Here is a 72,089-nt window from a genome sequence, read left to right as displayed (position 1 = left end):
AATCCCCCCCCCCAGAATTGGCTGTAACTAAAGTTGTAACATATAATCATTACCTTTAAAACGGCAAGTAATTAGAGAGAAATGAGAAACGAATGGTTTTTTTTTTGCTTTCTTTTAAAGTTGCTACATGATCAAAATGGAGTTTTAAATGGAAAACTAAGACGGCAAAACTTTGCTGATTATAAAAATATGAAATTAGTATTTATTGAGAGAAACTGATGGAAGATAAGGTGAAGCTGCTTGTCACTTTTCCTTTTCCTTATATTTATAAACAACTTTAAGGTTTGTGAAATCCCTAAACAGGTTGTAACTAAAGTTGAAACATGTAATCATTGGATTTAAAACGGAGAAATGAGGGGTTTTGATGTCCTTCTGGTTTTTTTTGTCCCCCTTATTTTATTTAATGATCAAATACTATGAAAAATATTTAACATCGTTTGACTTGTGTATGTATAATGAGAACAAATGCTAATAAGCATCTAACAACAAGCCATTAAATAGGAATGTTGAACAACGATGAAATTATAGAATACAATGTAACAGAATGATGAATATTTTTTTATTCAATTTGAAAATGCCTTTCACTTTTTTTCTCTATTTTTTACGGAAGTAGGGTGAACAAAAAATAATTATAAAGTGAAAAATTGGCATCAAAATTAGTTTTGAATCAAATAATTGAATTTGGCAGCATGTCCTTAAAAAAAAGAAGCAATAGACAGGTTACGAAGGATTGAATAAGTTGAAATAGAATTAAAAAAAACACATTTTTTTTAAACTGAATGTCCTTTACCTTATGTCACGAACATTTTAATGAATATTATAGAATGTGGTTCCAGTGTACATATATCGTTGCTGCAAATCACCGTTGGATAGGAAATGTTTAACAGGAAGTGATTGAAAGATTTAAATGAAGAAAGGGCAGAATGAAATGAAACAGAATGAGAATACTTTTAGATTCTCCAAATGGAAAGTCCTTCACGTTTCTTCTTTTCTTTAAAAATATCATCATTAAATCATTACCTGTATGTGTAGTAAAATGGTTGCATTGGTATAGTTATTTTTCTTTCTTTTTTTGAGCAAATAATAGTATTCAACCGAAAGATCATGTTATAAAGAAATGATAGAAAGATGACGGAGTGAGAAGAAGGTCTTTTATTTGTTTGTTGTCCTTGTTTTTGTTTTTTCGATTTAAAGACCTTCAATTTCTTGTAGGTTTTCTTTCCTCTTTTTCTTTTGTAAAAGAGGGAAAGAAAATGTTAAAAGACGTTTACAATGACTGATTAGAATACTCAAAGCTGAACCAAAGTATTATAAAAGTATGACAGCAAGTCTTGGATGGAATGAAATAAAAAAAAATTATGACAAAAAAATGCTTAATTACAGCTGTTTTGATATTAAGTCATCTTTAGAAAGAAGTGTTGAAAAGATAAAGAAAGGATTTTATTGACTGAAGAAAAAAAATCACTTCACATAATCTCCTTGCATATAAATATAAAATTACAAAAGAATTATTTAGGTCTTAATTCCTATACTTGTATTTGTATAGATAATGTGGTATGATTTCGTCTAACAGCTTCAAACGCATGCATAAATAATCTCTTTTCTTCTCTTAATGCAACTAATAATTTCAAATAAGGAATACTCCCTTGTTAAATGTATCTGATAAATGTACATGCATAACATCTTGCGTGTCAATTTTTTGGTCTTCTATTTCCATGAAAGGTTGTTGAGGTCAACTGTAAATAAATTATATTTTATATTGGAGTGCCTTTCCTCAAATGGAAAAAAATTGAAAAAGCTGGAGCTGTTATTTGTGTATTGCGTTCCTCTTGCATTTGTAACAAAAAATATAGACATTTTAAACGATTCTACAAAATCTGATGTAGAAGTTTAAGGTCTCGGACACGAGTCCATTATTTTTTGTTATTCCATCAACAAGGATATGCTTGACGTATATAGAAAATGCATTTAAAAAAATGTTATATGACGGTATCGAGAGAGTTGAGATACATAGATTTCATTCAATTCTTTTTTTTCATATTATATAATTTTGTTTACATCAGATATAAAATTATTCAAAAAAAATATATATATAAGGCACACTCATTTGTATATATGTGTATATATACAGGTTTATAATGTATTCGCATGACACTTGCATGTCTATTTTTCAAGTCCTTGAAAGGTTTGCGAGGCCAAGTGTAAAGGATTTTTTTTTTCGTTTACCTATGTTTCAGTGTCTTTCCTCTGATTAAAAACAAGGTCTAGTGGCATGAATAACGGTTTTCAATGGCTTTCAATAACTTGGAGTAGCTTGACCTTTATTTAAACTGCTCAGTTCATCATTGACCTGCTCTAATATGCAATGTTCTTTGTCACAAATATCTATGAATAATTATGATAATGATAATGACAAATTGCAGTTTAGAGGATAATGGAAAATAAAACCATAAATTCTTAGATGTTTTATTATCAAGGCTTGTTTAAATAATTTTATCAATCAATGAAAAAAGGTTAATCAGCAGGAGTTTTTGTAAATCACATCCTTAGACATGTTAGAGGGGGAAAAAGAAGCTAATTCAATGTTAAATTGAGTTTGAATAAATTATTTTTTATATAAGTTTGCATATGTCATAAACCTGTAAAGCATTTTTATTCATAGTGTTCCTAATTTAAGCAAGATGAATAATTTGTACATACACGTACAAATGCAAAATTACGTAGACCATGTACCAGTTTGATTTTAGATTAAGAATATTGTTGCAAAATTCGAACATTGACTCTTTTCACCTCCATTCACTTTACTGGAAAGTCTGCCCTGAATTGTTTGTATCAATGACTATGCCACTTTAAGTATTGTTATAGGGAGGCTTCCCATCTTCGTTATTATCTATGGGAGCTCACCCATGTTCGTTATGCATCTGTTCAGAACGCAAAGGTTAACATTTAGTAGACATTGTATATATGTAAATGTTAACCTGTTGAATCTTTGTTTGTCTGTAGATTTTTTCGTGTTCTCTATGTGCGTAACCAGTTTTTCTTCATCGAATTCTTCTCTCCAGGTCTTTGCCTCGTCCACACTCACGTGCAAGCGGTATCCATGGTCTCCACAGGAAGCGCTGTTTTTCATTTCGTGTTATTCTCACAAAATTCCCGGTCATTGAAAATCAACCTTTTGCAATGTTGAATGATGATGAGTTATACCATTTGTTTAGGCCGAATACTGAAACCCAACAGAAAAATTGCAACCTGCCGTATTTTGAAAACCTTGTATCCAAGGAAATGAATTTAGCTGTAGACTTAAACGATAATAATGACAATAATTATCACAGTTCAAATTACTTTACCATAAATCAATTTAAATCTCCGGAAAAGTCAGCGAATACATTTTCAATCATGCACATGAACATAAGGAGCCTGAGCTGCAACTTCGATAATTTACGTCTTTTAACGGATACATCTCCACAAACGAATTTGTCTGTAATCGCGTTAACCGAGACATGGTTATCTCAGGAATCTAATACTTTATACTCACTTCCTGGTTATACCTTTGTAGAAAATAATAGAGCTAATAGGAGAGGAGGAGGGGTGGGTCTCTATATTAATGAAAAAATAGAATATTTCATACATACAGATCTTAATTGTATGAATGAATTTGCTGAATCTATCGTTATTGAAATTCAAATCCAAAAATCTAAAAACATTATTATAGCGGTATTTTATAGACCTCCCAACTCCAACTCACATATTTTTTTAGAATACTTACAAGATTTTCTACGAAATCCAGTTTTTATAAATAAAGATTGTTATATAGCAGGAGATTTCAACATAGACATATCTAATACTAACCATAATGCCTCACAAGAATTTTTGGACATAATGATATCCTCATCTTTTTTACCATTAATTACAAAACCAACCCGGGTTACTAACCAATCTGCAACCCTTATTGATAATATTTTTTGTAATGTTACTCCTTTACCCGAGTCGGGAATTATTTTATCTGATATCTCAGACCATTTTCCGATATTTTCAAGAGTCCCGTTTAGGTTAACAAAAAATCATTCCCTGCAGCATAAGTTCCGAAAAGTAACGCCAAATAATATAGCGAGGTTGAAAGAAGGTCTAGAAGACACCGACTGGTCTGAGGTGTTCGGTTCGCAAGATACCAATACTGCATATAATATATTCATTAAAAATTTAACCACACACTTAGATAGACACGTACCACTAGTCAATAAATGCTACAATTATAAAAAGAGTCCAAGACTTCCTTGGATATCGAAATCAATATTACGGTCAATAAATCGTAAAAACAACTTATACTATGCCGACAAAATAAATCGTTCAGAGAAGTCGCATCGCAAATACACCATGTATAAAAATACCCTTACAAAAATTTTGCGCAGCGAAAAACGAAAATACTTCACAAACCAATTAATTCATTTCAAGCATGATATAAGAAAAACATGGCAAACTATAAACAATGCCTTGAATAAGTATAGCGTAAAATCGAACATAAAAACAATAAAACACAATGATATCGAAATTCATGATTCTGCCCGGATAGCTGACATATTCAATCAATATTTTTCACAGATTGGAAAAAATCTAGCCGACAATATACCATTAACACAAAAGAAATTTACTGATTTCACTCACCGACCAAATCATAATTCTCTTTTTCTAATACCAGTACATAGGAATGAAATAATAGATACAGTGAATAACTTAAAAAACAAAAAGAGTTGTGGTCATGATGGTATTGATAATATTTTATTAAAAAATGTCATTGAATATATTGTTGATCCTTTAGTACACATATTTAATCTATCCTTAATTAATGGCGTCGTGCCCGACAATATGAAAATATCTAAGGTAATACCAGTGTACAAAAAAGGAGATAAGAATAATGTATGTAACTATAGACCGATATCTTTATTGCCTACTCTATCAAAGATTCTAGAAAGAGTGATATATACAAGACTATTAGAATTTTTGAATAAATATAACATAATTTCTGATTTTCAATTTGGATTCCGCCAAAAGCATAGTACTTCTCATGCCACTCTTTCATTTGTTGAAAAAATCACAAAAGCTATTGATAACTTTGAACATACAGTAGGTGTTTTTCTGGACCTCTCCAAGGCCTTTGACACTATAAATCATGAAATACTACTATACAAACTTGAAAATTACGGAATCAGAGGAAAGGCCTTGGAGTGGTTCAGGAATTACCTAATAAACCGTAAACAGTTTGTTAACATAAACGAACAAAATTCTTCTCCACTAAAGGTTAATTGGGGTGTTCCTCAAGGCAGCATACTGGGCCCACTTTTATTTTCGATCTATATAAATGACATTCACAATTCTTCGACAATGTTATCTTATATTCTTTTTGCAGATGATTCAAATGTACTTTATTCTCATCCTAATCCCGATATTTTAGTCAATATATTGAACATTGAACTGGAGAAGCTAGTACAATGGATAAGATCTAATAAATTGTCAATCAATGTAAAAAAAACGAAATGTATGCTTTTCAGCAATTCTTTAGATAAATTACCATACGATATTAAATTGGACAACGCTGACATTGAAGTGGTCACTACAACAAAATTTTTAGGTCTGATAGTAGACAACAATTTATCTTGGAAAACACACATTGATTTTATATGCCGTACAATATCACGCAATATTGGTGTTATAAATAAGGTCAAGTTTTTTCTTCCAACTTCCTCCCTAAAAATGCTTTATTCAACATTAATTTTACCCTATCTAAACTACGGGATAATTGTCTGGGGAAATACACATACATCATATCTAGAACGAATATTACTTTTACAGAAAAAGGCATTGCGCGTTATTTTTAATATGTCCTGGAGATCCCACACAGACCAATTGTTTATTGACAATAAAATCTTAAAAGTAAAAACATTATATCAATATAACTTGGGTCAATTTATGTATCAATTAAATAATAATATGCTACCATCAATCTTTGATTCTTCATTTAATAAAAACAAAACTATTCATAAATATCCTACACGTCAATCCGAGGAATTTCATTTTCCTCTACCCCGGACAATTCTTGCCAAATCCATCTTCACTTTCGAAGGCCCTCGACTTTGGGGCACTCTTGATAATACTATCAAAGATTCCCCAAGCCTAAATTCTTTTAAATTTAAGTTGAAAAAGTTTCTCCAAGATACTCGTTAGTTTTTTTAACTCTTCATCACTCATACATTATACTTTTCATATATATACTCAGCACTACGAGCTGTGAAATATGATATTTTTCGTTTTCCTGTTGATCCGTAAATTCGCTGTGAGTGTTGGGGCAAGAATCTGGAGACCACTGATCTTGCTATTTTCTCTCATTTCTATTTCTTTCTTTTTATTCTTTTAAACTATTCATTCAGATAGTTTTACGTTCAAATTTCTACCATGTTGTGTTTGTGTTTTGTTTATATTCTTCATACGTATGTTATAGGAGGCTGCATCCTACAAGCTTCGCTTTTTAGCAGCCTCCTCCGTTTCCGACCTGTTATCTTGAGTATTATACATAATAAGTTTCTTTGTTTTATTGATTATAATTATATCAAGATGTATGTAACAAAACTATTGTAAATGTAAATGATTGTTGGAAATGGAAAAAATAAATGAAATGAAATGAAATTATAGTATGTTATTATTTGATCCGCACATTAATGACCCCCAAGAACATTAAGAGATAAACACTCTCTATGCACGATATGAGCCATGTATCTCGAGATTATTAGGAGGAAAATTTGAAAAATGGGATTACAAATAATAGACAACCTATCACAATACTCCCTCCATCTTAAAATATGCATAAATTTTCCCAAACAAAACACATGGAACTAAGATTGCCAAAGGCTGTTGTACAAAGAGTTACGATTGATCCTATCAATCCGTAACTCTATGGAAATCCATTAGTGTCATATTTTTTTCTACGAAAATTTTGCACAATGTCCTTTTTGTGCAAAGAGAAGCGCAGTGAATTTTCGAGAAAACAGTGAATGCATGAATATACATCACAGCTAGAAAATATTTTGAACATGCATAATAGATGTTGACGTTGCTGGCCGTCCATAGTTGCGATTGATCGGATCAATCGTAACTCTTTGTACAACAGGGCCCAGAACTGCACATCGATTTTCCAGGATTTAAGTGATTTATCATCTTCTGCGCATATTTCTTTCAATTCATGGCCGAATTGACGGCGGAACACGGTAGGATGAATGTAGAAAAATATGAAGAGAATGTTATTCAGAGTACGATGACGGTCACATGTTAGTGAATATGTTTGACACTAAAAAGACTGGGGTTGAATCAGCCCCCCCCCCCCTCTACATTTTTCGCGATAGATCTGCCATACATTTCTTTTTTTAGCGCGTTGCTCGCTGACTTTTTTACTATCAAGTCTCGCGCAACTTTTGAGACCAAACTTGCGACCCCCGGGTACACGGTTCCCAAAATTGCTCAAAAGCGTGAATTCGTGTACGAATCCAATGTAAATAGGGTTTTTAGTCAAAATTCGTAATTGTATAATAATTTTTCATTTTACTGATTAAAATCAAAATCAAAATAAAGTCTTCTACAATTTCCACTGAAAAAAAAACATTAAAAAAGTCGAAAAAACAAGGAAATACGTAGAAAAATAAATGTGATGTTGAAAACATATTTGATCATATAGAGTCTGTGAACCAAAAATTAGCATTTTAGGGGCATTATTGAATTACTTAGAGCAAAGTTCCGAATTTACGCATAAATTAGCATTATATTAATTAGCAATAGTTTTTTTTTCTTCAGAATTTAATGGTAAAGTTTTGTAGATTATGCCATGGGTAACGCGTTTATCAAATTTTCGTCGCGATCGCACGACCGACGGCCGAGATTTTGAGGGAGGATGAATCAGCCCCCTTCCCCAGTCTTTTTAGGCGTCGAAACGGCCCAGTCTATTTTGGATTAAAAGTTATTCAAATGAACATAATGTTCTTTTGAAAGACAGAAATGCTCTTTTATCCTACATTTAAAGGAAATATTATAGGCATTCTTGGTAACTATGTGTTCATAAATAGAGTACGTTATCAGATAATTTTCTCACTTGATAAGAAGTTGCAGCGGCACTCGAAAGCTCGTGAACTTGTGAGCTAGTGAACACTTTTTGCGAGAGTGATCACGAATTTCCTAGAAAGCCAGTGAACACTTTTTGCGAGAGTGATCACGAATTTCCTTGTTGACAATAGTAGATTGCGAGACAAATGAATACCCTCTAGTGATTATTTCAATCCGCAATAATGAACCTATTTAGTATGTGTTCATTTGTTAACAAAAAAAGTTAACAAGTTTATTTCGCGTGCATCCCGGGGCCCACTTTTTGGAGAGGGGGATGGCACGTACAATCACACCCCCCCCACACACACACACTCACACTTTACAAGACAGAAAGGACTTTTTTCAATTTGACTATTACTACAGTGTTATAATGCGGCGATTCATCTTTAAATGCAGTCCACCCCAACAAAAAGCTGATTTGAATAGAAAGAGAAAATTAAAACAAGCATAACACTGAAAATTTCATCAAAATCGGACGTAAAACAGGGGCGGATCCAGCTTTCGCCAATAGGGGGGCCGAAAATATTTTCATAATTTTTCTGGATTGGCCGCTACAATCTGATTTTTTTTGGGGGGGGGTTCAGGGGGTAGTCCTAACTAAAGACTGAAGTTTTAAGTATATGTTAGTTTTTGTTGTTATAAACAAGATAAGGTATCTCATGTGGTCTTAATATATAATGCGAGCGCTTTGTATGAGCTAAAATTCTTTGATATCATATTTTATGTCCTTAGAACTGAAGATTCTGAGCAGTTTTTATAATCATGAACAAAGATAAGTATCCAACTAAACAATGCGAGCGCGAAGCGCGAGCCGAAAATTTATTATAGTAACGTAAAAAGAGACTCAATTAGGGCTGTTTTTATTGATTAATGGAGAGGATACAAGTATCACTAATTAAATAAAGAGAGTGCGAAGCGCAAGCTCAATTTTTTTTTATATTCCGACCTGACTGAAAACTGCAGTCTAAGCGCGTTTTTATGTGTCTCAAACAATTAACTGCGAGCGCGAAGCACGAGCTTAATCTTTTGATATACTGACATGATAAAGGAGCATTTTGACAAATTTTGGAAAGAATTTCCAAAGAGGATAGGTATCTCACAAATCAAACAATATGAGCGCAGCGCGAGCTAAATATTTTGATACAACAATTTGTGTAAATCAATCATGATGAAAGTTTGATGTGCGAGCTAAAATATTGTGTGCTAATTGATTTCAGAACTGGATATATTAAGTGTCATTTAATCCTCTTGAATGGGATTCATTACACAGGCAATGCGAGCGCGAAGCGCGATCGAATTTTTTTTATATAAAGTCTATTTTCCAATTCTTCCACTCACCTTCTTCTTGTTTCCTTTCGGGGTCGGGCCGGCCGTTATGAGGTTGTAGATTACACATCATGAGTATAATACCTCTTTCTTACTTTTCTTCATGTTTTTCATAGTTTCTATCAAGTCAAAGAATACACTTTTTTCTGCAGGTTGTCAAAAAATAGGGGGGCGGGGCCGGCTCGGCCCCCTCCTGGATCCGCGCCTGTAAAATAAAGTTATAATATTTTCTAAGTTTCACTTAATTTCATCAAAACAGTTATATGCATATCCTGTTCGGTATGCAAATGAGGGACGAAAGACGTTACTCACTCGCTATTTCTCTTGTATTTTATTAAATGAAATATGAAATATTTTTATTTTCTCATCATTGTCATGTAAACGAAGTTTCATTCCTCCCTGAACACGTGGAATTCCATTATTTTTGTGGTTCAGGCAAGGAAGTCCTAATCGTCAAATTCGTAAAAATTGAAATAATGAATAATTAAAACAATAATAACAGAAATAGTGAGTGAGTAGCACCATCAACTCTTTATTTTACATATCACTGAGTTGAGCATAGAACTGTTTCGTGAAAAATAAGCGAAACTTTAAAATGTCATAATATTCTTATCTTACATGCAATTTTGATGAAGTTTTCAGCGTTATTCATGTTTGATTTTTTTTCTATCTATTTAAATCAACTGTTTTCTGGGGTGGACTTGACCTTTAAAGGGGTGGTCCAGGCTGAAAATATTTATATCTTAATACACAGAGTAGAATTCACTGAGCAAAACGCCGAAAATTTCATCAAACTCGGATAACAAATAATAAAGTTATTGAAGTTTAAAGTTTAGCAATATTTTGTGAAAACAGTCGTCATGAATATTCATTAGGCGAACTGATGATGTCACATCTCCACTTTCCGTTTTCTTATGGTATTACATAAAATCATACTTTTTTCATTATTTCATACTTATGTGAATAATATGTCTCCCTTGTAATGAAATAAGTTGCAGCAATAATTATCTAATGCAAGAAATTAGTTGTCAATCAATTTTTTCTAGTTCTTGGAGGAAAATAATTGAATAAACCTAATTTCATATAACAAAATACAAAAGAACAAGTGGAGATGTGACATTATCAGTCCACCTAATGAATATTCATGACGACTGTTTTTACAAAATACTACTAAACTTTAAAATTCAATAACTTTGCTATTTGTTGTCCGATTTTGACGAAATTTTCTGCATTTTGCTCAGTGAATTCTACTCTATTTATTAAGCTATAAATACTTTCAGCCTAGATCACCCCTTTATATTGACCTCATTTTGCATCCTAATAACGCAAATCCATTGTATCCGCTGCATCATGACAGTATAATAACGCCATTCATGAATTCTATGTTTCCCATTACTTTTAAATATGGCTATAACATACAAAATAACATGAACAAATCAAAACGTCATTCAAATACACTGTTGTGAATGGAGGGGGTTATCCTCGTATGGAAGCGGGGGATAAAAACATTGGTATAATTCAAGTGTATGATGAGTTACTGATGACATTGATAATGTCGTTAATGAATTGCTTAGGCATATTAGGACAACAATATTTACCACCACATGTCTTTACAATATAAAGGAGACTTTAAATCACATTAAATGCACAACAATCTAATGAACATTTCAAATATGAATTTGTTCAAAATTTCAAATGTTACATCATCTCCAAATATAATCTTAAAGATGGTTAAAAACCTTTCCCTTTTGTGATCCTTTTCATTATTTTGCATCATTGTGCTATTTCCATGTTTTCGGGAGTTTATAGTGTGGCATGTGATGATCTATAATCGTTTCATAAGGCACTCGTATTCCCGATAATTGTGGTTCTATTTTTCCATTCTAATCTCACCTATAACCAGTGGGCTAATGAGTTTTCATTGAACAATCCTCGACTACTTATTTGCTATTTTTACTATAATAACTTCATATTTCTTTTTTTTCTTTTCTTCTAGAGTTTAGTATTTGATAATGCTCTGATGCTGTATTGAGCGCTATATAAATGCGGAATATCATGATCATTATTATGATTACACACCACTTGAAGGACGTTTTTGGACATCATTCTGTCTACCAAATACTGACAATTTACTCGTTCGCATATTGATATTAACTGTAATTCAGTAAATTTACACAACAAACCATACAATGTAGTCATTGGAATTAAATCGTTATCATGGTTATAGGCTTATAATAAAAGATGGTATTATTACGTATGATAAACCTCGTGTTTTGGATGTCCTACATTTTTTTTACTTGTATTGCTATCATCCCCCCACCACACACACCCTTACACACACACACACACACTGCTCGTAACGGACTTACGCCACTGGTATAACTAATACGTTGAAATCGAGGGAAAATCTGTAACTAAGGAATCAAAAGAAAAGTGTGCGTTTAAGTAAATATGCATAATTCTTAGAATACTATATTTTCTCTGATTTTGAAAAAGAGTTTGTTCTGTAAAAATATATATATTTATATAGTGCGTCCCGCAAAAAACGAAACCGAGACTCAGCGATTATTTATCATAACTTAATCATAAATGTAATAGACAAATGACCGACCATTGTAAAGCTTAGAATCTCCTCTTTTATCTGAAATTACTTAGATTATTCCTCATTTACGCATGAGCGAGCAAAAATAATTTGAAGAAAGGATACCCAAAACTCATTTGGCGGTGGGTATCTGAATTTCAAAAAGAAAATTACATACCTAAAAAGTTCAATATCTGCTCTTTTATTCGGTATCTTAATCACAGAAAATGGTCGAAAATTTAAAAAGTTCTGTTCCCTTGAAACAATGCTTGTATTTCCATGATTTCATTAAATAAACGTTTTTTCACCGGTTTCCCACAGAAGCTATCGCGTGGTTAACAAAATGGCTGATCGTCAAGAAAACGGAGTATCGAGTGAGCCTGAACGCAAGCCTGTAAAACTTCATCGTTTTATGAAAATTATTGAAATTCAAGCCTTATTTCAAATAACCAGAACTTTGTTATTTCTTGACTATTTTCTGTAATTGAGGTATCAAACTAAAGAGCAGAAATTGAACATTTTAAGAATATGGTTTTCGTTTTGAAACCCAGATACAGCCCGCCAAGTACTTTTTGGTATCCCCTCTCAATTTTTTTTTGCTCACTCATGCGTGAATATCAAAATTTTTCAGCTCGCGCTTCGCACTCGCATCATTTGGTTAATGAAATACATATGGTCTTAGTGAATTCCTACAAACAAGCGTTAGAATGCCCCTTTTGAGGTCTGAATCTCCTAAATTTTCAGCTCGTGCTTCGCGCTCGCAATAGATGATTACTGAAATGCGTATGTTAATAATCATGATTACAATGACTACAAGTGCTTCGTGTAATTCTAACAAAACCAGCAAGCGCTTAGCACTCGCATTAGGTGATTGTGGTGAGATATGTAATGGATTTCTTAAATATGGATCTTAAAATCTCCCTGTTTGCGGTCAATATAAACAAAATTTTCAGCTCGCGCTTCGCGCTCGCATTATTTAGCGAGACAGGTACGTATCATAATTACAAAAAGTTAATCATAATGTCCCTTTTTAGGTCTGAAGATAAAAAAAAATTAAGCTCGCGCTTCGCACTAGCATTATTTGATCAATGAGATACATATCTGTTTAATATACGGCACTGTCCTTAAAACGTGTCTAGGTATACCTGGCAACAGAGCGCGCGAAGCCCGCTCACTAAGTGACTCAACATTTTTGCTGGTGCCCCCCCCCCCTAATGCCGTGACCCACGGTACGCCACTGGTCCACAAAACACTTGGTTAAAAATGTTTCCAACTCTGGGAGTAGTTTTTACCCACAGCACATATTATTGGTATATATAATTACCCAGAATTTGATAAAGTACTACCCAATTGTTTTGAAGACAGTACGTTGCCTAACATTTGTAAGAGTGTATGATACGAGTTAGTTTGCCAGTATAGACTCTGGTTGAAACTGATCATTGGTGTGTCCGGGAACGAGACTAGATGAAAGATAACTAATTTGCTTTTCACACTGCACTTTTTTCCTTAACCCCGGGAAATTGGTGGGGTTAAGGGGGATCTTAGTCCCGCCAATTTCACGGGGACAAGCTTAGCCCACTTCGTTTTCACACTACGTTTTAGCAAAGTGGGCTAGCACGGTATATCTGGCCCTGCCAAAAAGCAGGGTTAGCCGGCTTGTTGTGGTGTTAGCCATGGGCGGAAATCCCAGGGGGACGCGTCCCCCTTGCCACAAATAGTAGGGGGCATAATATCAAATCTCCCCCTACTACTTTTTGGGAAAGAAATACATCATTTAAAATCGAAATAAAACATGTATTTATGTATTTTGGACGAGATGGCCCAACTTTTTGGGAGCTAACCTTCTTTTTTTTCTTTGCTTGTCAAATACATTTTGGTCTAAATGACCTTATATACATTTGGGGTGATAAACTTTTTTTGTTTGGTTGTCAAATTTTTCAGCCCCTGGTCCCCCTACCTTTGAGGAGAGATTTCTGCCCTTGGTTTTAGCACCACAATTCCGGTGCTAAGAGATGCAGTGTGAAACGAAACCGGGCTAAGGAAAAGTGGGGCTAAGCATTAGCCAATCACAGAAGTCGAAATTGCACGTTCAAGGTCAAGTTCACCTCAGAAAAATGTTGATTTGAATCAATAGAGAATAATCAGACAAGCACAATGCTGAAAATTTCATCAATATCGGATGTAAAATAAGAAAGTTATGACATTTCAAAGTTTCGCTTATTTTTCACAAAATTGTTATATGAACGAGTCAGATACACTCAAATGAGAGAGTCGATGATGTCACTCACTCAAAATTTCTTTTGTTTTTAATGTTTGAATTATACAATATTTCAATTTTTACGAATTGACAATTAGGACCTCCTTGCCTGAACCACAAAATGTTAAAATAGGAATTCCACGGGTTCAGGGAGGAATGAAACTTCATTTCACATGCAATGACGAGAAAATCAAAATATTTCATATAATAAAATACAAAAGAAATAGTGAGTGAGTGAGTGATGTCATCAGTTCCCTCATTTGCATACCGACCGAGATGTGCAAATATCTGTTTTGTGACATGAAGCGAAACTTAAAAATGTAATAACTTATTTTACATCCGATTTTGATGAAATTTTCAGCATTATGCTTGTTAGATTTTTTTCTTTTTATTCAAATCAATTTTCAATTCAAATTTTGTTGGCGTGTACTTGTCCTTTAAACATGATCTGTGTGGCAAAACCATCAATATTCATGAACTGTTATAGTCCAGGGTTAATGCGTTAACCCCGGCTATTAAAGCAAAATACGTAGTATGGGGTTAAGGGAGGCAGTGTGAAAGCAAGAAAAGATAGTATAAGGATAGGCGCGGCCCGGGTATAGGATAGTATGGGGTTAAGGAAATGCAATAAGAAAAGCATATTACTTGCTTTATGCAATTAAAGGGATGGTCCGGGCTGAAAATATTTATATCTTAATACATAGAATAGAATACACTGAGCAACATGCCGAAAATTTCATCAAAATCTAATAACAAATAAAGTAATTGAAGTTTAAAGTTTAGCAATTTTTTGTGAAAACAGTCGTCATGAATATTCATTAAGTGGGCTGATGAGGTCACATCTCCACTTTCCGTTTTCTTATGTTATTACATAAAATTATAATTTTTACAACATTTCATACTTGTGTGAATGATATGTTTCCCTTATAATAAAATAAGTTGCAGCAATAAATATCTAATGCACTAAATCAGCTGCCAATCCATTTTTTCTAGTTCTTGAAGGAAAAGAATTGAATAAACCTAATTTCATATAATGAAATACAAAAGAACAAGTGGAAATGTGACATCATCAGCCCACCTAATGAATATTCATGACGACTGTTTTCACAAAATATTGCTAAACTTTAAAATTCAATAGCTTTGTTATTCGTTATCCGATTTTGATGAAATTTTCGGCATTTTGCAGATTTGCTCAGTGAATTCTACTAAGTGAATTTGTTAAGCTATACATACTTTCAGCCCGGACCATCCCTTTAATGAGATGAACCAGAGCCTGTATCTCCCTGGATGAACAGTGACGAGTTAACATCATCATCTAGTCATGTCCCATGAAATCATGTCCCACTCAAGAGAGCAATCGTCCTACCTTTCAATATTTATGCAAGAGTTCGGTCACACTACCGGTTTTCGCACCGTACTCCAAGCCGATACAACATCGATCACTGCCAAGCGGCTTAGCAGCAGGTATGGTAGTGCGGTCGCATGAGGATAAAAGCTGACGGCATTTGGCTCTATGCTCACACATGGTCTCGACATCCAAACCGACGATGAGCGCCGTCGTATCTTTGGGCGTCTGGGACTACGTCCTTTTCGCTATTATGCTCTTTATTTCTGCCATCATCGGCATTTACTCGGCCTGTTCAGGGGACAAACAACGGACTGCGGATGAGTATTTCCTAGGAAATCGTAAAATGCACGTCGTCCCAGTCGCACTTTCAATGATGATTACCTACATATCGGCTATGTCGGTCCTAGGCATCCCGGGAGAGATCTACCTGTTTAATACTATGTATATGTGGAATATCCTCGGGTATGGTATAGGAGCACTTGTCTCTGCCCAGTTGTTTGTACCCATCTATTTTGAATTGGAATTGACAAGTATATACGAGGTTTGTAAAAGTGCCCTTTTCCTAATTTCTTGATAAATCGAAAAATACATATTAAAAGTAACAAATAAATAATAAATAAGTAAATTTGAAATGAAGCTAGAACCGAACTGGTAAGGGATTACGATTTTGATTGCTTATAAAAGGCTTTTCATTAATTTTTTTCGGATTTTTCAAGCGCTCTTAGAGCCAGTTATATAAGCCTGTTCACGGTTGTAAACTGCGCACAAGCAGTAAAAGGTCATTTGAGATATAAACCATGAAGTTGGTTTTCAAATTCACTGATAAGCATTTGTGATGCTTATCAGTGAAAAAAAACTTTACCCCTGATGTACTATTCTAGTCACATACTCTATACAATGCCTTTCATTCTTAGAATTTTAATGCTTTGCCGGGGAAAACTTACGCAACATCTTCATTTGAAATGTCAGTGCTCATCCTAATGAAAAATCGCAAAGGTCATTTGAGAAAAGTCGATCATCAGCTAACGGTTAACTGGCTTATTCTATGGATTCACATTACCCCCCCCCCCCCCCGCGCGCACTTGCCGGTGAAGCAGTTCTCTGGGTCAGATGCATAAAAAGCAGCAATTGCTTGTTCCAGGCTTTTGCTTGATTCCGTATGCATAAAAAATGAGCTTGCTAGTAAGCTCAAGCAAGGCCTGGTAGCATCTACTTGACGATTAAACTATCGCTAAAAAGTGTATGCATAAACCGAACATTAAGCTTGTTCGTTTAAGCATGATTTGCATGGGGGTAACCGTAAAGTAGCCTATATGAACATGTTTTCTTCCTAGTAAGTGCAAAACCGAATGCAAACTATAATAAACTTTATTGATTAGAAACAACTTAAAGAATAGTTCGACACCACGTCTAAGGAAAAAAAATGTTACATGAGAGAAGCGGTGTTTTGCAATGCCACACCCGTACCTCTGCGTTCGAGTTCAGCCTTTGTTCTGTGAGTCGTGTTCGCACCAGCGGGACGTCGGCATTAATCTAGAATCGAGGTCTCGAAAATGGAAAAACGGAATTCGGCTTTGTGATTCTTTTTCTAAAAACGCGAAAAGCAAATCACTATAGGGAACACATGAGTATTACACACCCCCATTCACTCACGTTTTATATCATAGGTCATCAAAAAATCATTAAATATCTATCCCTCGATAGATTTTGCTTTAATTCACTGACATTAGTCACAATTAACAGTACATTAAGACTTGATATGTTAATTAGGTACTTGCCTCGCTCAATCAAAAGTTAAATGGCCTGAAATAAGACTAACCATAATTTCGGCCAGTTCATTGGCACAAAGACCAGAACTGCATTGTGGGTAATAATAATTAAAATGAAATACAAAACTGCAGTCTAGCCTCCCCAAACGCTTTAATTATGAAAGAGTATGAACGTAGCATTTTCTCTATCGTTTTTCTTTTGATATACAAACATTTAATCTATTTTTAATGAATTATTTTAATCAATAAAGTCATGTGATCTTTACTTACGCCTGTCCGGCATGCTTTGCGCGCGGTTGAATTACTCTCATGTGCCCTATATCAGAATTATCTTCGTAGAATCCAATGAAGTAAACCACCGTTGAGTAGTAGAATTAACCAGTTGTCTCACGATGGATCAAACGTAGTGGGAAAGCGACGTTATAGCCACCGTTATAGCATATATACGCTGGGAAGACATGGATGTCGATCGGTATTCATGGTTGGAGGCTGTTTTGTTCTCTTGTGAGGGATTAAAGTTTTAGGGGCAAGACATGACATGAAAGGCAAAATCAATTTCAAAATGCTGTGAGAGAAGGGAAGCGATCGAGCCATATAAATTAAAGTTCATCCAAGGCCTATAGAACCTCAAATGTTTGATATACTTTCTTAGGGGATCCACGCTCTACAAGCAATGCTTTTTAGTGGATCCCCTCATTTCCATATCAGATTCTGTTAAAACTATTTTACAAATATTTTGTAACTTGTAATTGATTTGTAATCATTGTTATCACATTTCATTTGTTTTTGTCTATATTTATAATGTATGTTTGATTTGTATTTGCTTGTAATGTTGATAATGGAAATGGAAAATAAACTTGAACTTGAACTTGAACCTAATTCTAAATCAGTTACGAATTTTCAGTTTTGTGAAGAAAAATCAATTAATTCCAAATGATTTTAAGTAATTCAAAAAGTTTAGCAGTCAACAGAAAAAAAGATATTGCCAGAAAGAATGAATGCATGACTGCTGAAGGATTCAAACGATAAGTATTCTGTAATACAAGAAAGGATAATTGTATTGTTCCCAGAGTTACTGAATCATCAAAAGAAGTCAGTCGGAGTTGACGGGATTGATTCGTTCCCTGTTGAAAATATCTGCCCTAAAATGTCAAACTGTCACCTATTTAATTTGCTAATCGATATACGGAGGGATATTCCCTGTGACGGAAGGAAACTCTCGTGAATGTGAAAGGAGATAAACTTGAGGTTAATAGTTATGAACCTATATCAATATTAATTTGTTTATCCAGAATAAATGAAGAAATGATTCAAAAACATTTCATTCGATTTCTCCAGGAAATAAAGACATTCTAACCGATTACCAATCAGGTTTTCGCCCATTGCACTCCACATGGTGCGGGACATGGTGCAGCCTTTACTATAGTTACAGATGTTAGGCTCCATTCAGTTGCCAAGCCATGAATACAGAAGCTCTTTTGTTGATCTCCGTATAAAGGTGTTCGATCGCATAATACTAAAGGTCAAGTCCACCCCCAAAAATATGTTGATTCGAATCACAAGTGTAAAATCATACACGCATAACACTGAAAACTTAATCAAAATCGGACGTAATACCAGAAGTCATGGCAGTTTAAAATTTCGCTTATTTTTAACAAAACAGTTTATGCACAACTTGGTGCTATGCAAATGAGAGAGTCGATGTCCCTCCCTCAATATATATTTCATTATTCATTATTGTTTCAATTATGCAATATTTCAATTTTTACAGATTTGACAATAAGGACGTAATTGATTGAAACATTACGGCCCGAATTCACAAAGGTGGTTTCTGCAGAAACCACCTTTGTGAATTCGGGCCGTAATGTTAAAACAATAGTAAATCTACATGCTCAGTAAGGAATAAATATGTGTTCCAAAGGCAGAAAGGACAATAAGGAGGAAATTAGAATTCGATTTTTATATTGCTTAAAATGTTCCCGCTTTCCGGTCAGTATATCAAAAATTTGAGCTCGCGCGATTTTTTTTTTGGTGAAATACGCGATAATGAGTTAGATTGAAAACTCTTGTCACATAACACCTAAAATTTATTTTCATTTGTAATGTATACACAAGACGCAATTTTCATGGGATTGCAACGAAGTGAGAAATATCATTAACAAGTGGAATGCCTCTGGCCGTCTCACATGCATCACGCAGTTCAATATAGCATCAGTGCTGACTTTGAAAACTACTCTGACTCGCACCGGATGTTCAGTGATACATGGTTACTTTTATGTCCACTTTTTATGAACTAGACCAATAAACTTACAGAGATATGATGGTAATTCAACAAAAAAAAAACCAAGATGGCCAAAATTCATTGACCTTACATGACCTTTGACATTGATCATGTGACTTGAAACTCGCACAGGATGTTCAGTAATACTTGATTACTCTTATGTCCAAGATTCATGAATCAGATCCATAAACTTTCAAAGTTATGATGGTAATTCAACAGATACACCCAATTTGGCCAAAGTTCATTGACCTTTGACCTTGGTCATGTGACCTGAAATGCGCACAGGATGTTCAGTGATACTTGATTACTCTAATGTCCAAGTTTAACGAACTAGACCAATAAACTTTCAAAGTTATGATGGTAATTCAACAGATACCCCCATTCGGCCAAAGTTCATTGACCCTAAATGACCTTTGACCTTAATCATGAGAGCTGAAACTTGCACAAAATGTTCAGTGATGCTTGATTACTATTATGTCCATGTTTCATGAATCAGATCCATAAACTTTCAAAGTTATGATGGGAATTCAACAGATACCCCCAAATCGGCCAAAGTTCATTGACCCTAAATGACCTTTGACCTTGGTCATGTGACATAAAACTCACGCAGGATGTTCAGTGATAATTGATTAACCTTATGTCCAAGTTTCATGAACTAGGTCCATATATTTTCTAAGTTATGATGACATTTCAAAAACTTAACCTCAGGTTAAGATTTCGATGCTGATTCCTCCAACATGGTCTAAGTTCATTGACCCTAAATGACCTTTGACCTTGGTCATGTGACATGAAACTCTAATAGGATGTTCAGTAATACTTGATTAACCTTATGGCCAAGTTTCATGAACTAGGTCCATATACTTTCTAAGTTATGATGTCATTTCAAAAACTTAACCTCAGTTTAAGATTTGATGTTGACGTCGTCGGAAAAGCGGCGCCTATAGTCTCACTCTGCTATGCAGGTGAGACAAAAATGTTCTTTGTGAATTTTAAGAAGATTACATTTTTATCCAACGTATGCACTATTCAATGGATCAATTATATTTTATAAAATACATAATTATATCATCAACAATTGGAGGAAAGCACCATTCAGTTATATTTCCCAAGACATTTTTTTATGATGTTCTTTTGTTTTTGTTTAAATTTATTCATGTCTAGTTAAGTGTAAGACCAATTTCCCTTTTGACTTCTTATGCATTCTTAAAAATGTTGGGTAACATACTGGCCACACAATAATTGGTTAAAACCACTGGCGGATCCTGGGGGCAAAGCCGGCCTGTGCCTCCCCCCCCCCTTTGAGAGGCACAATTAAAATTCCTAATGTAAAAATGCCTTTGAAACAGAGGTGTGCCCCCCCCCCCTTGAAAGTGAAGAATTCTTTTTCTTATTAAAATTTTCCGTCTGGAAATTGTACCCCCCCCCCTTGGAAAATCCTGGATCTGCCCCAGGTTAAAACTTTATCCAAGGTAGGACGATTGCTCTCATGAGTGGGACATGATTTCATGGGACATGACTGGATGATGATAACTCGTCACTGTTCATCCAGGGAGATGCCATTCTCTGGTTCATCTCATTAATTACATAAAGCAAGTTATTTTTTTTTCTTCTAGTCTCGTTCCAGGATACACTAATGATCATTTTTTAATCAGTCTATACCGGCAAACTAACTCGTATCATACACTCTTAAAAATGTTGGGCAACGTACTGTCCTCACAACAATTGGTTAAAGCTTTATCAAATTCTGGGTAGTTTTAAACCAATAATGTGTGCTTTGGTTGAAAAATACACAGTATTGGTTGAAAACTACCCAGAGTTGGGTGATTTTTAACCAATTTTTGTGCGGACAGTATGTTGCCCAATATTTTAAGAGCGTACACAAGATGGGTCAACCTTGATGTGACCTACGAACATTTTGCGTATTCTTGGACATGAGTCCAATATGAACATTGAGTTGACGGTTTTCCGCATCATCTACTTCCCAGGGTAGGCTAGCCCAAATAATTATTTTTTCATTTCATTTTTACACCTAGTACTTGGAACTCCGTTTCAACAAGACCATACGTGTAATCAACATGATTATATTCTTCTTCCAAACGGTATGTATTCATTAGGCATTGTAGTGAAGTAATGGGAAGATTTTTGTTAAGATTATTTTATATAAGACCAAGTATATTTAAGAAATTAAAAATATATTTAAAATATTTCATTAAAATATCTGATTTAAGATAAGATAATTTTGGCATTTTAAAGTTTTCCTTCTCTGAGGAAATACAATTATATTTCATTCACACTGCAAAAACGCCGGTGTTAATTTAACACCATCCCGGAATCTATATATGTCCACACCAGAGAAGTATTGAAGCAACGCCAGTTTGGAATCAAAGGCAATGATTAAAAAAAGAACAACTGCAACACAAAACTGGATTTTAATGTCATTGTATAAAATCAATTTCAAGGTGGAATCGATTCACAAATTAATTACATGTTTGGATATGTCTTTACTTCTGTAACACCAAACAAAAAATGCCGAAATGTTTATTAATAATCCTTTAACACTTGTATTTTTCTGATTTGTTTCAACAGATTTTTTACATGGGAATGGTAATTTATACACCAGCCCTTGCCCTAAATGCAGGTGATTATATTACATCAACTAAGCTGATAAAATAAATGAAAGTCCGAAACCTATTGCAAGCTTGTTTTTTTTTATACTTGCCATGCTAATAAAAAAAATCCAGAATGGTCTGACTATGCTTCGTGGGCCTACCAAAATGTTTTTGAAATCGCTCAAAATGATTTGCCGGTAATGATTGCACCTTTCTGTTGTATCAAGAATGAAGAGGGAATGTTACTGACAAAAGTATAGATGCACATGATGAGGGAAATTATGTTTTCATGATATACACCCGCTCAGACCCTCACCAATGCACCAGCGCACACACACACACACACACAACGCTTCTCAACTTTAACCACAGAGGCCTGATTTCACACTTATGACTTTCGGCCAAACTTCGTGAAAACCTGCACACGTTTCCCCCTGGTAACATGGTGTATTAAGGTTCACATACTGTCTATCAAACATTATAGGCTTACAGTGGTGCTAAAAAGGATAAATTGCCAATTCGTCTACTGCCCACTTGTCCCCTCACCACATGGTCTATTTTCATTTAGTCTAATGCCATTCCGTCCATCAACATTTCGTCTAACAATCATTTGGTCTTACAATTTGGTTTAATCGTCACTTTGTCTAATCATCGTTTCGTCTATGACCATTTTGTCTCATAATCAGTTGGTCTAATATCCATTTCATTTTTATTCATTTTGTACAATTTAACACTTAGTCCAATTAGACCAAATAGTCCAGTAGAATTTTTTCATACCTGGAAAAGTTGTTAGGTACAAGGTTTTTTTTGTTGATTTGTGTTCTATATGGGTATTGAAATAAATTCAGCTTGGTTGCCACCTTGGCAACCTTGAGCAATTTTTCAATTAGCCTAATTAGCATAATCATCTAATTAGCATATTACGATATGTAATATGCTACTTCTCTTAAACCAGAAAGATTAAAAACATAAATAATGTCAGTTTACTAAGAGGTCATGTGACGAGGAATCGATTTATAGCAATAATTTAGATATTTAAGTTATGCAATTATCGTAATCAGCCTAATTAGCATAATGAGCTAATTAGCATAAGTGCAATATGTACGTAATTGTGGATGTCTATCCCAAAAATGCCTAATACGCAGATAATGCATCCCTTGTCGGGTTTTCTATAGCGAGGAATTCATTTATGACATTATTTTTCAAGCTGGGTGACAGCTTTAAGGTTATAGTAACATTTTAAAAGTGAAATTTAGATATCAAACCTTAAAAATAGGAATACACTCATGGCCAATATCCACTTGCATCTCAAGTAGATATGAAAAAATTAATACGCTAAAGTGATTTGTGTTGTTTAACATGAGGCGCTCTTTGTAACTCCAGTGTGACTAAATATGCGTTATTCATAACAAAACTAAGTTTTTTTTAAATGTCATTACCTATAAAGTGTATGCACCTAGTTAACGAAACTTAAACATAAGAGTAATCAAGTAATACTGAATATCCTGTCTGAATTTCAGGTCACATGACCTAGGTCAAAGGTCACTTAGCGTCAATGAACTTTGGCCATGTTGGGGGTATTTGTGGAATTGTCATAACTTTGAAAGTTTATGGAACCACATGTAGTTAATATAAGTGCAATCATGTAGGCCTATCCCTGTATATCCTGTGCGCATGTCAGGTCAAATAACCAAGATCAAAGGTAATGAAAGGTCAATGAACTTTGGCCATGTTAGGGGTATTTTTTAACTTGGCATCATATCTTAGAAAGTTTATGGATCTAGTTCATGAAACATAAACGTATGGGTAATCAAGGATGAAGGATTGTTTTGCACACATGATAGGTCACTTGATCATGGTCAAAGGCCATTTCGGATCAATGGACATCGCATGAATTGTTCTTACGTGAACACTTTATGCAATAGCTGCTTTCAAAGTCAAAACTGCTGCTATATCAAATCACGTAATGCAGGCTAGACAGCCAGAGGCGTTCCACTTTGATTAGCTCATTATGCCAATTAAGCTTATTACAACATTAACATTGTTTAAGGTGAAATACGATATCATAAATGAATTCCTCGTCATAGAAAACTATGAAATAGCTGTATTATTCATGTTTTCGGGCATTATTTTTTAATATAAAATGACAAAGGAATATATATTTATATGTAATTATATTGGTAATTATGTTAATTAGCGCAGTATACTGATTGCCCCAATTACACAATAACATTTGTTAAACGGGGAAAATAATGTCACAAAATAATTCTTCATCATAGAAAACCATAGGATAGCTGTAATTGTTTGTTTTCAGGCTTTCTCAATATAAAATGACAAAGTAATATATATATATATATACATATATATTGCACATATTATGTTAATTAGCGCATTATTACAAAAATTACATTGGTAAAAAGGTAAAACTAATGTGATAAGTGAATTCCTAGTCATAGGAAATCATCGGATAGCTGTACTATTCATGTTTTCGGGCATTCTTGATACAAAATGACAAAGGAATATATATTCATATGTAAAATATTGCTCATAAGTTAATTAGCGCATTATGCTAATTACGCTAATTAAAACAATAACATTTGTTAGTCGGGAAAAATAATTTCACAAAAGAATTCCTCATAGAATAATACCATAGGATAGCTGTATTATTAATGTTTTCAGGCTGCTGTAGTACTTTGACAAATAAATCTATATATATGTTAATTAGTGCATTAGGTTGCTTATGCTAATTATGCTAATTACTGCGACTGCATTTGTTGAAATGGAAAAATAATGTCATAAATGAATTCCTCGCCATAGAAAACCATATGATAGTTGTATTATTCATTTTTCAGGCATTCTCGATATGAAATGACAAAGAAATATGTATTTTTATATATATTACACACACATATATGTTAATAAGTGAATTATGCTAATTATGCTAATTGTGCTAATTACAGCGATTGCATTGGTTAAAATGGAAAAATAATGTCATAAATGAATTCCTCGCTATAGAAAACCATAAAAGGGTTGCATTATATATGTATTGGGAATTTTCTGGATAGACATCCACAAATACATATACATAGTGTATTACACTTATGCTAATTAGCTCATTATGCTAATTAGGCTGATTACGATAATTGCATAAGTTAGATATTTAAAATATTGTTATGCATGGATTCAACGTCACAGGACCTCTTATAAAAATGATATTATTTATGTTTTTAGTCTTTCTGGTTTAAGAGAAGTAGTATATTACATATCGTATATATGCTAATTAGATGATTATGCTAATTAGGCTAATTAAAAAAAAATTCTCAAAGTTGCCAAGGTGGCAACCAAGCTGAATTTACTTCAATCCCCGTCTAGAACATGAATCAACAAAAAAAATTGTACTTAACAACTTTTCCAGGTCTTGTACGTGGCCTATGAGACCGTCTACTGGACTAAAATGGTATATGGACTTATGGCTATTGGACCAACTGGTTAATAGACGGAATGACATTAGATTGAATGAAAGTAGACCATGTGGTGAGTGGACGAAATTATGATTGCTGATATTAGACGAGTTGGCAATTGGACGAATTGGCATTATACGAATTGGAAATAAACCCTAAAAAAGGTTAGTCAATAGTGAACAACACCAGAAAATTCTGCCATGTTGTAGATGTAATTGTGAAGTCAGTTAATGTCTCCTGCATTTAACACGAGGAGTGTATTTTATGATGGGGTTTACTTACTTTCTAGCACCCCTTTGTAGGCCTGCGTCGCTTGCCTACCTTCAATTCACATCAGTTTCAAGTATCTCAAGCTAGTCCTAGTTCTGAATCACAAAATCTAATTTGTTTTCGCTTTTATTTGTAGAAATTCAGTTTTACCCACATCACTATAAAACGAATGAAAGTGTTACTGTCATTAAAAATAAAGTGTTATTATTTCCATATTTTATGTTGTCATTTATCAAAACAAATTATCCTTCAAATTCGATCATAATCGTACATTAGTATTTTAACCATTATAATCGTACTGTAAAACTATTGATATTGAATGTTTATCACATATTTCTATTACATACATTACATATTTCTGATTCGGACATTAAAATATGGATTTTCATTTCATTTTTTTAATTAATTTGAATTAAAATAACTTGCAGCTACTGGAATGAGTCTAACAGCCAGTATCATCTCAACTGGGTTAGTTTGCATCTTCTACACCACAATTGTAAGTAGGACCTCTGTGTTTTATGGTGAAGATAAAAATAGAAATAACAAAGTCTTCATTGATAGTTACTGCCACAAAATGACAGGATCGAGGTGTGTCATTTGATTTACCATTAATAATTTGGACTTAGAAAATAATGATATCCATAAACTGATCTACACTCCAATAAGGAATAAAAACTAATTTCCAGAACTCTTGCCATCTTATAACATCTATCCACAACAATGAAATGCATATTCACTCTTTTCATTTTCAAGACCAAGCCTATACGATATCGAATTTATTAGTATAAATTTTGTAAAGTCAAGCACATTTTCATCAAAACGGGAAATCAAGTCAACGAAGTACACAATATGCTCTTTAAACGGTGATATCCATACTATGATCTTTTTATAAATAATTGTAAAATAACAAATGTTTTGCTTCTATGCTATCTATTATTTCGTGACTCCTAATGGAATGGTATATACACAATATCTTGGGAGGGGGACTTCTTTATTATCACATTTATTTATTTTCATTAATTCAAATATTTAAAAAAAATGGTGCACACTTAAAATTTTGGGCAGTATACTGTCCACTGTGTTGGATAATATATGTTTGTAAAATATATATATATATATATATATATATATATTTATATATATATATACATATATTCTTGGCAATTATTATCCAGTTTAGCAAATTTATTACCCAATTGTTAGTTTTGATTACCCAATTTGGGCAGATTTTTACCAATTGTTGTGTGGACGGTATGTTGCCCAGGGTTGGATAAAAGCTGGGCATTTTTTGCCCAACTATTTTAAGAGTCATCGGATCATTCGCTTTACGTAAACTCTATCATGCCCATGATATCATGAATATCATTTTTGTGCAAACAATAAGTTAAAGGAGTTAGAACTCTATTTATATTGGCATACAACTGCTACATATGACCATGATAGTAGGTTGGCATGACCCAAGTGTTTACCCCACTATGTTTTTTTAATCAATTTATTTCATCCCAATACTCTCCACGATCAGGGTGGCATAAAAGCAGTACTATGGACCGATGCTTTCCAGACATTGGTGATGGCTGGTGGGATTGTTGCTATCATCATCGCTGGCTCCATAGAAGTCGGTGGATTCAATGAAGTCTGGGCAATAGCCGACGAAGGGGAGAGAATTAACTTCTTTGAGTGAGTACAATTTCATGGATGTCGCCACCATACAGGAGCTGGATAGTGATATTTCGTGCACTTTTGTACGCATCTGGACGAGTGTCGGGTGGGGTGTGTGTGTGTGAGGGTGTGCGTGTGTGTGTGTGTGTGTGTGTGTGTGTGAAGTGCGTAGTTGTTGTGGGGAGCCATCACCAATGTCTGGAAAGCATCGGTCCATACATGGATCCTAGGATCCATGGTCCATAGAACTGCTTTTATGTCACCCTGATCGTGGAGAGTATTGGGATAAAAAAAAAATGACTGTGCACCTGTGAGTTGTGTATAAGTATTATGTACATATACGTATGTAAGTATTAATTTGCAATGTGTTTTTGAGATTTTTTGTGTGTGTGTCAGAGGGTGTGTGGGATGAATATACTAGCTTGTTTCTGCAGGTATGACAATTGCCAAAATGTTTCAAGATTTTTTTTTTTCATATGAATAGTCTATAGATAGAGAGTCCGACAAAAAAAAAACGACGAGAATCTTATTCTGATTCGATTTCAAATTCAATTTTAAAAAAATAATTACTCAAGCTATATTACAAACTTCGAGACGGTGAATATAACAGTAATAATGATGAGGATGTTAATGGTGATAATAAGAATGATAACAATAATAAAAACAGTAATAACAATTGTAATAAAACTATAATATTCTTGTAAAAATTAACAAATTCTAGTTGGTTAAATGACAAGATTCTTTTTAACAAGTATCTTATCTTTTGTTTTTATACAAATTCTATTGAATTTTGTACATATTCAGATCTATTAAGATATTAGTGGATTGTTTGGAGAATGGCGGGGGAAATAAATATGTCATGCTCATCGCGACAGAAAATACTATCATCACCTTTCGCTTCTTTTGTCAGCGCTTTGTATAATCGGAAGGAAAAGGCGCTAATATCAAATGACTATTCAATTAGATCGGATTGGAATTATTCTTATCATAAATAGTATTGATTTCTGTTTTTTTTTTCAAATGCCACCTCCCTCTCAAGAATCCCCAATCTGAAATAAGTATGAATCCCAGCATATTGCCTTGTTAATTTACAAGTCGAAGATGACCTTACAAAGTCGGCAAACTTTAAAGGTCACGCAGGACGTGCAGGAGGGCATTACGTTTGACTACATAAACTTCTATCCCCATGAGCATGATGAAAGTACGATGAAATAACAGCTCATATTAATGCACAGTCATACGTACACGAAAAAAGGTCACATCATTCACGGCCTGAGCTCAAATGTCACGATGAAAATTTACTTTACCTTCATCTTAGGTACTTTTGTTTACACACACTTTTAACGATTTCAATCGACGTCCTTCACGCCTTAGCGACAGCTCCCCATTCAAAGAATCTCTTAATTCTCATATAATTTCATTGAGTCTGTATTTAGATCGTGGTTTACGCAATTAAAAAGTTGCCCTTGGTTGCCATTCTTCTTGCACAGCTAGCCTTCTACTCAAAGGAGTTTCACACTGATTGCTTACTTACCTGGGAACGATTTTAATAGGATGCTAGCTTCAATTTCACAGGCAAAAATAAAGTTTTCACTGCCAAACGAAGTGGGGTTTTGCCTCATCGAGGAATTCCACCCCCCCCCCTTTTTTTCTATCCGCCCTCTGCCAGGGCACTGCCTATTCAAAGTTTATCGCTTGATAAGCACAGAAAAATTGTGGTAAAGTAGCATGTAAAAGTCGATAGTCAATAATTTTGATTGCTAAAGACTGGATTTGTACCGACCTCTTTTGCTGAAAAGCACTCTTTTATGCTGCTCTTTGCCTCGAAATAAGGTACTGAAAAAGGGGATCCAACCCAAGTTGAAATTTGATTTTAAAAAAATAACAAATCAGATAAGCAGACCAGTGCAAATTTAAACCGAATTAAGGTATTATGAAGGATATGTTACAGCAGTGATGGGGAACTGTAACGTAGCCCTTCAGAAAAAATCAATTAGAGGTTAAGAATTATGAAATTTTCACTAAAAGTACTGAGGTGTTAAAGATTTACCGGATAGATCACGTCATGGTGAACTTGACTATATATTTTTTTTCATTATCGTTATTATATTGTTTGTTCTTCACTCGTGCCAGGAAAGCGAAAAGTGACGCTTGAACACTGTGACCCACGTGACGTATGGGTCTTTAGTCTCGATAAAAAAGAGGTTGAGGGCGTACGTTACAAATGTACCACTTACTACAACTTGGCCCCATCTTACAAAGAGTTGCGATTGATCCAATCAATCGCAACTATGGAAAGCCAGCAAAGTCAACATATAAAATGCATGTTTATTTTTCAAAAAAAATCTAGATATGAATGTATGTCCATAAATTAATTGATTTCTTGGCAATTTTGTGTGATCTTTTTGTTTACAAAAGACATTTTGCATATTTCCTGGAGAAAACAATTATGGCACTGATTGATTTCCATAGAGTTACGATTGATTGGATCAATCGTAACTCTTTGTAAGACGAGGCCCTGGATATCCCTCGTCTGTCATGCGCATAGTGCGGTGGGGAATCCAAAAAGATGGAGACTTCTCTAAACATGGGAACCATCCGTCCTATTTGAGGGAGCTAATTGGGATACTTGACCCTCAAAAATTCCACGACTTAACAGTACAAAATTGACAACAAACTTTTCAAAAAATTGATACTGCAAATCAAAGCTGAACCCTATTGCCAAACCATCATTTGGGTTTTTTCCAGTGATTTGTTCATAGAATATAATTGAGCGGGGTCTTAAAGGGGAAATTTGCTCTGACAAAAATTTTATCGTAAAAATAGCAAAAAAATAATAACAATATTGCCGGAAGTGTGAGAATAATCCATCAAAGCATAAAAAAGTTATTAGAATTTTAATTATTTGATTTGTTACTTCATTTGCGAGCAGCTTTCCTAGACGTATTTGGGGGGGCAATGAAATGTAATTTTCTCAGAAAATTTTAAGTGGTTTTTACTCTATCTTTAGTATATCAATGTACGAAATAAAAACAAAAGTAAGTTATCACGAACCATTGAAAAATTTCTGCTTTGATATATTACATAACATTTGGGGCAGCGGCTCGTATTATGACGTCTCAGATCCAAGATTTAAAATTCTAATAACGTTCTTAATCTTTAATGGATTTTCCTCAAACCTTCGCCAATATTTTTTATTATTATTGTGGGGATGGGGGGTTGTTGTTGAATTTCCTTTAACAGATAGATGGTCTGAGCAGACAGCCTATGCTCCGTTGTACATGTTATAGAGAAACGGAATTGTAGAAAGGCGCTGTCGCTTGATGTTGTATAATTCCAATCCTGGATTACAGTTTCAGACAGCCTTATAGAAGGTCTACTAGAACTTAGCATGTAGGTGAAAATTAACGTGGTCGCACCGTAATCATATATCGAGGTCGGTCTTTATCAATAAGTGTGATATAATTTTTTGTGCTGTTCACCTAGTCCATGATGCAACACGGGGGGGGGCTTTCACTCAACGTCTTACGGAGGATACACGAACGGAGTAAGTGTATTGCCAAATGCCCGACAAATAAAGAACAACCTAACCTCTCCCTACATTCAGAGTTGCAGATGTATCGTTTGTCCGGAATGACAAAATTGTTGTTTTCATTCATCAATGTTCTATTAAAAGACTTAATATTTGTCTTTATTACTTGACGGCACTTGCTAATATTAGTCTTTTCATGAATCTTCCGTACGACGCTGAGCGAAACTCCCTAGTGTTGCATCATGGACTAGGTGAACGACCAGAAATTATATCACACTCGTTTGATAATGACCGACCTTGTGCATCTCGCTTTACTAAAAAGGTTCGACCGCCTAAATTTTCACACCTACTTGCTAAGCTCTAGTACAGACACAAAGGCTGTTGAAGCTATTGAAATCCTGATTTGAACTTCCGCAGGATACTGTGGCCGTGCCTTTTCTACAGTAGTCTGTAGTAGTCTAACGAAAATAACATATATTACTCCAGTAGACATTTTACATACCTGCAAAAGTCGTTAAGTACAAGGTTTTTTTGTTGCTTTGCGTTCTAGATGGGTATTGAAGTATATTCAGCTTTGTTGCCACCTTGGCAACCTTGAGCATTTTCATAATTAGCCTAATTAGCATAATAATCTAATTAGCATATTACGATATGTAATATGCTACTTCTCTTAAACCAGATGGATTAAAAAACATAAATAATGTCATTTTACTAAGAGGTCTTGTGACGAGGAATCGATTTATAGCAATAATTTAAATATTTAAGTTATGCAATTATCGTAATCAGCCTAATTAGCATAATGAGCTAATTAGCATAAGTGTAATATATACGTATTTTTGGATGTCTATCCAAAGAAATGCCCAATATGTAGATAATGCATCTTTTTTAAGGGTTTTCTATAGCGAGGAATTTATATATGACATGATTTTTCAATTTTAACCAATGTAATTGTTGCAATTAACATAATTAGCATAATGCACTAATTAACACACATACGTGTATATGTGTAATGCATATAAAAATATATATTTCTTTGTCATTTCATATTGAGAATGTCTGAAAACATGATTAATACAGCTACCCTATGCTTATTTTCTATGGCGAGGAATTCATTTATGACATTATGTTTCCCTTCTTACCAATGTAATTGTCGTAATTAGCATAATGCGCTAATTACCATATATGTGCAATATATACATTCCTTTGTCATTTTTTATCAAAAATGCCAAATACATAAATAAAACAGCTATCCCATGGTTTTCTATGACGAGGAATTAATTTCTGACATTATTTTTCCCCTTTTTACCAATGTAATTGTCGTAATTAGTATAATTAGCATAATGCGCTAATTATATGTGCAATATATGTATTCCTTTCTCATTTTATACTGAGTGAGAATTCCCGAAAACATATATAATACAGCTATCCTATAGTTTTTCGATGAGGAATTATTTTGTGACATTATCTTTTTCCTTTAAACGATGTTATTGTTACAATAAGCTTAATAAGCCTAATAAGGTAATTAACATATATTTGCAATAAATAGATTTCTGTGTCAAAGTACTGACTACATCGGCCTGAAAACATATATAATACAGCTCTTCTAATGTTTTTTATGTTGATGAATTAATTTACGACAGTAATTTTCTATTTTAACCAATGTCAGTGCCTTAATTAGAATTACTGGCCCAATGCACTAATTAACATCTATATGCAATATATCAAGTATATTCCTATGACCAGTGTGTTGGCTCACTTCACTTGGTAGAGCGTCCGTCTCACAACCGGGAGGTCGGGGGTTCAAACCCCGGCCGCGCCAGACCAAAAGACGTTGAAAGATGGGAGTTGCTGCTACCCTGTTTGACATTCAACGTCTAAAGGAATAGGGCCTCGTCGATCTGGCCCTGCTCAGCGGCTGCCGGGCCCACGATAAATTGGGCAAAGCAAATTTTCGGAGTATTTCATTACATGTCTATTTCGAACAATAAATTATGGATTTTCCTTTTTTTCATTTTTTTTCTATGTTAGTTTATATCGAGTGTGCCTGAAAACATGAAAAATACAGCTATCATATGGTTAGTGGTAATTAAAATACAGGTGCAAAACATATATTTCGTTGTCACTGCAGTATTGTCTCGCCTGCATAGCAGAGGGAAACTATAGGCGCCGCTTTTCCGACGATGGCGGCGATGGCAGCGTCGTCAAAATTGATATCATATAAACCAATGTCAATATCACTATAACTTAGAAAGTATAATAGTTCATGAAACTGGGACATAAAAGTAATCAAGCATTACTTACATGTTGCCTTAGTTTCAGGTCCCATGACTAAGGTCAATGATCATTTACGGCCAATGAACTATTGGGGGGAACTTGTTGGGGGAATACATATCGAAATCTTAACCGAGGATAAGTTTTTGAAATGTCGTCATAACCTAGAAAGTGTATGGACCTAGTTCACGAAACTTAAACATAAGTGTAATCAAGTAATACTGAATATTCTGTTGGAGTTTCAGGAAACATGACCTAAGTCAAAGGTCACTTAGCGTCAATGAACTTTGGCCATGTTGGGGGTATTTGTGGAATTGTCATAACTTTAAAAGTTAATGAATCCACATGTAGTTAATGAAACTTGGACATAAATGCAACCATGTAGGCCTATCCCTGTATATCCTGTGCGCATGTCAGGTCAAATGACCAAGATCAAAGGTAATGTAAGGTCAATGAACTTTGGCCATGTTAGGGGTATTTTTTAACTTGGCATCATATCTTAGAAGTTTATGGATCTAGTTCATGAAACATAAACATATGGGTAATCAAGGATGAAGGATTGTTTTGCACACATGTTAGGTCATTTGATCATGGTCTAAGACCATTTTGGATCAATGGACATCATATGAATTGTTCTTACGTGAATATTTTATGCAATAGCTGTTTTCAAAGTCAAAACTGCTGCTATATAAAATCGCGCAATGCAGGCGAGACTGCCAGAGGCGTTCCACTTTGATTAGCTCATGCCAATTAAGCTAATTACACCATTAACATTGTTTAAAGTGAAATACGATATCATAAATGAATTCCCCGTCATAGAAAACTATGAAATAGCTGTATTATTCATTATATATATGTAATTAAGTAATTATATTGTTTATTATGTTAATTAGCCCAGTATACTGATTGCACTAATTACACAATAATTTGTTAAACGGGGAAAATAATGTCACAAAAGAATTCTTCATCATAGAAAATCCATTGGATAGCTGTAATTGTTTATGTTTTCAGGCTTTCTCAATATAAAATGACAAAGGAAAATATATATATTCATATATAAAATATTACTCATAAATTAATTAGCGGATTATGCTAATTACGCTAATTAGAAATACCATTTGTTAAACGGGAAAAATAATTTCACAAAAGATTTCCTCATAGTATAATACCATAGGATAGCTGTATTATTTGTTTTCAGGCTGTTGTAGTACTTTGACAAATAAATCTATATGTATATGTCAATTAGTCCACTAGGTTGATTATGCAAGCGACTGCATTGGTTAAAATAGAAAAAAATAGAATTCCTCGCCATAGAAAACCATAGGATAGCTGTATTATTCATTTTTCGGGCATTCTCGATATGAAATGACAAAGAAATATGTAGTTTATATATATTACACACATATATGTTAATTAGTGCATTATGCTAATTATGCTAATTACAGCGATTACATTGGTTAAAATTGAAAAATAATGTCATAAATGAATTCCTCGCTATAGAAAACCATAAAAGGGTTGTATTATTTACGTATTGGGAATTTTCTGGATAGACATCCACAAATACATATATACAGTGTATTACACTTATGCTAATTAGCTCATTATGCTAATTAGGCTGATTACGATAATTGCATAACTTAGATATTTAAAATATTATCATGCATGGATTCAACGTCACAGGACCTCTTAGAAAAATAATATTGTTTATGTTTTTAGTCTTTCTGATTTAAGAGAGCTAGTATATTACATATCGTACATATGCTAATTAGGCTAATTAAAAAAATTGCTCAAGGTTGCCAAGGTGGCAACCAAGCTGAATTTACTTCAATACCCATCTAGAACACGAATCAACAAAAAAACCTTGTACTTAACAACTTTTCCAGGTCTTGTACATGGCCCATGAGACCGTCTACTGGACTATATTGGGAATTACATGAAATTTGGTATGAGACAATAAAGAGCTTGTAACAACTGGCACAAAATCAATTGTAAACCAAATGGGGTTAATTTATTTCTTAAAATAGTGACCATCTGACCTCCTTGTGTAGTTACATATATTTCATGTACAAATTTTTGTCTTGGTGGTTCCAATGTATTGCGTGAGAACAGACTATGATCTTAAAAGTTAAATACCAAAATATGCCGTCAATGTCAGACGCATTTTGGTGAATTTATGAAAATGAACCCTGGGAACGATTTTTTTAGTTGGGGTGCTGAGGTGAATTTGACAAACGACCAAAAAAAATGTTTTTACAACAAAATGAAGGTGCTTTGGGCCCCGATAAATTTGACACCCTCCAAAAAACTCAGTTGTTGATTTACCACCAGTATTGAAGCAACACCAGTTTGGAATAAAATCGATGCTGTTTCAATACTAATTGGAGTTGTATAAACACCTATCTGGTGTTAGACCAAAATCAAACTGGTGTGGACATACATAGATACCGGAATGGTGTTAAATCAACACCGGTGTTTTTAAAGTGCAAGCAAAAAATAAAAATAGATTAAAAAAAAGGTTTCAATCCAAAATGAAGGTGATTTTTGGTCTATAAAATTTGACAATTTGGATAATAATTTTGATAATAACACACGCAGCACTCAGTGGCGTATCTAGGGCAAATGGCGCCCAGGGCAAGAGCTAAAATCTCGCCCCTTTAAAGTGATTCGTATCTAAATGAATAACGAATGCGAACGCGAAGCGCGAACTGAAGTCTATTGATTTTTAGACCTGAAATCGGGATATTTTAGGGAGAAGTAATCCCACGTTGCGTATCTAACTAAGCAATGAATGCAAGCACGAAGGGTGAGTTGATTTTCTTTTTATATACTTACCTGATAGGAAAAATCAAGGACTATATGGAGGAATTCATGAAAAGGATACATATCTCATCGGCGTAATGTGAGCACGAAGCGCGAGCTGGTTTTTTTTATATTTATCCTCACCCCAAAAGGGACAGTTCAATAGTTGTTAAAAAATAATGAAGAGGATTTGTGTCTCAAATATAAAATCAGAGCGCGATGAAAAGCTTCGACAATTAAAACAGAAGAATTGTATTTCAGAACTGTTTGTAAGAATTAATAAACAGTAACAAAATGCCAACCCGTAGCTAGAGATGAAAAGTTATGATATTTGCGTTTGAAAAAGGAATATTTTAAGGACTGTTCGTTGGAATCCCTGACGAGGATGGATAAGTATATAACTTATCAAAAGTTGGCACGAATAATCATCCCTGGGTAGAGACATGGAACAAATTTTCTAAATATGATGGGAACTGAATTACCATGGTAATACCTTTATTCCTTTGCCCTTCTCTTCATTTTCATTTTCTTTATTTGCGCCCCCTGAAAGTGGCGCCCGGGCACGTGCCCCCCCCCCCCTTGCCCCTCGCTAGATGCGCCACTAGCAGCACCCCTAATTAAAATGATGGGGTGCTTCAGCACCCCCGCTTCCCAGTCCTATTAACATGCAGTTGTCAAAATGTGCCGTTTGGTTTGTGTAGTTTCGATAATTATTGTCTTTTGTCTTGTTTTTTATCATTATCATTCACGATTCAGCATGAGAACTGATCTTACCATTCGGAATACCTTTTGGACCGTGACAGTTGGAACCTTTATGACGACCTTCCATTCATTTGGGATGAACCAAGCCATTGCGCAGAGATGCCTCAGTCTCGGCTCCGTCCAAAAAGCAAAACGGTATATTTGATATTTAATGATGATAGTGGTGAATGAATTTGAAGTGATGATGATAGTGGTGATGTTTATTTATTTAATTATTTATTTATTTCATTTCCGGGCAAGAAAGCATGACAGCTCAATAGAAACATTACAAAGGAATGTAAAATTGAGCATCAGCCATTGCCTGGTGATCACCTAAAAGAATGAAATTGAAAAATTGAATTGAAATTCATGTTGATGGTGATGATGTTGTTATTGAATACTATTATGAAGACGATGATGGTCTAAGCATTTTTTTTATTCTAGTTGTACTTTGTTTTTTTTTAATTTTGATTATTTTTTGTATCATTACATCTTACAGCAATTTTTTTTCAATCATATTTAATTTGACCTTATCTTGTAAAATCTTCTCTTTTCTTTATTATATCCTCCATTTAGCATGTTCCATCGTGTATGTTTTCATTTGGTCAAAATGATGCCATCAAAATGGTTTCCTCTTTTCGCATCTCTGTTTATCTTATTTGATTTTCTCTTCTAATCTCATCGTATTTCGCCCTGCTGAAATCTCGACTTGCTTGTTTAGTCTGATTTGATGAGGCTTATTTCCATTTCGTCTAATTCCAATTCGTCCAATTGCCACCTTGTCTTATATCGTTTGGTCTACCATCAGTTCGTCCACTCACCACATGGTCTACTTTTTTTTAGTCTGATAACCAGTTGGTCCAATAGCCATTTGGTCCATTATACCATTTGGTCTAATGAAACTAATGTGTTAATTGTGCCAAATAAATGAAAAGAAAATGGGTATTAGACCAACTGGTTATTAGACGAAATGGTAATAGACGAATTGGTGATTAGACGAAGTGATGATTGGACCAAATGGTTGTTAGAAGAAATGTTGATGGACGGAGTGGCATTAGACTAAATGAAGATAGACCATGTGGTGAGTGGACGAGTTGGCAGTGGATAATTATAATAAGTGACATTTTACTTTACCATTTGATTGTTATATTTCTCATGTAATAGAGCAATAGGTCTTGCAGTGCTAGCTGAATGGATTGTCATTATACTCATGGGATTATCTGGTGTGGTGATGTATTCATATTACTTCGATTGTGATCCGTACACTAAGGGCAAAGTCTTCAGCCCCGATCAGGTGAATCTCTATCATATTTTTCTGATCTCACTTTGAAATACAGTAGGCCTATGTGTCAAAATAAAGGTAATCCCAATTCAGACTGCTAATATGAATGAAATCATTGGATATTTTGATTGATAGCGGGAATCCTTACTATAATTTGGCTAATCTTGTGTGTCCTTCCGTTTGTTTGAAGCAGCTTTTCTCCGTGGTTTTCCACTCAATCGAGCTGGAATTTTTTCTAAACATGGTTAAATTGTTCACAGATTGTCATGAGGGGGGTTGTTTGTGGTATTTTGGTCGCATTATTTAAAGTTTTTTTACAATTCGTAACTTTTTGGCATTCCTTTTCGCAGCCCTGAGTATAGCTTCGAAGTTCCCAGTCCCTTTTACCTCTCTCGGGTCAGCGAAATACAAAGCATGCATGCCCCGCTGAGGATACCGCGCGCTACACGCGTCACTTGCACTTGTACTCTATGCAGCAGCAGTAATCGCAAACGCAGCAGCAGTAATCGCAAACGCGTAACAATTAACTCACAAGCGATGTGTATTTCTTGCGACGGTACATGTTGCAAAACTTCATCACAAAGGTTTTATCTCCCGATTTCTTTGTCAACATTATTCTCACTTCACTGTCACCTGCTTGCTGATCAGGTGAGAATGAAGTGAGAATATTATTTGTAGGCCTAGAATCTATGTCAACATCAGTGAAATCGGGAGATAAAACCTTCATGATGAATCTTTGAGAAGGTTACCTTTTCTTGATAATTAGGTCAATCCAATGACCTACCTACCCAGTTTCATTAAAACATCCATTATATTTAATCCTGTATTTTATTACATTCAGCTACATGCTCATCAACGCTCCAAAATCAAACTGTGCCAGTGCTCTGTTGTACACAGTTCAGTGCATGGTTAGTATTTTGACGTAAAATGTAATATTTATATTGAATGATTGCATGATGCCGCAGTAAATCTAAATTCCAACATATGATGAAGTTGTTTGGTTGAGTCAGATAATCAACTCAGTGCTAAGTTCCAAAACCCAAAATTAAAATTGTCTTAAATAGATTTCCTATTAACCCTTTTATTTAAAGGCAAATTTGATCAGATTTTCTTCTGCAAATTGGCAACACTGGCATTTTTTCTTTTTTTGCTACACACATTCAATAAAATTAATGTCTCTAAAATTCATTTACAAATAAATTAACTATATTTAAACATTATGTTTGCCAATTCATATGTAAAACTTTATTTCTGTGTGATTAACAAAATACAATTCTTTCTATTAAACATAAAAACCTGTGAGGTAAAGTAAGAGTTTGAACACTTTATATATACACTATTACAACTACTACTTTTAATAATAATAACAATGATACTATTACTACTACCTTTTTTTGGGGGGGCGGGCGAAAATATGTTTTGCCCCCCACTTTTTTGTTTTTTTTTGGGGGGGGCGACTGCCCAATATAAAGGATGTTTTAATGAAACTGGGCAGAAACATTAGATCTAGACCCCACTTCCGGCGCCTATATGCTGGGGGGTCTAGATCTAATGTTTCTGCCCAGTTTCATTAAAACATCCTTTATATTTAATCCTGTATTTTAACAGATTCAGCTACCTGCCACTCAATGCTCCAAGGCCAAGCTGTGCCAGTGCTCTGTCGCACACAGTTCAGTGCATGGTTAGTATTTTGACGTAAGACATAATATTTATATTGAATGATTAATGCCACAGTAAATCTACATTCCAACATGTGATGAAGTTGTTTGGTTGAGTCTGATAATCAACTCGGTGCTAAGTTCCAAAACCCAAATTAAAAAATTCTTAATAGATTTGCTATTAACCCTTTTATTTAAGGGCAAATTCGATCAGATTTTCTTCGGAACATTGGTAACACTGGCATTTTCTTTCTTTGCTACACACATTCAACAAAATTAATGTCTCTAAAATTCATTTACAAATATAAATGAACTATATTTAGTATTATGTTCGCCAATTCATATGTTAAACTTTATTTCTGTGTGATTAACAAAATACTTATGTAGTGTGATCGTAATAAACAATCATTGGTAAAATGATTTTAAAGACTGTCTCACTCATTTTATCACCCCCCCCCCCTTTCTCTCATTCTCACTTCTTTTCGACATCGATCCTGCCATACTTATATATGATTGAGCAACCTTTAATTTAAAAAGTACAAACAACCGCAGTCTAATGTACATTGTAAGGTACATGTGCAATGTACTTACATATTTATTTCTGACCCAATACATGTAATCATAACATTTCTATATCACAATAGTTGCCTCTTGACTGCTTACTGAATACACCGTGTTCTAATACATTTTTCCATTTTATAGTAAGATTTGGATTTCACTCTGTAATGATTATTAAAGTTCTTCCTCCAGTTCAACCCAAGATGCTTAATTTAATTGAACCTCCTATCTATATTGAAAGAGAAGTCTGCTATGAATCAGTTGTCTAAATATATTTCATCAATAAACTGCTTGGCTTTCAGTGTGAATAGGCAGTTTAGCTGTACATACAAGATTGTCACCCCCTCCCCCCACACACTTTGATAAAGAAAAATGACTCCTACCCCCTGTGCTGCCACGGGTAATTGCTGCTAGTTACCTAGTAATTGTAACACGTGAAACGTATTACGCGTGTAATTATGAAGTTGTTTTGGGGTTTGGAATTATGCTTTTGTTGTAGTATTGTTGTATTTGACTATGAATCACGCGGTGGTTTTTTTTACTCGCTGAAATTACACGTATACATGGAATCTAACATGATATGCTATAATAATGATCTTAAAGGGATCGTTTAACTTTGTGAGAAGCTGATTTAAAAAATTCTCAAACTAAGATGAAATATGTTTATGAGTTTATGTATTTGTTCCAAGAAACCCTAGAAATCATCTTTATTTCGGATGAAAAGTTGTTAGTATGTGGGAATATGTGATTATATTGGATCGCGTCTACTAGACGATTTTTCAAATCACTGAGACTTCGCCAATTTGAAATAAATTGTACGACTCCCTCTGCCGTTGAGATCGTACTAGTATTAACGGCTACGCAAGCGAGAACTGTCAATCAACCAACAGTGAATAGTGGGGGGGGGGGGGGGAGGGCCTCTACGGCCGGTGTCGGCGGCTGCACTGAGAATTGTAAACATTACATGCAGCGCATGTTCCGCTGGCCCGTGCCGTGTAATGTAGCGCCTTGCCGGTTCTTGGGTGTCGAAGCAGAGAAATTCACTTTCAAAGAAGAGAAACAGAATCTGAGCGCAATACAAGATACGTACAGACCCTTTTAGATAAGAAAAATTGCGGACTTACTGATTCCTCGCCGGGATGATAGTAACGTGGCAAATTTGGGTCGATGTATTACTTGAAGATAAATCTAAAGTGTAGCATAAGAATATGTGCGATCCAAAACATATCATACATGTACTTGCGAATGGAATAAGGACATGTGGTCTCTCGAGCTCTGTGTAGTATGTCGTGAACTGAGGGGAGGATCCGGGGCCGGGGGGAGAATGCCTTCATCCCATGCATGAACGTTTCATAGTTGATGTGGGTATGCAAATTACTTGGTATTACGTAAGACTCTTCTCATATCGCTCGAAAAATGAACATAATGCAGGACATAATGTTTTCATTTCTAATGCATGTGCAGTCATATGATTATAATATTTCATATATTTAAGACTGAGCTCTGATGGGCCGAGCACAACTGCGCTGGCTGGTCAAGGAGGGGAGGGGGGGGGGGCAAATCCGACTTGCACCCCCTTTTTGAGAGTAGTAATCAAAACTTGTGAGGTAAATATGCCATACATTTTTCCCACGTGTGCACCACCCACCCCCCCCCCCCCACCCCTTGAACGGGAGGTCCTTTCCTCTTCTTTTTTTTTGCTTGACAAATTTTTGGCGAAATACCTTTTAGATGAAAACCTTTTTATTTTTTTGCCGTGTCAAAATTTTCTCAGGAAATGGTGCCCCCTCCCTTTAGAAAGTCCTGGATCCACCCCTGCACAACATAAAGCTGTTTATCTCCCCCTCCAACACATAACTGCACACAGCCAAACAACCAATGTAATGTGATTCCTAAAAAGAGTTAGTAAAAAGAGTTCGTGCAGTATAATATATATATATATATATATATATATATATATATATATATATATAAAGGTATATCTTGGGCATAAAAAGGACATAAAAATAATTGCATTCTGCGGCCGGCGGCGAAAGTATAAAAATATTAGATTCTGGATTGGCAGCGTTGAAGCATAATCTTCCGCCGCCAGTGCCAGAATGTATATTTTTAGGTCCTTCGGGGATGGTAAGAAATATTTCCATCCACGTTTCACATCAGCAGATACAATACTTATTATCATTTAGGAGGGATGTCCCATGCAACTAAAGTCTGATTTTTTAAGTACATCGTAGCTTTATTTTTATAATCATGGACCTACTATGGCCTAAATTAATGATGCGAGCGCGAAGCGCAAGTTAATGTTCACTCTTATATTTCGATTTGAAAGGAAATATAGGAGCGCGAACTGTTTTATGTACATGTACATCTTAAACGGGTCATTCTACTCTTGGTAATCAAGCAGGGTATGGATATCTTAAACATTTTGATTTATGTTCTCGCGTATAACATTGTTTAAAATTTTGGCATGAATCATAGAGTGTAATTAAACATTATGATTCAACCCACACACACACCAAATTATCCATATCCAACTATTACGATAAATTAAAAATTAGCAAGATCGAGGATTGTCATATTGTAAGCATATTGCTTTTAAAAAAATGACTGAAAGCCGAGATTCAAACTTACTATTTAATTTGCATTGATTATACAACAGAATGGTGCGAGCGCGGAGCACGATGCACAAGTTGAAAATTGTTAATATTTTGACATGAAGAGCTGAATCGGGTCATTCTAAAATACGGTCTTATGGTAAGTGTAAAGATTATACGCTAAGCGAGCTGAAATTTGCTGAACATTGGATAAACTGTTCTGTAATGTTGCATATTTTCCTAAATAATGATAAGAGCGCATGTAGAACGCAAGCTGATTTTTTTTTTATATATTCGCGATTGAATTTTTTTGTATAATGATTTCTATTTTTCTGTTTTTCAAATCGTTCCTCTTTCCTTATTTCATTCACATTTATTCTTCTTCTTCTTATATCCTTTCTTATTGATCCTCTCTGTTTCCCCTTGCTCTATATAGGCATAGGTAGAAAAGCCCAAGAAACTCCAGAATCCTGAGACGTCAAGATGGTATTTTGTACCAAAAAATATGAAGTCATGCACCAACCTAAAAATATCAATTCAATCGGATTTTTAAAAAAATGTGGAAAGACACATAGTGTTCGGCGACAGGGCATATAAAGTTAAAGAATGAAATAAAGAAATGCTAGTAAACGCAGAGAGTTGAGTTTTAAAAGTTCCTCGATCTTATATTCAAACCCTATATTTTTATTTCAATAGCATTTTCGTGAAATTCCTTATATAAAATTGCATTATAAAGGGTTATACATGTATAAAGCTATTCCCGGGATGCACGGTTTCAAATCTCCCGAAATTTTCGGAATTTCGGGAGATTTGACCTTTTCCAGGAAGGGTTCTGATTGAAACAAATCTAGGAAATTTCGGGAAATCCGAAGATTACAAGTAAACAATAATTAAACATAGCAACTATCAACATTCATGTTATATTTTTTAAAATTGTTTACTGAAAATTTTCTGTTCGCGCTAACGGATTTCGTAATTATGTTGATCTTTCAAAAAAGGGCATGAATAAACGGGTTTTAAGTAATTAATTTTGTTTCGGCTGGCTACATTATTTGTACGATTTTTTTTAAATATCAAACTAGAAATTCCAGGAAATGTCTATAAATTCGAGAAGTTTGTTTTGGATCTGTGGAAACACCGATGCACATGACCCTGGGAAGCGGTGGTGCTAAATCACCTCCAAGATTTATATGGGGGTACAATGCTATAATGTACTGGTTTGATCCAAACACCTTCATTTCGGAGGGGATTTTTTTTTATATTTTTTATTGTATGATTATTTTGCTTTAAATTTTAATTGTTTTCCTTTGTCAAAACTGCTAGTTTGGTATCATTAGTAAATCGTAATATTCAACTTTTTCTTATTTTATTTCCATATTTATTCTTTCTTTTCTTTTTTTTTCTTTCCCTCTTCCTTTTTAAGGGGGAACTGCCCCACTTATTTAAATTCAGGAGGGCGTCCCCCCCCCTCGCTTCCATTTATCGATACCTTTCCCATTCCCTTCGTTGGTCTGCAAATCTTATTTCGACGTCAAAGTGTACACTATTATACAACACATGAAAGAGAGAAAATTGGGAGAGAGACGTAAAATGAAAGGACAAAAACGATAGTGTGACGTGGTTGAATTCTCTAATTATTCACAAAGTGCAACCCTGGACATGGGGGGGGGGTCTGAACATGTCGTGATTTTTGAAATCTTGAAATGAATATCATTACATCATTATGGGATATAAACAGGGGGAAAAGACACACAAGAACATAGCAGACATTTTCGTTTCTAAAATCAAAATGTGCTTTGTTTTTTCTCCTTCTTCAATTTCTTGTCTTGTCCGAGGTTGGAGGTTGGTTGCCAGCGACCCCCTCTCTTCACGCCAGCACATTTACACACTGACGAAGCGGATCGGAGAGATGAAATCGTATATCTCCAGAATGGTCGATGAAAAAAATTAAAATTATTGAAAGGGGTAGCGGGAACGGAACGCTACAGATTAAGCCAACCCGCGGCCCCCTGAAAAAAAAATGGAGACGAGGGAATTGGAAGGGGCAAGTAGCGTATTTGTTCTAAATAATGATAATGATAGTAATAAAATAATATCAGATTTATATAACACACGTGTCCATCTTGTTAGGTGCTCAAGGTGCCAATGTATCATTTTACTGCTTGATTCGTGTGATCAAAACGAACATACCTATAATCCTTTATTTGAGCCCCTCGCCCGCGCAAACGAAAAACACTCTACGAATTTCCACAACCATGCAATAGAGAGAGAGGGGGGGGGAGGGGGGAGGAAGTGGTGTTCATTTTCAAAAGTGATTATTTTATTTTATTTCTTTATTCATTTATAGTTTTGCTTACGAGCTACACTCCATCGTAAATGTTCAAAATGTTTGTCGGTATAGCCTTTGATTCTACAAACGTATACTACCGGTACCGACGTCAGACGACCATGAGTCTTGGAAGTGTTCGACACTCTCAGTCACATTTTCTTTCGCCATACCAAGGCCCAAGGGGCATTACCAGCTTTCTCAGTTTTGGCATTATTCATTATTTATTTCATTTATTTATCTGTTATATATTGGAGGGCTTGACGTACTACTAAGGATCGAAGTTCTAATACAGTCTTATCTTACCATATCTCATAAGGTCTAAATATATCACATTTCAGCTCATTTTATTGTATACTTTTTATTTACAACTGAGAGTTGAATATTCTGGGCAGTTATTGTAGTCATGAACAAGATGCGTATCTATGATTCATGCATGCGAGCGCGAAACACAGAAGTAATTTTTTAACATACTCACCTACAAAAGTATCCATTTTGCAGTGACTCATGAATAAATATGTCATACAAATCTCACCAATCAATAAAATGCGAGCGCGAGTTGTACATTTTAAAAACCTCGGACATAAAAATGTATATTCGAATCACATTTTCAACCAAAAATTGGATGGATATATTATAAGCATAACTTTATGATGCGAGCGTGAAGCGCGAACTGAAATTCTAATTTTCCGCCCAAACTCGGACATTCTAAGCACTTTTTCTGTCATGTACAATAATTTTTTATGAGTATTATTGAGAACTGAACATATTAACCACGTTTTTTGAAGTCATTAATAGGATGAGTAAGCAATCAATCAATGTGAGCGCGAAGCGCGAGCTGATTTCCCCCCCCCCTCTCTCTCTCTATATATATATGTAACTCGACAATCGATGCGAGCGCAGAGCGCAAGCTGATATTTTTTCCGACATGAAAAGTGGACTTTCTTACATGGCGTATCTAGCAGGGGCGGCAAGGGAGGCACGTGCCCCGGGAGCCACTTTCAGTGGTGCAAAATGGAAAGAGGGATGCTAAGAAAAAAAAAGAAAACAAAAAATGAAGAGAAAAGACAAAGGAATTAAGACGCAGAAAAGGAATACCGCTGACGGTGTGATTAATACCCCCGTCCTATGCACCTTTAATGATCTTGCTTGTCCTTACCCAGAGATGAATATTCGTGACAACTTTTGATTAGTGATCTACTTATATTGTCTCCTTGAATTCTAACAAACACTCCTTATAAAAATAAAATCCTTTTTCAAACGCAAATGTCATAACTTTTAATCTATAGCTACGAGTTTGCATATTTTTTTTTATACCTTTTCATTAATTCTTGCAAACAGTTCGGTAGTATATTTTTTCTGGTTTGTCAAAAGGGAGATAAAAACTCTCCATTAGTTTTACAAACGATAATTAAAAGGACATTTTTAGGTGAGGATATACATGTTTGTGTAAAACAATAATCAGCTTGCGCTTCGCGCTCACATTAGGGCCTACCCCAATGAGATACGTATCCTTTTCATGAATTCCTACAAAAGTCCTAAAAATTATCGATGTTTTGATTTCCATTCGTTTAGATTTATCAAACTCATTGTTCTGTAACCTCCCACAAAAAGATTCGACGAAACTTTAACGTCTACAAAACTGCCCGTCTCCTAACGTACACTGGAACGTATGACTCCATCTCGCCAATCCTTCAGTCCTTACATTGGCTGCCTGTTGATAAACGAATCACCTTCAAAATTCTTTTACTTATACATCATTCAATCTATATTCTCTCTTCCCCATATATCTCCGAAGCTCTATCTCAAAATATTAGCATTCATGTAGCTCTGATCATCATCTGATGCTCTATTGCTCCCGACACCCAGAACAAAACACAAATGGGGGACCATGCATTCTCTGTTATAGGACCAAAGCTATGGAATCAATTGTCAAATTTTCATCAACAAAAACATTCAAGTCCCAGTTGAAAACTAAATTTTGATCTCCCACTAACATTCAGAATTCAAAATCTATACCCTTTCGCTTTATATTGTTGGTGTGTGGTGTTTATTTTTTTTTTTGAAGCGCCATGAGCACCGAAAGGTGGACCTGTGAGCTATATAAGCCACCATTATTATTATTATTATGAATTATTATTATTGTTAGTATTATAATTATTATTATTATTAAAATTTCCCCTCAATATATTTTTTCAGCTCACCCTCGTGCTTGCATGAGTTGCTTAATTATAGATACGCATCGTGAAAAATGTCCCGATTGTAGGTCTCAATATCAATTTTCGGCTCGCGCTTCGCGCTTGCTTTCATTGTCTGGATATGCATTATGTTAATCATTACAAAAATTGCTTAGAATATTCCTTTATACGATCTTAATAGGCACGTGCTTAGCGCTCGCATACATTGTTTACGCTAGATACGCATCATTTGCATGATTAAAAGAAACGGACTAAACTATTATTTTGTTTTGACTGGTCAACTGCCGAGTATATATATAATAGACCTACAATTTGAAAGGGGTGCGATTTTAGCACTTGCCTGGGCTTCGTTTGTTCTAGATACGTCACTGCTGACATGGGGGATATTCATTGAAACAATGCAAGCGAATAGCGCGAGCTGAAGTTTTCTATATTATGACCCGACAACTAAACATTCTAAGTAGGTTATTCTTTAAATGTAAATATCAAATTCGATGTACCTCAATAAAAAATCATTGCAAGCGCGAAACACAATAAGCTATTTTATCTACACGTATATACGAAGGTTATCATCTCAACAATATATTTTGTGATATAAATACTTGATCACGACTGGACGTTGTACAACAATAAAGAACAAGCTGTCTATATTGCGAACTAAATTAACTGATCTGAAAGGGACTATTTTAAAAGTGCTGCCCAACACGTATATAAGAATTTTGTGAATATATTGAATACTCTAATTGAATGACAATTTTCGCGACTGGGACCTACGGCCGGGCAATTTTAATCACTGTACGTAAAAAATGATGGGCTTAATTTTAAGGGATTTAGACATAAAACCTATACATTCAAAGCATTTTATTAGAACAGCCCTGTGTGCCTACATTACACTGATGGTATTTAGCCTATATACATGGAGTAGAGGAACATTCCTTCGTGACAATCAGTTCTATCATTTTTCCAGTAGGCGTCAGTACGACAACCTCTTTTCTTTTAATTTTTCCCCCTTTTCCACTTTTCTTCTTTCTCTTCTTCCCCACCCTTTTCCCTTCTATTTTCCCTCTCTTCCCTTATCCCGACAGTCACGCATATTAACCGACGATAAAATATCCAGAGTGGTGGTGGGGGGGGGGGGTCTTACCCTGTTAGAGATGGCCTTTCAATATTGACGGAAATACAATTATGCTCATTCACAAGCATTTGTTTTAAAATACACGAATTCAAGTGGACTGTTACTTGATGGCTGTGGTGATGATGGACTAATTATTCCATGGAATCTAAAAATTACAGTGATTGGATCGAGCAGAAACGGGAACTTTCGTGATTGACGGTGTGACTAGTTTTGTTTAAAATTCTGACTCAAACTAAGATTTTTACATTGTTTCATTTTTCATTATTTTCCTAAAATGAACATGATATGATGATATATATAAACAATGCCAGATTGAAGGTAAAGGATGCTTCATAATACGCTGAAATAATGAGGGGTTTATAAAAAAATTGTATAAAGAAAATCAATAACCAATTTACAGGTTTTCAGGTATTACGAGCTAGAAAAGAACACAAAAAACTATCTTCACGTAAGGTTCATAGGATTGTGTAACAACAATCAGATTGCATCTTTATACTGTAAAGAATTTACGGAAGGAAGAGCGAAGGGAAGCAGAAAAGAATAAAATAGCGGGAAAGAAATGGAAATTGAAAAAGAAATGTGATATGATTTGAAAGGTGTCATGAGCGGATTATATGGCGGAGAAATGTAAAGAATTATTGACCCCAATCATGGATAAAATTAAATACGGCTACCTCTTCCAAAAAAACACACTGTCATACATGCAAATCAAATACACAAAACAAACAAACTTATGCATAATAATTTGTAGGTCTTATACAGTCATGATATTCCAGGGTCTCGGGAGTTGAGATGTTTGGGTTTGCAAATTACTACCCTATATCTATTAAACACGTTCCAAAATAGTCTAAGACGGATAGGCCCCGATCGATCGGAGGGGGGGGGGGGAAGCAACAGGACCCGGGAGTTTCTCCCAAGTATCTTACGTGAAGATATGCCTATACCGAAGATTGTTGATGGGAACATAGGCGGCGGGGGGGGGCCGGCCCCCCTAAATTTTTTTGTTGATAATCTTTTTTTTTTTCTTGTCAATTTTTTTTCCTGCGTGATCCCCCCTAAATTCACGTGGACCCCCCTGAAACGTGTGTTGCCCCCCCCCCCCTAAAATTTAGGTTGATGACCTTTTTTTTTCCTTGTCAAAAATTTTAGGTAAGCAACTCCTAAAATTTATGTTGATAACCCTTTTTTGTGGGCGCTTGTCAAATTTTTTACCTGTGTCCATGAAAATTCAGGTGGACACCCCCTAAATTTTTTGGCTTCCGCCGCCAATGGATGGGATGATCTTTGTTGGGGGAGCTCGTGGAGAACGTAAACACACAAACACGATGGTGGATGATGAAGTTTCCATGTCAGGGGCACGGGGGGGGGGTGGAGGAGGGGAGGTCACTGCCTTTCGGGCTGCCTTTATTCCCAGCTATGTTCCGTGCATGTAAACATGCACATCGACATATCATGACAAGAGTTGCGCTCGGATACATACATGGAGCTATATTCAGTGCATTCGCCTCTTTTATCGTCCATATCAGTTTATCTCGATCGAACCAGTCGACGGACGTTCGCTATATCGTGACCAGGTAAAAGAGAATAATCAAGAACCACAAGGACGTATTGTAGTTTATGCAAAGGTAAAGCAAAGAACAGAAAGGTAATTTTGGGGGAGGGGCACAATATAGCTTCTGGAAAATCACACTCCATCCCTCCATGATCAACATAACCAAAAAAAAATAAAAAAATCCCTACTCAACACTGTACGCAGCTCTGGGATTCTTCATGTATTTGTAGACCTGGCCGTTATTTAGCGTTATTTTCTGTTGCCGTTTTATTTGCTACTAATTTATGTCGCCAAAATATAAATTCATCAAAATCCCATGGTCTATCCATAGAGCTATTGGTCTATCATTCGAGGCATACATGTGGCTTGACCCAGGCTATAGCATATACAAAATGTACAGACCAAAGGCGGAATGGACACTCACGAGTTCGACACCTGACAGTACATAAGATTCCCCAATGAAATGCAAGCGATACACACACAACTAAACCCTTTCACCATAGAGCTATTACAGACTTCAAGGCACATGCGCTTATCACACAGAGCGGACACCGAGAGAACACAGACCCCCCCCCCCCCCAACAAACTTCGAACACAACAAATCACGGAGAACTGAATTCCGCCGTGGTAAGCTCCGCCTACTTTCTTACATACATCACAAGGTGGCGCTATATAATATCGATTTAAATTGGACACAGAATCATGAATCAACCGTCGAGAAGTGCATTTTTCTCTTCAAACATTGCCTCAGATTTTCAGTTTTTAAAAACACTTCCCGAATATGTTATGATCCCAAACTTTCACATGGGTATTTTTGAGTTGTTAGTCGAATGTTCATAACATTTTCAAAGAGCAATATGATAATTTTTTAAATTGCTCACAAAGTTAAATATTCCCTTTAAGGGAAATAAGAATAATTTATTGTTGCTTGTTCAGGTTTTCTCTGGGTAACGCTAAACGTCTCATTTTATTTATCAGTGCATGATATCGGTAGCGAGGCTTTAAAAAAGTTGGAAAAAGTTTATGAATGCATATGTAGATGATAACAACAAGGGAGTATATCTTTCGTTCTTTCTATGTTTTCCCATGGACCTGTTACAATAGGTCCATGATTTTTCAGAGCGAAAAACTTCTGGTTTAATAATCATTTCCATCTCCATGATGATCTCAATGAACCTTTTTAAACGTGAATCTTGAATCATCATTGCAATGATGATTGCAATTCGTCTTCAGAATCATCGGAACTTTCACACGCTCACTCGAAAACTGTGATTTGAATTCGAATTCCCGAACGAAGGCGGTGTGTGTCCTTTGTGACTTGTCAATCAAAGCACAGCATCAAAACTATGAGTGCAATTGTTTTCTCTACGGATGTGCTTGAAAGGACACTCAAGCTCCGCCCCCAAAAAGATTTTTGGAGCTCAAGCCTTTCACACGTATACAATCCGTACCTAATTTGAGTGAAGCTTTACTGAAATTCACCTCCGGAGCCCTTTCACGCGGTAAAAATCGTAATTTGAATTATAATTTCAGTGAACAATTAGCTAATGACGAATATTTGGCATGTTTAGCACGTGTGAAATCAAACTAGAACATAATTAGAATCACGAACGCTTATCACAGCCAAGATTACAATCGAAATCATTATTACAACGATGATTCAATATTCACGTGTAAAAAAGCCCTTCGAATTCGTGATTGTGATTGGCGTTCGTGATTCTAGTTTGGTTTCACACGTGCTAAAATTCGTCATTTGCCGTGTTTCTCAGTGGAATCATCATTCACATTACGATTTTTTTTCCGTGTGAAAGGGCGGAAGGATATTTCTCTTTTTTTTTTTTGCTTACAGATCATGCCGTACATGGTGATGGAGGTGTTCGCTAGGATGCCCGGTATCCCTGGAATCTTCCTGTCATCCGTTATCAGTGCTTCCCTCAGGTAAGGAATTGTCCTGTCTTCACTTCTTGGTGCTTCTCTCAAGTAAGGAATCTCATTGTCTTTAGTTCTCAGTGCTTCTCTCGTGAAAGAAATCTTCTTATCTTCAGCTCTTAGACCGGAATCTTCTTGTATTCAGTTCTTGGTGCTAAATTCTCGCTGGTAAGGAATCTTTTTGTCTTCTGTTCTTAGTCCTTCTTCCAGGTCAGGAATCTTCTTATATTCTGTTCTTAGTCCTTCTCTCTGGTATGGAATCTTCTTGTCTTCTGTTCTTAGTCCTTCTCTCTGGTAAGGAATCTTTTTGTCTTCAGTTCTTAGTCCTTCTTCCAGGTCAGGAATCTTCTTATATTCTGTTCTTAGTCCTTCTCTCTGGTAAGGAATCTTCTTGTCTTCTGTTCTTAGTCATTCTCTCTGGTAAGGAATCTTTTTGTCTTCAGTTCTTAATGCATTACTTGTACACTATCTACCCCCCCCCCTTTGATTCGTGTCTTTTTGTATTCTTTTTTTTTTCTCTGTCCCTTTTCCTACATTGTATTTACTACAATGATATGATGTTGTCTTTTTACTATGTTTTGGCGATCCAGCCTTACAGGTTTCTGATAACCTTCATGGAAAGCCACGCAATGTATTATATTATCTAATCACATTATTTGATGTTTCTTTTATTTTTATCCTGTTTTGCGAAATAAAGATTGAATTGAATTGAATCCTTCTCTCTGGTATGAAATCTTCTTGTCTTCTGTTCTTACTCCTTCTCTCGGGTAAGGAATCTTTTTGTCTTCTGTTCTTAGTCCTTCTCCCAGGTAAGGAATCTTCTTGTCTTTATAGTTCTCAGTGCTTTTCTCGTGTAAGAAATATTCTAATCTTCAGCTCTTAGTCTGGAATCTTCTTGTATTCAGTTCTTGGTGCTAAATTCTCGCAGGTAAGGAATCTTTTTGTCTTCAGTTCTTAGTCCTTCTTCCAGGTCAGGAATCTTCTTATATTCTGTTCTTAGTCCTTCTCTCTGGTAAGGAATCTTCTTGTCTTCTGTTCTTAGTCCTTCTCTCTGGTAAGGAATCTTCTTGTCTTCTGTTCTTAGTCCTTCTCTCTGGTAAGGAATCTTCTTGTCTTCTGTTCTTAGTCCTTCTCTCTGGTAAGGAATCTTCTTATCTTCTGTTCTGTCTTAGTCCTTCTCTCTGGTAAGGAATCTTTTTGTCTTCACTTCTTAGCCCTTCTTTCTGGTAAGGAATCTTTTTGTCTTCAGTTCTTAGTCCTTTTTCCAGGTCAGGAATCTTCTTATATTCTGTTCTTAGTCCTTCTCTCTGGTAAGGAATCTTCTTGTCTTCTGTTCTTAATCCTTCTCTCGGGTAAGGAATCTTCTTGTCTTCAATTCTTCTTTCAAGTAAAAAATCTTGTTGACTTCAACGGTTAGCATGGTTAGTGCTTGGAAAATATACAAAGCCTTGAATACTAGATGTACTGTTTTGTAGGCTACTCTCTGACGGACAGCTATGTGTGTGTCAAAAAAAATATTTCTATTCGCCACTATTTGCATTTCATAACATACAAATTTTAGTACATTATGTCTTTCTATTCTTTTATTCAATCTCAATTTTAATCAATAACTCACAGTACCCTTTCCTCTGGTCTGAACGCTCTGGCGGCCGTAGCTGGAGAGGACATAATCAAGGTTTTGTGGCCAAGGCTCCAAGAGAAAACCTACACTGCAATATCAAAGCTTCTGTGTATGTCTATCTTTGTCATTTCTTTTTACTGTTGCACTACTCAAACATTGTTTACGTGATATCTCCAGTCCACTAGAAACAAAAAGTCCGGTCCATCGTGATTTCATATTATCATTTTGTGACTGAGATAAGGATGAGTTGCAAGATAAATGTATATAAATCAATGTTGATTATTTTTCAAATTGAGGCTCAATTGAGAAATAATCTCCCTCGAAACAGCTTGGAATCAAAGCTCAAGTCCAACACATAAAAGTTCATTAGAATCAATAGAGAAAAATCAAACAAGTAACGCTAAACATTTCATCAAGAAAGTTATGACATTTTAAAGGTTTGCTTATATTTTGCAAAACAATTATATGCACAACTCGGTGATCTACAGATTCGACAATAAGGACCCTCTTCCACATGTTCAGGGAGAAGTAAAACTTAGTTTCACATGACACTGAGGAGAAAATTAAAATATTTCATTTGTCATTTATAAATTACAAAAGATATAGTGAGTGTGTGATGTCCTCGGTACCCTTATTTGCGTGGAGCGTTGTGGCCCAGTGAATTAGTCTTCGGACTTTGAAACAGAGAGTCGTGGGTTCGAATCCCAGCCATGGCGTAATTTCCTTCAGCAAGAAACTGATCCACAATGTGCTGCACTCAACCCAGGGTAATAACCCGGGTAATATAGGAGCGCCTTGAGCACACAACAAGGTGGATATGTGCGCAATATAAATACCCTATATTATACTGACTAGGATGTGCATATAACTGTTTTGTGAAAATAAACAACACTCTAAAATGTCATAGCTTTCTTATTTTACATCCGACTTTGAGGAAATTTTCAGTGTTGTAATTGTTGTAGTTTTCTATTTTTATTAAAATCAACTGTTTGGCAGGTGGACTTATACTTATATCAGTTTTGATGTTTGTACTTGATTACAATTTATTATTTGCAATGTACCCGTATATGTCCATGGTATACATTTTTAACGCTCGTCACATGATTAACATCAATTAAATATCTTCCAAATTAATTCCGTAATACACCGTAAAATGCAATATATTGAGTTGGAAACGGGTTGAAAATGTTATTCGGCTATCATAATTCCTTTTAAAATAATCGCTGCATCACTGGACATATGTATCGAATCCCTCCTTTATTGTTAATTTAAATACAAATTCATAAAAATACTAGTCTCCTTATGTATATTTCCTTTCTTTCTCTGCATGGAAAAGGTCTTGTCTTTGGAATTCTGGCCATTGGGGTTGCTTTTCTTGCAATGGGAATGGGAGATCAAGTTCTAGAGGTAAATATTAGTGTTTTTTTAAGCATCCAAAATATTCAAGCAAAGAAGAATTGGGGGGCTAGGGGCACCCCCTCCCCCGGTCATTCAAAGGGGAACGTGTTGCTTTTATATACACAGTGTCAAACAGTGTGTGTCACGATTTGTTCACAGTGAGGAACACAATGTGAAATCAAGTTCACACTTAAATTTGAGCGTTTCAACAGTGTGAATCACGTATTCACATAGTCGACCATGTGAACAGTCACTCTGTCGAGGTATCCACAGTGTAAACATATCTTCACAATGTTGAATTTGAGTAATCAGCAGTGTGCATATTATTTTCACGAAGTGTGAAAACTGTGATCACTCTATGTGACTTTGTGGTCTTTCTAGCACGGATATGGCTGTTCTGCTTTAATTCAACCATTATCATTATTTCTGTGAAGTTATATCATGTTTAATTGAAAAGTCAACTCTGTTCCGACTTTGATTTACAAATAATGGTGTGGTTCCAACTCAGAATAGTTTTTTTTCTATCAAAATTCTTAGTGCCCACATCCCCCCAAAAAAATGCAAAATGCAATTCTTAGTGCCAACATCCCAAAAGAAAATGCAAAAATGCAATGGGTGAATAAGTTCTGAAGAAAAATACAACATTGAACGAAAAAGAATGGCTTTTATGAAAAGCATGACTTTAAAATCGCTATGTTTTGATTAATTCATTGATAGTATATTATTATTATTATCATTATCATTATTATTTTATTATTATCATCATCATCATCATCATCATCATCGTAGTAATACTCCAGAGTAAGACATGGCCCTTTTTATTTCCTAATCTATATTCATTTAGATTGGCATATCTATCGCTGGACTGACAAGAGGGGCTGTTATAGCCACGTTTACGTTGGGCGTATGTAGTCATAGGATAAATAACAAGGTAAGAGCAATTACACACCAAGCGATTTGCGTGTTTCGATATCTGCATACCTGAAACCATCTAGGAACATGTCCAGTCAGCTAACATGAAAACGTGAATATTCATATGCATTTACATATAGAATTTGAATTCAAGCCCATGCTGGCTAATACCAGAAGTAACAAGCTGGCTGTTTTTAATGCTGTTTTAAATTTTAAGCCGTTGTTTAAGAAGCCCGTAACTCTAAGTTGTTTAAACAATCATCTTAACCTTTTAAACCACATGTTTTAAAGTTTTTTTGACAACTCGTTCGTTTAAAAGTTTAAACATCGGTTGTTAAAAGTAACGGGCTTAAACAGTGCGCTTAAAGACTTAAACGGTTCTTTCTTTCTTTCTTGATTTTACAAAAAGTGACAGGGAGTGGGATCACACATAATTTTTTTTTTCGGCATCACCAATTTTTCCAAAAGGGTAGATAGCTCTGGGGAACCTTGATTTAAGCTACACCTACCATTGTTCTCTTCATCCATTTCTTTACAATATATATATATATATATATATATATATATATATATATATACATATATAATATGTTTATTTTTGTCCTATACACTTCAGGGTATTATATTTGGAACCGTAGTAAGTACCGGCATTCTAATCTGGATAAAACTTGGGAAGACGTTTGCAGATAATATTAGGTCAGACAGACTCTCCTTATCTGTTGAAGGTTGTGTTTTGGACGAAAATTCAACAAACCTCACTTATTATTCAACAACACAAGCCGGTATTGAGACATTGGTATCATTCACCGAGTCATCACTCAATGGGACAGCAAACGCCGAAAGGTAATATGTTTTGTCAGGGTACACTGAAGTGGGAAAGTTCGTGTATTTACCGTACTTAATCATTATTACAAACATTCAGATCTTTATGCACCATTCACGAATGTTAAACATGTATTATTATGACACTGTTTTATATCGATAGATACATACATACATACATACACAGACAGACAGACAGACAGGTAGGTAGGTAGGTAGGTAGATAGATATATAGATAGATAGATAGATAGGTAGGTAGATAGATAGGGGTTCGAGCTTGACGTCTTTCGGATGGTGACGTTAAAGGTTGGTCCCTGATGTAAATAATCATATCTGATTGACAGACATCAGAATTAATATCAACTAAACACACACACAAACACGCGCAAACTCTGCTCTATCTAATGCCTCCAAACTATACAAAGTGATAAGGCAGTGAGTTACGTCCCTTTGTCATGTGTGGTGAATGTAGCTCAAGTCACCATGGTATTATGACCCATCACTGATTCGAATCTATATAACCTATGCAATTCAATTCAATTCAAATAAAACATTTATTTTCTTCCATTTCAGTACATTTTTCATAACATAAATTCATTCATTAATCAATTTGTTATATATAAAAAAAAAATATATATATATATAAATATGTACATATTAGGTTTAAGGAAGAAGGCGTATACCCTAAAAGCTGAGGCTTGTGGCGGGATACGCCTGTAGACAAAAAAACAATACAATATGAAAAACGGGACTTATTACCGAGTACAAGCCTATCAAGCTCTCGATCCAAAACAATTTTTAGGACTACATTTTGAATAAAAACCTGTTTGCATTCCCAACACCCCCAAAACACATTTAAATCATTTTCTTTCCCTTATTTTCTTTTCTTCTAAATTAGGACTGCATTGGAAAATTTCTACTCGCTCTCTTTCCATCTTTACGGTACATTTGGATTCCTTATGACCGTGGTTGTCGCTATCATTGTCAGTGCCATAACAGGTGAGAAAAAGTCTTTTAGATCTACATTGTAAATTAAGTTATTTGGTGCAATAAGTATAGGTTTGTGTGATATTGAATTGAATTAGTCGTATGTTGCGATTTTGTTCCTTCTAAAAAAAATTGGGGTTTAGCAAACAACGAAACGAATCCGTAGCCATTCGCTGCTTAAAACATCTAATAGAAATCACGAGTACGCTTTCTGTTTCTCAGTCTTTTAGCGGTACAAAATGACTATCGCTCCCCGCTAATAAATGCCGTGGCCGAGTGGTCTAAGGCGCCTGGCTATACATGAAAAAGTCCGGGTTCGATCCCCGGCCCCGGCAGCTATGCCCGTGAGCAAGGCATTTAATCTATAATGCTCTTTTATCCTGCTTTAAAATAAATGGAAATGCTATATGCATTATTGGTAACCAGGTGTGAACTTATTTCAAATTAAAAAAAAATAATAATAAAAAAATATCTGAAGATATAAGAGGAGAGTTGTGATTTTTTTTAAATGTTGTTTTCATAATCATTTGAGGTTTATGTTTGACGCTCGGGTTTGTGCTTGGCTTAATATGTGCATTTTGAGTAGGAGCAGTTGCCACAGGCATGACAGGAGTAAGTGTCATGGAACACTTTTCTTTGGGCTATTACAATTATCACTTGTATGAATATGATTGATTACGTCAGTGCAGGAATTGCTGCGATTCGGCGGGTAAATGATATTTTTAAGTAAATTTAGAGTATAGTTAAATTTTTGTATCATCTAAAAGCTCTCGAAAACATCACATCATTAAAGATTAGGTGAATGAGTATGAAGCTTCGTTGATAATTAATATATAAATGTGTTTGTTTGGGTTTCAATGAATAGGTTTTAATGATCCAGAATCAGTAAACAAGCGATTACTAATCGATATCGGAGATGCTTTTTGTTGTTTCCTACCTCGGCGGTGGCAGAGAAAGCTTCACATTGGAGATGACGTCATTGGTGACGAACAAAAAGACGTCAAGGTAAGTTTGCGTTTAAACAATTTTTTATATCAGTTATCACTCTTCATACTATATAAGTTAAAATGCCCTTTTGTCAGATAATATAGGGCTACAACTAGAAATGAATCTATTTTTACTTTGAGACGAACAATATCATAATACGTTATTATACAGGTATAGTCCCCTATATTTCTTCAAGATAAAACAGCCATCCATAATTGACAAAAATGTTAATTATAGCATGTAGGCCTATCCTAAACCAACCAAACATTTTTTTTCTACCCATCTATTCGCGGGCGACATGTATACTCTATACATATAAGTTGGAAGTTTGAAAATTGGTTTCCACTTTCACTCTGAATTCCAAGGATTTAAAATAAATCCAGATCGGCTTTGGATAATAGATTGAGAAATAAACCATTAGGATTTAAACATAAAAGCTAAAAGATTTGAATTAAAATAATTTCAGATTTAAAAGTTAATCCTAAAGATTAAAAATAAATCCAAAATTTGGCTGCATGGTCACCATTCACAGCCGATCTGGATTTATTTTAAATCCTTTGAATTTAGAGCGTTCATAATTATTTCAGGGTATCTCCGCAAATAGACAACCCCACAGTAACTTACATTTCACATAAGGCTCTTTTCACAACATTGTGTCGATTTTAGGTAATCAATATAGTTTGGGAATGTTTCACCATATTCGCGTTAAACGTTTTTTTTCTTAACAACAGAACTACAAGCAAAAAAATGTGACTGTAACTGAGGCAACCTCCAAAAGAGATGACAAAGGAGGGTGTGAAATAAAGGTTTAATACCTCGTGTGTGTCACTAAATTATTGTGATAGTATTTTTAGTAAACATATAGGCGTCTAATGTTTATCATTTTTTTTCATGATTGTAGATTCGTGGGATGACCAACGGAACTGCATACGAAGAGATCTCACAAGGCCTAGTCGAAAGCCCTACGGACAAGGAATACCCGGCTACAACGTATGATACTATGATCTGATGATAAAGTGAAGAAAATGAATTAATATTTGAAGGGTAACTCCTTGGTTTAACGTTGTGAAAAAATATACTCAAAAGGTGAAGGATCACTGACTCCAATTGCTTGTACACCTAAAGCCAGCTTAAGCCAGCCTGACACTTGCACGATTTTATGTCACGCATTGGCACGACTCAAGTCGTGCCAGTGCGCAAACTAGTCGTGAACTGGCGTGAAGTGTGCGTAAACACGTCGTGACACGTAGTGACTGCGTGCCATGTCGGGACGAGAATTTTGAAATGTTCAAAATTTTGGTAACGACAAAATTTAGCGACTGGGTCGTGAACTATGCGCAAACTGTTTGTGAACTCGTCGTGAACTCGTCGGGACGATGCGGGAGGATGCGTGCCAGTGCGTGGCAGTGCGCGCCATGCCACGACTGTCACCAGGGGCGTCGATCCATTTTTCAGATTGGGGGGGCAAAATCATGAATCAATTTTCCAAAGGAGCTCGATCACACAAACACACACATATGCCTATATATATGTGTACATATATATATATGTATATATATATACACACACACACACACATATATATATATATATATACATATCTCACCAGCAGATTAATGCGAGCGCGAAGTGCGAGCTGAAAATTTTGATATTTCGATCTGAAAAAAAAATTAATTTAATGGACGTTTTTTAATAAAGAACAAGATATATATATCCAACAAAAAAAATATTGCAAATCGAAGTGGGAGTTCTTTTGAGGTTTAGAACTGAAAACGGGACCATAATCACCTATTTAATCATGGAAAGTATGGGTTTTTGTTACAAAAATGATGCGAGCGCGAAGCGCGATCTGAAATTTTTTGATATTCCAATCTGAAAAGTGGACATTTTGAGCACGATTTTAGACGAAGAACGAGTTGTGTATCTCAATCTCGCTTGCTGATTTCTGTGTAACATTACAGTCTTGTTTTATTTTCAGCACATGCGGAATTATTGGGGGGGCAAAATGATAGGTTTGCCCCCCCCCCAATATTTTCATTGGTGGGGCGATTGCCCCCCCCTGCCCCTCCCCCCCCCCCATAATCGACGCCTCTGACTGTCACGAATAGTTCACGAACAGCTCACGTCGAGTTCACGAATAGTTCAGCACGACACCGTCCGAATTGCACAAACTCGTCGTGCCAATGAGGGAAGTGCGTAAACTATGCGTGAACTCGTCGTGCCAGTTCGTGTCAATGTGGACACTGACGGGCACGCATTCGTGAACTATTCGTGAACTCGTCGTGAACTTGTCGTGAACTATGCGTGAACAAGTCGTAAACAGTGCGGGAGCCTCCCAGTTCGTGCCCCAAATGGCACGACTTGCCACGACAAAATCGTGGCCAAAAGTCGTGCAAGTGTCATTTAGAACCGAGAAGGGGTGAAGGGGGAGAGGACAATAAGTATGATCACGTGTACTCGATTTGTGACTCAACATATTATTGATTGCTTTGTTTTGACTCAGTTAAAAAAAATATACTAAAAAATATTGGCGGTCAGCGAACTCTTGTTATTCCATGGAGATCCATGATTATTCAGTGAATTTCCCACACACAGGTGCTTCCACTGTTTTAGTAGTTATGTGTTGCTGATATATTACATGTATCTCTGTATTTGAATTTGTTTTGTATATTTTGGGGCTATTATGGCATGATAAATAGATGAATCCAACAGAAGGGTGAAAGTTTGAAAGAATTCAGACATTCAAAATCATGACTGGTTTAAAGTTTAGGTAGGACCCTATGATATATTGGCAACTGGGTGCGTAAATTATGACAAGTGGTAGGGAGAGTTTTCTCACATACAGTCTTTGTGCTTAATTGTCGGGAATTTGTAATTTTCTGCCAATGACATATTCTTCTGGAGCAGTGATCAAAATATAACCAAAGTAGTATATTGTTATACATCCTCATGAAAGAAAAATATGATTGGAAGTACAACTTTTTAAAACGTACGTTAGCAATTTTATGAAATGAAGTAAATGGAAGAGTAGTCCTTGCCTTACATTGCTATGACAACACTAATTCGGCCAATTCGAAGTCTCCGTGGTTATCAATTTTTATAACTTTTGACTATTCAGAATTTTCTTGTTTGTCCGATATCAAACTTTCACCTATCTAATTGTCTGATTTTTTTTACCTCTAAAAACATTTTTTTTTATTTGGGGTGGATTCCTATTTAAAACCGAATGTAAGTGGCGACAATTTTGACATATTATAGATTTGATAACAATGACGCATTGATTAAATCAACTGTTACAAAAGTACGACTGTACCAAATCAGCGAGAAGCCGAAACATGTCCTACATCATAAAAATAGATTACAAAAGTGTGTGATTTGATAAGGTCCCTCTCATGAAAGTAGCACGTGTTATGCGTATCACTATTGCGAACTTAAATAAGTACTCACTTTTTTAGTTTTACATCCGACTTTGTTTAAATTTTCAGTGTTTTGAACTGTTATGAAATGAATTAAATTTACTATTATCAGGAACCATTTGATATAATTCATGTGATGGACTGCCTTCGTATTTAATATAATGGTATCAATATAATAGGGATTTTAATTTCTTCAATTTTTTCCTACTTTTTTACCCTTTTGTACGATGTACTATTATTTAACTAGTATTTCAATAATAAAATTCAAAGTTTGAAAGAAAAGTTTGATCTGAAGTCTTGTACTTTGAAGAACATAAAATAGTTTGATCATTTTATGGTTCAAAGATTTCCACTGTACAGTGATGAAACATGTTTTGCTTATGCTACATTACAGTAATATAATTTATGAGCGAACGAATCTTCGATCAACAAAATAATGTATATTGAATAATCATTCCTTATTCTCTCCTGTCATAATAATGTAATGAAATAAGGAAATATTCATGAACATTCCACGAAAATATGCATGCTGAAAAAAACTCCATTTATATAAAATATGATTCATGGGCGGCGGAACGTATTTTTGTTTGGCTTGCAAAGACAAAAAAGGGCACTTATAAATGTCAAAATGGGCATTTTGGCGCAAACGGATATTTTCATCAGGAGCATGCGTGAAGTAGTTAAGCAAAGCCTTTTGAAGTGATTTATGATTGATAAGATATGCATCTCGACTTTATTTTTTGTCCTCGAGTGAGAAAAGCGAACGAGCGGCTTGGAAAAAAAATCAAATCTGAAGTTGCCAAACTCGCTTTTGGTCAATTATGGCGCTACTTACTCTTAAAAGTGCATGTCGCGAGCGCAAATACATTACATAACATAGTGGGCAGCAGCCCGTTTATAATAATATTCTAATAACGTAGTTAATCTTTGGTGAATTTTTCTTCAATCTTTGCTAATGTTTTTTTATTATTTTTCATGGTGTTTTTACAACAAACTCCTTCAGGTTGAACTTCCTCTTTAATGCATAGCACCATTTGAGAATTTAAAATTCTGTTCTTTTTTTCAGTTTAATTTCTGTAAAATTTTCACCGATTTGCCTGTTTCATTTTACTTAATTTATCAAAAACAACCTCAGGAAAGACACTATACTTTAATGTTCTATTCGGGTTTGCTCCAGCTAAAAAAGTCGTAATAAACATGATGAATGTGTGTGTGGGTGAGTGTGTGCGTGCGTGTGTGTGTGTGTGTTTGAGTTTTGTCAGAAGTGTATCAATAAAAAATGATTATTTACGTCTGGACCGACCTTTAACGTCACCATCCGAAAGATGTGACCAGGGCTTGAACCTCTGCATCAATTTGTAACTTCCCCACATAGCTTGGATTAAAGGCGCACGCCACAACGCCCAGTTAAAGGGATGGTCCGGGCTGAAAGTATGTATAGCTTAATAAATAGAGTAGAATTCACTGGGCAAAATGCCGAAAATTTCATCAAAATCGGATAACAAATAACAAAGCTATTGAATTTTAAAGTTTAGCAATATTTTGTGAAAACAGTCGTCATGAATATTCATTAGGTGGGCTGATGATGTCACATCTCCACTTGTTCTTTTGTATTTTATTATGTGAAATTAGGTTTATTCAATTTTTTTCCTCCAAGAATGCTGAAAATTTCATCAAAATTGGATAACAAATAAGAAAGTTATTGAATTCTAAAGTTGGTTTAGATGTCGAGACCCCCGGTCGAGACCATGTGTGAGCAAAGAGCCAAATGCCGTCTGGTTTTATCCTCATGCGACCGCATTACCATACCTGCTAAGCCGCTTGGCAGTGATCGATGTTGTATCGGCTTGGAGTACGGTGCGAAAACCGGTAGTGTGACCGAACTCTTGCATAAATATTGAAAGGTAGGACGATTGCTCTCTTGAGTGGGACATGATTTCATGGGACAGGACTGGATAATGATGTTAATTCGTCACTGTTCATCCAGGGAGATGCAATTCTCTGGTTCATCTCATTAAAGGGATGGTCCGGACTGAAAGTATGTAATGCTTAATAAATAGAGTAGAATTCACTAAGCAAAATCCCCAAAATTTTCATCAAAATCGGACAACAAATAACAAAGCTATTGAATTTTAAAAGTTTAGCAATATTTTGTGAAAACAGTCGTCATGAATATTCATTAGGTGGGCTGATGATGTCACATCTCCACTTGTTCTTTTGTATTTTATTATATGAAATTAGGTTTGTTCATTTTTTCCTCCAAAAACTAGAAAAATTGGATTGGCAACTGATTTAGTGCATTAGATATCTATTGCTGCAACTCATTTCATTGTAAGGGAAACATATTATTCACACGAGTATGAAATAATGAAAAAAATATGATTTTATATAATAACATAAGAAAATGGAAAGTGGAGATGTGACATCATCAGCCCACCTAATGAATATTCATGACGACTGTTTTCACAAAATATTGCTAAACTTTAAACTTCAATAACTTTATTATTTGTTTTCCGATTTCGATGAAATGTTCGGCATATTGCTCAGTGAAAGTTACAATAACATTATTTGTTAGCAAAATATTTTTATTACGAACTTGCCCTTACCATTTCAGGAAAAGTCCACCCCAACAAATAGTTAATTTGAATAAAAACAGAAAAATCCAACAAGCATACCACTGAAAATTTCATTAAATCGGATGTAAAAGAATTAAGATATGACATTTTTAGTTTCGCTTAATTTCACAAAATAGTTATATTCACATCCTGATCGGTATGCAAATGAGGGGACTGATGACATCACTCACTATTTATTTTGTATTTATTTGAACGAAATATGAAAGATTCCAATTTTCTCCCCGTTGTCCTGTGACACAAAATCTTATTCCTCCATGAAGATTGGCTTAACATTAACTGAAAAAATGAAATATTGTTTATTCAACCAATAAAAAAAGAAATAGTGGGTGAGGGACTTCATCGACCGTTTCATTTGCATATCACTGTGTTGTGCATATAACTTTTTTTTTGTGAAAAATAAAGAAAATTGTCGTAACATTCTTATTTTGCGTCCGATTTTGATGAAATTTTCAGCGCTGTGCTTGTTTGATTTTTCTATATCGATCTAAATCAACATCTTTCTGGGGTGGACTTGACCTTTAAACATAGAATTATCAAAATAATGGTAATAACCTCCCTGATCAACTCATAAAGTGACGAATTGGGATGTCCGCTAATACCTGGTTGTGGGAGTTCATAGGCAAATAATAAGATTAAAATAAAATTTAGCGAAAATGATAACTGATTAATCACTTTTCCTCTTCGCTCAAAATAAGATTTGAATCCCCAGGGGATTCATGGGACACCCCTCCCCTCAGAAAATTAGATTTCTGACTATTTGGGGAGGAAATTTAGGTTGGAATATGAGTGATAATCCCCTATTTTATACTTGTCAAATTTTGAGAACCAGTAGGAGTGTTTTAGAGAGGTAACTTTTCGTGTTACATCACCCCCTCCTACTTCTACCGGCCATTGTTCTTATTTTTTTTTAATGGCAAAGATCAGCGATTTCAATAACGAGACAGATCCCTCTCACGTTGAATCGATGCCATTTGTGCGTTAGTTGAAATGTTGCCCTCTAGTGGTCTAATGTTCAATTATACGTGATGATAATGCCCAGGGAAAAAAACGAAACCACTGTCAGAGAGATTTGGTAAGTAATCTTTTCTGTTATCAAGTACTCCAATCTTAACACAAAATATAGTGAATCGTTATATCTTCAACTCCATCCTTGTTTAGCACTCTGTTTCAATTAATGTTTTATGGCAGATATTTTTACATGATTGTTTTGCATATCTGATTAAAAATTTTATCTAATGATAATGAAGACATACCCGGGTCTAGTCCATAGAGTTAACTCTATGGTCTAGTCCCTAACATGATGAAGACAAGCACATTTGGTAAACGGATTTTATTTTTGTTCTTTATATATTCTTTCGAGCTCCTATACATATGTAGGCGTAAAATAATCCAGGCATCGACGCTAGAAGTAGCTTTCAAGGTATCTCATTTAATGCTATATAGCTTTCGGCCAGTAGGGCCTTCATCAGGCCTATAATGTATTGAAACAAACAATATACCTTTTTAATGTCAAGCTCTCAAACTATAACTTGTACCACCACTTACTTGAATACTATGTAAACGTATGAATTTATCAATATAGTTATGTACTCAAATATGAAATATAGAAAAATACTGAAACGAGTTGTCATTTTACATGAAACATTATCCCCTATTTTTATTCACAGTACTTACTACACAAGACTAACTACCCCTCCAGATGCACAGAAACCCAAGTTAATCTCATTGCCGGTAAATACCTTGTCTTTCTACACAACTTAAGTTACCAATTGTTTCTATTTTACTCAACCATATCGTTTAAGTCATTACCCCCTCTGTCGTTATTTTTTTGTTATCCTACTGTAATCCTACTGTTCTGTACCCTTTGTTACCCTTTATTTACTTTGTTGTTATTACGATTTTATTTGTATGGTTTTGTTCTATTTTGTTTGTTTCAATAGATTATAAGCCTGATGAAGGCCCATACTGACCGAAAGCATATAGCATTAAATGAGATACCTTGAAAGCTACGTCTAGCGTCAATGTCTGGATTTTTTTTACGCATATACGTTATATAAAAAAAAATACCAATTTGAACACAAACGTACAACTCTTGATTCTTTAACAGCAGAAGTATCTATGTAAAAATTTTGTGAAAAATGCATTGAATTGGGAGATTAATCAATTAGATTATAACAAAATATTTTACTTTCAAGAGTCAATTTTCTTAAGTCTTTTGTTGTTAATAACAACAAACATAAAGTCGTTAGAGAAATCAAAACACTTTCCAGTTTATATTCAAATACAAACAGGGCCGATTGATCCGGGGATTATTGAAAGGAGACAACACAGTAAACATAAATGACTAGCTTTAATGACAAAGGTAGAGCATGTAAACTGCTTATTCAATGGAGAAAAATCGAAAAATATTCTGAAGATATTAGATCTTAATAAACTAATATTTATCATCTGGAAAATATAAGTTAATCGATAGTAAGTTTGGAAAAAAACAATAGAGGTCTACCGATAAGGTTTCAGACCGCCTCGAAGTTCGTCAGTTCCATGTATTTTCTGATCGGGAAATTTACCCGATCAGAAAATACATCTTGTAGTATATGATATTAATACAAAATGATTAATATCTTGACTACAGCAGTGGTGCAGTAGACACAATACTTTGGAGAGGCCCGCTATTGTGTTTAGTATGGTCCGTAATACCGACAAATCCAGCACTGGTTCTGAGAAAGAAAAAAAAATAATAGTATAAAAAGTATTTTGTCCTTGAAATCACTACTCAGTATTCACTCAGAGTTAAACTCATAAGAGCGTGTTTGCTACAGCGTATGGAGTTTTAACTTGTTATTAAACCACATGTATTCCAAGATCGGTATTATTTTTGCCTTGGGTATGCAAGGTGTTACATGTAGGTGTGGGTTTAAAATGTTGGTGTTAAGAGCATGAATCGGGCTTCTCAACTGGGTTAAAAAAATTGGGGGTATCCACAATCATCGTATTTATCTTAACACTGAGTGACGTCAATCATTAAAGTTGGCCGTTATCTCACATGTTTAAAATCAATTTCACAAGTATTTGACCTGTATATGTTAAAAAATTCGCCTGCCATCCTTCAATCAAACAGAATGTGATGATTTGCCCATTGTTATTCAACACAATGCAGTTTTTTTTTTATATTGTCTTAATTGTATTTTATGGGTTATCAGACAGAATGAAGATTGTTTGAAAAACTTTGCCAAGACACCTGAGTTTATGAAGAGATACTTAATAATATCACAGGATAAGTCATAAATTCGGATGATATCTTTTTGTGATGACAATCCGTCGGGATCTGATATGGTCCCTCGGAGATAGGCCTCTCTCCTGAAGCCATCGACCCCTATAATGAAGCCATTCCCCTTTCCCCGTATCTTTTCTTCCTTTAAATATGATTGGCTGGCTTCTCCTGAATGACAATTCCCTAAACCTTTTACCATTTTAATACACTATTGGGTCTCTACGGAAAATAGAAAAATAAACAATCCCCTGCGCTTTGAAGTAAATTGATCTAAAGACTTGTGACGGAACCCTTTTCTTATCCTATCTCCTCTATCCTCCATCCGGGAGAACTGGATACTTCCTACTGTCGCTGTTCATCAAGTTCCACCGCACATCTTGTTGAAGTTCACGCCAAGCCCATCACATTGTTACATCTCTCTTGACACTGTAACACGACCCGCGAAGCCCCGATCGAGCTGGCGAGCAGGCATCCCTCCCGTCCGCTCGCCACCATCAGGAACAAGACGAGAGAAGGACGAAGACAGCAGGAAATTGAAATCGGTAATTTGAGATGGGATTTCTAACAAAAGTGGAGATGAGCTTTTTTTAAAAGGTGTGATGGAGCCAGGAGTGAGAGAGAAGATAGTTGATAATTGACATTCACCTAGTTTTCCTTCTCATTGAAGTGATGGGGAGCTGATATTAGCCATCTTTTCTTTTTTCCCCTCCGTCACACCCAGACGCCAACATCGTTTTTTATCCATTACCTCCAAAAAAGTTTTCCTCTCGATCGCAGAAGCTTGTTATAGGATAGAGTAGTCATCTTTTTATTCATTTTTGTATAATAAGTTTACCATTGTTCCTAAATTTTGTAACAAACTTCGTTTGCAAATGCGCGCACAGTGATAATTTGTTCCATAAAAAAAAAATTGCGTCTTTCGCAAAGCAAGGATATGAATAATATACTATCAAAATGTGTCTTGGGAATTGGAAGTCGTGCATCATTTTATTTCATGTGTTACGATACTGCAACAAATAACAAGTATAATTTGAGTGTTACAGGAAATCGACTATGCATTAACAATCATCAATAAAACAAATAATAATCTTACATAAATCTCTTGAAGTGTCCGATGTAAAATCCCGAAGTGATGATACTATATCCAAGTAAACTCCCAGTTGGTTGGCGAAGATAAGTTCTCAATGATGGCGATGATGAAACTGATGTTGAAGTACGATGAATAATAAGAGTCACTGTAATGAGTTGAAATGTCCGTGAAGACGATGTTGATGATGATTAACAGTCAATTTCAGCAATCCATGGGTTGAAATGCGTTCATTAAACAGGTTGATGATCTCGATGAGAACTGAGAATTCCTCTCTCAAAATAACTGCAAACAGTTCATTGACGGCGGGCAACTAATTCCACAGAAGATAAATATTCCAGGTGGAAATAAATTCTGCTCTGACATAAGGTCTGGCGTGAAGCTGAGTTCTGATCTGATGTGATGAAGTGATCTGATCTGATCAAGTGATCTCATATGATGTGATGATGTCCTTGAAGAATCTGCCAGCTTTATACTAATTACAACTATTCTAGATCCTTCTAGTATTCACTAATCTAGAGGCTTCTAGTATTCACTATATATTATGGAAGCTTCTGGTATTTTCTTTTAAAAGAACATTCTCCTTCTTTCAGGAGCAATCACACTCTTGAATGACCTCAGTGAAATCATAGCTAATCCTACACAATACAAGTCTATTGCAAAGTAATCTCTATTCAGAAATAACAATAATCCTTGGCCTTTAAATAGGCGAGGCCTGCATAACAAAAGCTTTTACAGACATGTTGTGGAATGTTCTTGATCATTCAAAATATCCTTAAAGGGGGAAATTACTAAATAAATGAATGTAATTGCTTTTACAATTCTTCTTATATGTAACACATGCATGTAGATAGATTTAAATGAATTAAAATATGAACAAAAGTGGAAACCGTGAAATTAGTTAATGTTGGCTCCTTTTGAAGCGACTGTGCAGACAATTTAGACAATTCGTTCACTTTCACAAGATGCAAATCTTATGCCAAAAGGATTGGTCCCTAGCCTCGTACCAAGTGTGATATGTGCACCTAATTAGCTCTTTACCATTATGCGACTTTGAAAAACAGGTGATTTTCATGCATGACACTGTATTCAAAATTGAAAGAGGATCAGCTTGTCCTCGAAATGGAGAAAAGGGTAGTGGATTATTTCTGTCCTGATTTAAAACAGGGAGCTAATGAATTTAAATAGAATGAATAAATCGAAAAATGAATTTATTTGATATTGCGAAAATATGGATAGTGTGGCAAAACAAATAAGTGAGGGTGTATTCGTTGAAGGGGCAATTTATAACTGTTTGTGCTGGCGAAAAAAATAAAATATCTTATCAATCAGAAATCACTTAAAAAGATACTTTGCTCAACTTAATTACTACAAACAACACAACTTCTTCACACAGATGATAATCTCATTGTACAAATATCTGTTTGCACCAAATGCCCTGTTTGGCATATAGGTGCCCTTTTTGGCTTTGCCCCCCCCCCCCAAACGAAAATATGTTCCGCCGCCCTGTGCATGAGTGAGAGTAGTCTGCTGGGCAAACCCTTCACTCGAGTAAAGGGTCTGAATTGCAACCTACTCATGCCTTGTGTACTGAAGGCCCTCTCGCTCAAATGTGCTAGTCTTTGTCTGGAGGCACACTTGTTGATCAAAGTTCCAATCAGGGTCTGTGCCTGCAGACTAGAGCGAGAGTGTGTTCAGTAGACTAGTCACTGTAGGCTGAGTGAAGGGTTTTGGACGGCAGACAGTCCCTAACAACATATACCTCAGAATCTTCAAACTCTTTAACGATGCATTTTGGGTTAATATCAAATACATGTACAATAATTATCATAAGAGTAAGTGGTGAACTACATGTATATTCCTCTATGAGAAAGTGATGAGCTTTCCCATTGACGAAAACAATCGCTCGATTAAACAATTTGCTTGTTTTTAATTTTCTAACATGATAAAATATACCCTTTTTGGTTGCTGGTTTATTCCACTGTGTATGCAGGAATATCAGGAAGAACGAATCAAGCCATGAATAGCTTTATAAATTTTACCAGTTTTACCAGTATATTAGTATTATAATAAATTGCCTTCAAGACGTCAAGAATCGTTTCTTCTAAATGCTTAATTTGACCCCCACCCCCACCCCTCTTTTCTTGCATTGTGTGGGTGTGTATTTACGTGTGAATTTGTGTGTATTTTCAAGGAGCTTCAGATCCTTGGTATTTTTCATGGCCACCTTACGCTCTGCAGACAACATCATCTCCAATTTCTGTCTGATTTTCTACTTTAACTTTTTTACGGAGATACGGATCGGTTATGTAACCATAAACTACCTGCGGCTTTGCTGCATGAGATAGAAGCACTACCAAAGAGAAAATATTAAGGCCTTTCTACAAAAAGAAAATAGTGCCGGAGAAAAGACAAGGAGAAAAGAAAATTGTGTCTTGCGACCTGAGATATCATCGCTGAGATTGGAAAGAAGAAAATGAATATTTTTTGTCTGTTGGTCGTCTTGTTTCCTTATGGTGCCCGCGGGAACAAAAAGTCAGTGGCAAGCTGGAGAAAATAGAGAGGGTATCAAATGCTCGGTGGTTATTAACCAGCGGGAAGAAATATGAAGAAGCAAAATAGCAACACAGTCCTTACAATAACAAACAGACACGGGATCGAATGACAAGAGACA

The 72,089-nt window shown here is 35.2% G+C and overlaps 1 protein-coding gene across 2 annotated transcripts; it reads left to right on the top strand.

Moving 5' to 3' along the window:
* The first annotated feature begins 15,754 nt into the window (after positions 1–15,754).
* On the top strand, positions 15,755–60,207 carry LOC121418839 (sodium-coupled monocarboxylate transporter 1-like). 2 transcript variants are annotated; one of them, XM_041613018.1, is made up of 16 exons: positions 15,755–16,195; positions 21,738–21,803; positions 22,291–22,342; positions 26,473–26,540; positions 27,567–27,721; positions 37,062–37,202; positions 38,211–38,340; positions 52,199–52,287; positions 53,896–54,008; positions 55,236–55,306; positions 56,142–56,228; positions 56,826–57,052; positions 57,930–58,030; positions 58,884–59,023; positions 59,907–60,045; positions 60,077–60,207. In XM_041613018.1, exons 1-15 carry the CDS (start codon positions 15,830–15,832, stop codon positions 60,012–60,014), a joined length of 1,914 nt encoding a protein of 637 aa, XP_041468952.1. In that variant the 5' UTR covers positions 15,755–15,829; the 3' UTR covers positions 60,015–60,045; positions 60,077–60,207. The 2 variants fall into 2 exon arrangements, with proteins under 2 accessions (XP_041468952.1, XP_041468951.1); XM_041613017.1 differs by having other exon boundaries at positions 59,907–60,207.
* Positions 60,208–72,089: the final 11,882 nt, after the last annotated feature.

This window comes from Lytechinus variegatus, chromosome 7 (genome assembly GCF_018143015.1).
Source record: "Lytechinus variegatus isolate NC3 chromosome 7, Lvar_3.0, whole genome shotgun sequence".
Classification (NCBI taxonomy): Eukaryota; Metazoa; Echinodermata; class Echinoidea; order Temnopleuroida; family Toxopneustidae; genus Lytechinus; species Lytechinus variegatus.
The sequence above is the reverse complement of the archived record's forward strand: the minus strand, read 5'-3'. Positions and strand labels throughout refer to the sequence as shown.

Bases quoted from the DNA above. Each gene is read 5' to 3' on its own strand.
- LOC121418839 (XM_041613018.1), top strand. From the start codon at position 15,830: ATGGTCTCGACATCCAAACCGACGATGAGCGCCGTCGTATCTTTGGGC. The intron at 54,009-55,235 runs GTATGTCTATCT...TGCATGGAAAAG, and splicing joins TGCAATATCAAAGCTTCTGT to GTCTTGTCTTTGGAATTCTG. The intron at 55,307-56,141 runs GTAAATATTAGT...ATATTCATTTAG, and splicing joins TGGGAGATCAAGTTCTAGAG to ATTGGCATATCTATCGCTGG.